This window comes from Prosopis cineraria, unplaced genomic scaffold (assembly GCF_029017545.1).
Source record: "Prosopis cineraria cultivar Desert tree isolate PC_DT_omini unplaced genomic scaffold, ASM2901754v1 PC2, whole genome shotgun sequence".
NCBI classification, from domain to species: domain Eukaryota; kingdom Viridiplantae; phylum Streptophyta; class Magnoliopsida; order Fabales; family Fabaceae; genus Prosopis; species Prosopis cineraria.
The window spans coordinates 31,485,810-31,557,898 of NW_026555333.1; positions in this window are offsets into that span (position 1 = coordinate 31,485,810).

Genomic DNA, 72,089 nt, shown 5'->3' on the forward strand with positions numbered 1-72,089 from the left:
AAATGTGGAAGATGAATGAGATGAGTGTTAGATATCAATTGGGGAGCTGAATGGCATGATTATTTTGTTTCCTATCAGCTGAAGCTTAATTAAAAAAAAAGTAAAAGAAATTAAATTGGAAATGAGAGCCTTGTCACACTTACAAGGTGGTAACCTCCTATTGGTTGGTAGATGATTCCAATGTATGTGTAATTTTTCATGTGTCATGCAAATTTCTCAAGCTAATTTAATCCATAAATAAATTTTAATTTTCATGCAAACTATCAGCTTTGACCTCAATTACCTAATTGACACACAAGTCACATGCCACCTATATCACATAAATCACATAATTCAATTAAATAGCATATGATGGAATAAAATATAATTAATGTCCAGAATTAAATTCATAATTAGAAGGGAGAATTAATTAAAATAACCAAGTTTTAGGCTATACAAAATTATATAAAAATTTTCACATAAAGGCAAACCGAAAACTAGGTCAAATTAAGACACTTAAGAAAGTATTGACTTTTTATTTAGTTATTCCCAAACTAAAATGAATTTTAAAAATATAATTTTACCACTCATCAACTGGACATAAAATGGAATTTTTTAATTTTTCTTGTACATTTTCTCAAAAGTTCATTTTTTGGACCAAAATGCCCTTAGTGTACTAAACCTAAAAGCTTAGGCAAAATTCCAAATCTAATGCAATGTATGCACTTGAAGATGATAAATCATTAATAAAAGGGTCTTAATTGACAAATAAAAGTGGGTAACAAATGTGTTCTATCAATTCTCCCACACTTATCTTTTGCACTCCGGGCAAAATCAAGTGAAAAATGTCCCAAAAGCAATTATAAGACAAAGAAACAAGGGAAAAACAATGTTTAAAGTCACTAAAATATTAGCTCATGAAATTCTACAAATTATCAATCAATGTGGAAATAATTAAGAAAGAATTATGCACATCACAAATAAACCCTTATCAAGAATTAATGTCAAAGAGTAAGTGTCTCTAGGTTAAGTGTTTGCTCTCATCACTTAAAGTGTATAAGAAATTGAAAATAACTCAAGATGACAAGGAGGTTGGAATTCAAGGAATTGATTTTACAAAGCCAAATAGTAATGAGAATAATATTGATTTAATGCTTGATGATTTTGATGATGAGTTGGCTTTGTTTCATAGTACTTGTTCTAATTCCCTATTCACTTGTGATTGTTCACATGATTCTCCATGCCCTATTTGTTTAGAAATTAATTCATTTATGTTTGAATAGAGTAGCACTCATTTACTTGATGAAATAATTGATGATGCATGTTTGTGTGAAATTAATTATGAGTGTACTTCTTTAGAACCCAATATACTTGAGGAAGGGTTCTTTATTGATTTTATAGGTCTAAATGATGATATGACCAAGAACCCACATGTATATAGAGGATTTATCATTGTAATGGAAGAGACCTTAGCTAATCATAAGATGATCAACCACATGAAGTTATGGAAGATTCTACACCATACATCTTGGAGTCATTATCAATTGATCCTGAACCTTCACCCAAGATACTTGGAAAGAAGACCACAATTAGTAGTTTCATGCTACTCCTTAAAGATGAAAATTTCAACTTCAAGAGCTTATGGAGATTTAAACTAGGTTGTATCTTCTTCACCTTTGCTTTTTACTTTACTTTGCTTTATGGTTTGATTTATTGATTGAGTAAATTGTAAGTATGGAGGAGATGAATCTAGTAGGAAAAGGTAGAATTTCATTCTTCTTGGTTTGTTTGTGTGTTTGAAAAAAAAAAATTAGCACCACACTTTTATTATGCATTCATTATTGATCTCACCTTATTTTATTACTAGTCTATACATACATTGAGGACAATGTATGATTTAAGTGTGGGGGAGAGAAATAAATATTTTACTTTGTTTGTTTGGTTTTGCAAAAAAATTTTGAAAAAATTTTTAAAAAAATTTGCTTTGTTTTGTTTTGTTTAAGATTACTTAATGACCTAGCTCTTGAATGGATATTTTGATGATTGAGATATGGTTGTTGGAAAGTGTGCCCTAAAGCCAATCATTGTACTATGCACATTGTTATTTAATGAATTTATCTTTTGTTATCATAACAATTGCATGTTCAATATGATAATTGTATCCCTGGACAAACTACAGTAATTGTCTTAAATGTCCCTGGTTAGTTATCTTTAAGGGATCATAGATGAAACAAGACTGGTATGACTTTGATTAATTATAGAGATACAAATTAAAGTCATAGGCACTTAAAAGAGTACAAGGTACTGGACCGACCCGCTATGAAAAGGCTATATGGTACAAGTCATAAGCTTATCTCATATGTAACTATATCACTAAGCCCTTTGACCTGAGATCATCATAGATTCTTACATGATGACTGATAGGAAATTAGTCGCTTATCCTCAAAATTACACTAAAGCTAACCCTAATGCAATATAGGGCCAACCCTAGGTTATCTCTCAAGGAATGGTTTTAAGTCTAATTGAAAGTTATCTAGTGAAATAAATCAACCAAAGTTTGTAGGAATTTAGTTATCTAGCTAATTATCTAAACTAATTACCTAATATGCAAGTAATTAAAATGCTAGTGAAAGTGAGTGAAATGAACTTCCCTTTTTATAATAATGGAACCCTAGAGATTAGTTGATTTTGGACTCATTATCTTCTCATGATTAGGCTAAGTTTAGCTTCCCTTTCCTCTTGACTAAAGCTGTCATGACTTAAGAAAATTATCCTAAGCCAATTAACCTAATTAGCTAACCTCCTTAGGTCTTAGATTAAAGTCCCTAGTTCAATTAACCAATTGGTGAAGATATTAGCCAAGTGATTCATTCAAAATCCTCTCTCAACAGCCATGGTCAAACACATAAATTGAGCAACCATAAGATTATGTCAAGCTACTCAACAACACAAGCATTAACACTACAAGATTATGCAATATTAACACAAGAAATTCACTAATTGAAAAACACAAGATTATGTGCCAAACAAAGAGTGGCAAAATTCAGTCATGGCTGTCCAAGGAAGAAATTAAATGAAACAATCCTCTCTCTTTAAATCAACATCAAATTCAAATTAGAATTTATAAGTTAAGATGATTAAACCCTAGATTAAGGAATCTAACCATCTAGTAAAAAGAGAAGAGGATAGGAAACAAAAGAACTTAGCCAATTTGAAGCTCAAGACTCATCCTCCATCTTCATCTCTCTAGGATTCCACAAAGAAACTTAGCCAATCTTCATCTTCAAGAACCCTAGTGATTGCTTGTGAAGGCCAAACTCCATAGCTCTTGAATGATAAAAATGAGCTTCAATCCTTGTGAAAATGGAAGGGATGGAACGAAAATGAAGAGAGGAGAAGAATGGTATGAGTTTTGTGGAGGTTTGGTGGCTGAAAAATGGAGGTTAGGGAGCTGGAAAATGAAGAACAAAAGAGAGAAAATGAAGAACACTATGAACAAGAGAGAGAGAATGTGGAAGATGAATGAGATATGTGTTGGATCCCATTTGGGACTTAAAATAACGTGCTCCTTGGTGTCTCCCATCAGCTGAAGCTTAATTAAAATAAGGAAAAAGAAATTAAAATGTAAATGGGAGCCTTGTCACACTTGCAAGGTGGCAACTTCCTATTGGTTTATAGATGATTCCAATGTGTGCCTAATTTCTCATGTGTCATCCACATCATTTTAGCTGATATAATCCCTCAAAATAATCATAATTCACGTGCAAACCATCAGCCATTGTCCTCAAGGAGTGTTGACCTCAATTGCCCAATTGATGCACAAGTCACATGCCACCTATGTCACATAAATCACATAATTCAATTAAATAGCATATGATATAATAAAATCTAATTCATGTCCAGAATTAAATTCATAATTAGAAGGGAGAATTTATTAAATTAACCAAGTTTCAGGCTGCACAAAATTATATAAAAATTTTCACACAAAGGCAAACCAAAAACTAGGACAAACTAAGACACTTAAGAAAGTGTTGACTTTTTTATTTAATTACTCCCAAACTAAAATGAATTTTAAAAATATAATTTCACCATTCATCAACTGGACATAAAATGCACTTTTTCAATTTTTCTTGTACATTTTCTCAAAAGTTTATTTTTTGGACCAAAATGCCCCTAGTGCACTGATCTTAGAAACTTAGGCAAAGTTCCAAATCTAATGCAATGTGTGCACTTGAAGGTGATAAATCATTAATAAAATGGTCCTAATTGACAAATAAAAGTGGGTAACAAATGTGTTCTATCAATGACCATTGAACTTTGACCTAGTCAAAAGTCACCTTTGACTGGGTGATCATAAAGGCTATAATTGAGTTTAGTGATATTCATGCAGAGGAATATAAGTGGTCAAGGTAGAATTTGTCCCTCACATTAAGTGAGAGATATTAATGGGCCCCTCGATGAGTGAGACTGAGAAAATATATGAACATACTACAATGAAAAGGGTTTTTCTATTGCTACTGTCAGTCTACTTAGAGATCGAGAAAGTAATGGTCAGATAAAGGAGAATGACAATTTCATGTCTCCTACTTGACCCAAAATATCGCGTGACAAAAAGGATGTGATATGGTTACATGATAGGTTACATTGGATCATCAATCCCTATGTAAATTAGGTAGTTACAATGTCTTGCTAGAGGCCACTTGTAACTTATGGGCTAATAGTATAATTAGCTCACTGCTAATTTCATATGAGCCTATAGGGTCACACACAAGAATGGCCCAACTCGAGCTATAATGTCTAAATTCGTTGAATCTAGAATATGTCTAGATTCAATGAATGTAATATAGGGTGAATGAATTTTATATATATATATATATTTGAATATTTATTTGATAAATATTTATATATGTATATTTATATGAAATATAAAATTCAAAATATAATTATATATATATGTATATATATTTTTTCAAAATATATATATATATATGTCCATATATGCATATATATATATATCAGATATACATATATGATATATGTATATGATATATAAAATTAAATATAGATAATATAATATATATATATATATATTTGAAATATATATGTATATATATTCGTATATATATAATATAATATGTATATGTGATATATATTATATTATATTATATTATATTATATTATATTAGTTCTAAATTTAATTTTATATGATAGATTAAATTTAATAACTAACATGATAAGAGAGAATATCATGTCAGTTTTATAATTTGAATTTATAAGATAAATTTGAATTAAATATGATATTATGGATTAAATTTATGAGATAAATTTAATTAAATTTTCGTGAGCTTTTTAAGTGGAAGAAAAGAAAAACCCTTATCTATATACTATATATAGATAGGGACGTCTTTATGAAGGTCGAGAGAGAGTTAGAAAAGTTCTGATGGCAAAAACACTCTGAGAGCCATGAAACATCCTATAGAAAGGAAAATTAACATTCAAAGAAGAATGGACGCCGAGAGCGCTAGCACGCTATTCGAGTAGCACATTACCCTTTCATGGAAGAGGCTAAATACTCATGTATGATTAATTCCTTAGTGATGTTACCCTCTAGAATTGTTTAACTTCTTAATTGAGACCACATGTCTTGCATTTGTTTGATAGGAGATGAAAGATGGCATTCATAAAAATAGCCAAGAGCCAAATAGACAACCCATTATTAATGATTATCCTTTGTTAGCCACTTTGAGCTTTTAGTTTGATTTTTAAAAATAAATATTCACCTTATTTTTCTTAAGGAATGCATGTTACACTTTTATATATCTTTTTAATATTCATTGCATGTTCTAGATTAAGTGAGTGGATGCCTATTATCCATTTTCTATCAATTCCTCTTTATTCATTGTTGCTGCACTATTACATCCATTATTTCTATTGCTTTTAAAGAGTTAAGGGCAACTAGAAAAAGAAAGAAAAAAAACAAAAAATGATTTAAAAAAATACAATAAAAAAAAAGAAATAAAGTTGCTAGAAAAAGAAACAAGAAGAAGGAGAAAAGAAGGGGAAAAAGAAAAGAAAGAAAAGAATAAAAAGTTTCCTAAATCATCCATTCCATTTGTTTTATTATTTCTTGTCATTGCTTTCCATCCTCATTATGTTAAGGTGGCCACTCAATTGAATTAGGTTATGCTTTACATATTAAGATGATATATCTTAACTTTAGCATTATCTTGATGTAACCCTATTTTTTTCATACATGTATTTCTTAGACATCCTTTCATTACTCATATTACAACCTAATAAAGTCCACTTAATTCTTGATTTCAATTGCCTAGTGAGGAAGTTCATAGATTTTTGTGATCCTAATATCTTGTTCGTAGCACAATGAAACCAATGGGGTACATGTAGATAAAGTCTAAGCTAGGTTGTTTGTTTGTTTATCTTGAGAATAAAGCCAAAGATTGGTACATGAATTATCCTCCTCATATTAAGGTGCATACATAGGACCAACTTAAGATACTATTTCTTGAGAAGTTTCTCCCTTCTTCTAAATTATCTAGCATGATAAAAGAGATCATTAATATGGTATAAGGCTTTGATGAGTCTTTCTTTAAGTACTATATTTGATTTCAAGGATTTCTAGTAAACTGTCCTCATCACCAAGTACCTAGTGAGCATCTTGTGCAATATTTCTATTATAGTTTAGTAGATAGAGATAAGATCATGATAAATGCCAATTCAAATGGTACTTTGGTTGACTTGTCATGTAATAGAGCTTGGGATTTGATAGAAAAAATGGCTCAAAGTGGTGCCCAATTTGGGATAAGAGATTTTAGGGTAGCTTTGGTCACCAATAGCCTTCTTATCATTAGCCCTTCTCAAGTTGATGAGATACTGTATAAGGTTAGCAAAATGTTTGGTCCTACATTCAATACTAATGTAGCTAATGTATCAAATGTGAATGTGCCTCCTACCAATTATAATGCCCTTATATCTTTATCTTGCAACATTTGTAATTCTTCCATGCATGTAAAGGCATGTTGCCCTATGCAAGCCAATTATGCTTGTGATGTGAATGCTCTTTATAGAGGAAACCAAGGCAATCAAGGAGGACAATATGAGATACTTACAATGCAAACTAGAGGACTCATCCCAATCTTTCTTATGGTAATCCACATAGAGCTTTATAAGAGACAAATCAAGGAGGAGGGTATAAAACTAACCAAGGCCGAAATACTCACTATAGTTAAGGTAGTAACTCTACATACTATCAAGGAAAAGGTAGTACTTTTAACCCTCCAAACTTGAATAGGACACTTGTACCAATTAATGGTCCATCTTCTTCTTCTCAATTATCTACTAATTCTAAATTAGATATTATTATTAGAGATGAAGAATGATGAGCAAAATTTTAATGCACAATTTGCACGACAACAAGAATTTAATACTGCCACCTTTAATTAGGCTTAATAAGTTAGATTAAGTGCTTGATGCACTTTATAAACATGGTAGTTCTTCTATTAATCAAGTTTCTTCTTGTAATGCCCAATCCCCTTCATTCCCTAATAATACCATGGTTAATCCCAAAGCCCCCATAAATACAATTGAACTTAATAGTAGTAAAAGGGTTGGTAATGTTATTTTGAATGATTTTGTTAATGCTAGAAAATCTAAAAAATGATAAAAGTGTGATAGTAGATGATCCTTCTAGCTCTAATATAGGTAAAGATAGCTGTGATGATAGTAGTGATGATATGGGGTGAGTTTATGAGGAACTAATGCCCAAACATGGCCAGGATAAGCTAGTGGAAGGTGCTAGAAAAAATTCTAACACCACTATCCATGCTAAAAATCATTCAGCTAATACTCAAAAAAGGGGAAGAAAAGGCTCAAGAGGAGATACAAAGCAAGCAGATAATGAGAAAGCTTTCGTTTGCTCAAGCCTAAGTGCCTCAACTTTTAAATTCTAAGAATATGCATGATAAGGAGGTAATAGACTTCTTTGCTAAAATTCAAGTAAATGTACTTTTGTTGGATGTTATAAAAATATCCCTAAATATGCTAAGTTCCTTAAAGATTGTTTCACTAATAAGAGGAAGTTCATTCCTAATGCTAAAGTACAATTATATCATTCTATTAGTATAATCATAAAGCCACAATTATCTGCTAAGTGTGTAGACCCCAGATCCTTTACTATTCCTTGCATGATTGGTAACTTGAGATTTTCACATGCTCTTATTGATTTGGGTGCTGCAATTAATGTCATGCCATATTTCATATATGCATCTCTTAAACTTTATTGTATGCATCCTACTAACATGATTTTCTAACTTGCAGCTAAGAGTTTTAGTAAGCCATATGGAATTGTGGAAGATTTAATTGTGAGTGTTAAAAATTTATTGTTTCCTATGGAATTTTATGTGTTTAATATGAATAAGAAGGGTTATAGGGATGATATCTTGATCTTGCATAGATCCTTTATGAGGACTATGTGTACTATGATCGATACATATTAGAGTACCTTGATTTTAAAATGTGAGGATGACCAAGTTAATTTTAATATCTATGAGGTAATGAAAAGGCCTTTTGAGGACTATTCCCTACTTGATGTCAATGCCATTGACATTTTGCTTGATGAAGCTATTAAGGACAATGCATTTTCCTTACTTGATCATGAATCTATAGTTGTGACCACTTATGTCCTTTGCTCTTGCATTAATGCCTATATGAGCCAAAATTTCTTAGATACTGATGCATGCTTGCAAGATACCTAATCTCATAAATTGTTAAATGATGATAAAATGTCTACTATGCTTGAAATTTATAGGAATAAGGAGGGTATTGTTTCTTGTGATATAGGCATATACCCTAAATGGGCTAATTTTAAAGAATTTTCCCTACTCGAGCTTGATCCAAGAGGTTCCCAATCTATTTGAAAAAAATTCTATACTTGAGATCCTTAAGGCCATGCATTCTATTGGCATATTTAAGGAGATGGCGGCAAGTGGTGAGGACATGAACAAAGAAATGAAGATAGTACAAGAAGTCAAGAAGGTTGACTTGCATAATTCTTCCATTGCTTTTCATGATACTCTTGGTAATAGTTTGTCTTCCTTGCTTTCATGTTCTTGTGATATTAACAATTTATGCAGGGTTTGTCAAGGAACTTTTTCCTCTCAATTGAATTTATTTTATTTAGACCAAAATATGCTTGAGAAAGATTCTTTTGTTGATTTTGTAGTCTACAAGGTGATATGATTGAGAATCCTCTTGCATTTGGAGAAATTGTTATTGAAGAGGAAGAAGCTATGGCTAGTCAAGAAAGAGAGCAACAAGTTCAAGCTTTGAAATTTCAAGCTTTATCTCACACAAATGAAGTACTTGCTCTTGATATTTTAAAGATATCATTTCATGTGATCTTGCACCAGATAAAGAAAGGGAGTTATTTAATTTGAATTTTATTGATGGTGCATTAGATCTTTTATTAATAAATTATTTACATAAGTGCATTAGTTTATCTAGTTCTTCTCTTGTACAAGGTCATTTTTCTATTACTTATCCTTTATGACCTTTGCCATTTGAACTTAAGCCTTCAAATGGAATCAAAGGAGTAGTCTACCATTAAAGCTCTTGGAAGGGGCACAAATTTCTCATAAGAGATTCCACTTTCTATTTTGAGCCTCCATTATTGGCTTTAAGGTCATATCTCTTCAACTCACACTCTTTATGTTGAGTATTTTCTAGTATATGCCTACTAACACTTGTGCACACATGTGGATCACTTGATTATTTCTTGTGATTTTGCTTTGTGGTATCCATTTTGAAATTTAAGTGCAGGGGAGATATGACCTTTTTATTGGGTTTAGGATTAGCTTTGTTTTCTTTGTTTCTATTTCAAAAATAAAAGGGTTTTTGATTCTTGAATTAGGTGTTTAGTTTTGGTCTAATGTTTTAAAAAAATTTCCTCTTGCATTTTTCATGCATTCTTTGGTGAAAACATTGTCTAAGGACATGTTTATGCATATATCGAGGACACTGCATGATTTAAGTGTAGTAGGAGATAAAAATATTTGTTTTTTCCCTTTAATTATTTTTTGGAAAATTATAAAAAAATTGTTTTGTTTTATCTTGAGTTATTTGAGAAACTTGTTTTGGATTTTTTTTCGAACTTAAACTCTTAAAATGATGTTGCCTTAGTTGTTTTACCTTGTTAAACAAGTTTTCCTTTAGATGGTGTGCATTGATTAGAAAGGCAAAAACCCTAGTTGGAAGGCTAAACACTTTTTTGTGATTTGTCTTTAGTATTTGTGCCTTCTAGAAATTGTTTTTCCTCTTAATCAAGGCCACCTCATTGTATTTATTATAGAGAAGATGATAATGGAATTCATTAAAAATAGCCAAGAGACTTAAAAGGCCAACCCTAATAGATTGATGAACTTTTTTTGTTAGCCCTTCAAGCTTTTGTTTATTTTGTTCATTTCTTAAGTGCTATCCCTATTTTACCATAAAGTGCATGTATTGTTTTCAACGTGTGTTTCAACACTCTCATCTTTCTTTAGTTTAACTTAGTGGATATAACTCATTTTCCCATTTTTCATTCTTCCATTATTCCATTTCATTCAAAGAATATGTGCATGATTCTCCTATTACTTGATACCCAAGACAACTAGGAATGTGAGAAGAAGAAGAAGAAGAAGAAGAAGAAAAAGAAGAAGAAGAAGAAGAAGAAGAAGAAGAAGAATGAAAAGAAAAAATGATGAGAAAATCAAAAGAAAAAAAAAGAAAAAGAAAAGAAAAAGTTTGAAGAAAAGGATTGATACTCGGGTTACAAGTCATATATTTTGTTCTTTGCTTTTCACATTCATCCCACTTACATTTCCTTCCATTTTTTACTTTCTATCTACTTAGTAAAGTCTTAGAAAGATTTGAATGTTGTTGCATCTTTACATTGTGGCCAAGACTTAATTCCTTGAACTAAACCCTAATTTTCATGTGCAAATCCAAGAGCATCCATTTCATCGCCACATCACATCCCATTAAAGTCCATTTGATTCTTGAGAACATTTGCATGTTATTAGTGGAGAGTTATAAAGATTACAAGCTTATGATAGGGCATTTTTGGTAAAGAATTTGAGTGAAATTATTGAATCCTAAACACTTGAGTGCTTGAATGCATACACTATTCTTATGAGGCTCTCTCTATGAAATTGCATTTTTTTTAATGGTTTGGTTGTGGTTGATGAGGTTTTCTAAACTAGGAAAGCAACATCTCTTGTGTATTTATGATAAAATTCCTTGACTTTTTACTTGATTACCCTTAACAAGTTATTTTGTTTTACTTTGTTCTTGTTTTTAGATTTTAAGAGAGTTTATTGTTAGTTTTGAATTTTTCCTAGAGTAGAAAAGGTAAGTATGGGGGAATTGATAAGCCACAATTATTACACACTTTTCCTTGTTATTATTGATCAAAAATAATGTTATATTTGCTAAAATTATACAGTTATTACATTGATTATGAAAAATCACCTAAGTGTAAGATTTTGTGCATTAAGGGCATTTTGGTTATAAAAATGGACTTTTGAGAAAATGTTTGAGAAAATTTTTCAAGATAATTTTTAGTGCAAAACAAAAATGGTCTAATTAGATTTCTCAAATTCATCTTATATTGAGAATAATTAATTTCACTAGTTGACTGTTTTGAAAAGTTAAAGTTTCGAGTTAACTTGTTTATTACACTTAAGCTACGTCATTTTTGTGCATGTGTGGGCTTACAATTTTTAAGCTATTTGGCACGCCCCAAAGCCTCTTTTATGATGTCATATTAGTTTTTATTATTTAATTGCATTATGCCACATATTTCGGAATTAATTTTAATTGAAAATGCAAAGTATTATTCATATGCTTTGAACTTTGATTTTGTATGTCATGCGCCACGACGGACACACCAATGCACTGCGGTGCAAACACAGAAATCTGTACTTATCAATCATGAAACAAATAAAAAATTAAAAGAGAGGAAGGAAAGAAAATGAGAGCAGCAACAATGGAAGGCTTTAGGCTACTAAGGCTTGCTCCTAACATCACATTAGAGTCACTTTAAGCTTGCTACACCTTGGGTAAGCTTCCCTCAGATCTTCCTCTCCCTATTATGTGAATTTTGATATTTTTGGGTATGGTTGAGGCTTGGATTTAGTTTTTCTTCGGTAATGACTGAACACATTGACTTATTTAATGTCTTGGAGAGTTAAATTAAACCTCTAACCCTAGTTTTATGGGTTTTATAGTGATTTAGAATTTTTAACTAGGGTTTAAATGAACCCTATATGAGAATTTAAGGTTTTAGGCCAATATAGATAGTTGGTTGATAGTTTTGGTATGTTTGGATGCTAAATAAGATTGTTAAAGTGTTTTAGAAGGATTGGTGTAGTCAAATAAGGAATTTGAGAGTTATGGGTTCTTAGAACCTAGTGAATTCAGGGTTTATTCAGAGTGATAATTGATATTTATAGCTAAATTGTGTAGATTGAGTATGCTCAAACCTTATTGTGCATAGAGAATATGTGGAGTTAAGTTAAACCACAGTAATCCTTTTATGACAAAGGGTTGAGGTAACAGAATAATTTACACTATTCGATTATATTGCTTAACTGTCTGTGAGTAGATATGTAAATTTTCTACTTGTAATTAGAAAGCATTGCATATTGTAAACTATAATTTTGTGCATGTGAAACGATTTTCAAACTATGATATTGTGAAAGTCTTATATAAAATGAATGAGAATTAGAAAGGAATATGTGTAATATGAGTTGTGTGAGCATGATCATGATAAGGGGTAGGAGTTCACCCGTAGGAAGGAGTAATGAAAGTCCATAAGGCATATATCTCCTTAGTGTCTAGTAAGGCACGATGTTAGAGATTATCTCCTTAATATCCAAGTAGGATATGACATTGGAGATTGATGCTCCTAAGCATCAGAGATGTAGTGTTAGAGTAATGACATCCAGATTCATATGCGATAGGGGGAGACCATAGTGAGAAAGTGGGATAGGATACCTTTGGCTAGGTAATCCTACCACTGAAGGTGAGCTCAGGCCATTGTGAATGTGTACTCAATCCAAAAGCCTATGGTTTCAGTGGGGGTGATATGTAGGCTTGGATGATAAAGTAATCATACTAGTAGTAAATAACTTGTGCTCATGGAAAGTATATAGTTGAATATGTTAAAAGAGTATTTTTTTTAAGTATATAAGATTTACTCGCTTTTGGTTGTGCATGTTAATTGATAATAGTGAATTATTTTATCATTGAGATATTTATCACCCCATTGTTATATTTTATAGGTGAGGGCTCCGGTAGGGGCAAAAGGAAGGAAGGGGCGATCAAAGAGTGAAGAGCTCATTTGTATAGCTCTTCTCCCTTATCATTTTGGTCTTTGTAATGAATATTTTAAATATTGTGCCAACTTAGGAACATTTCATTATTTTGGTGATCACTTGTATGAATTTATGGAATGTGTGCGTATCTCAGCCTAAGCTTGTAGTGATTGTGATTACATGTGTGTGCGAGACCAAGATACTAATACAAGGGATAGCATTGAGATGTTTGTGTGTTGAAAAGGTTAAAATGATTATTATGTTAAATTTTGCATTGTGGAGAATTGCGAGTTTGGTAGTCATTTTATGTGTAAAAGGTTATTTGTGCGATATGATTAGCCTCATATGTTATGTGTGGTCCATTTAAGTTGCTCAAAGTAGTTCTAAAGCTAATGGTATTAGGTTATGGGTTTTGGACACCATTGGGAGTGTTTTGAAATGAAAATGGACTATTTTGGGTTTGAGTGTCCATCTTTTTAATAGTTAAGAATTAGGGGTAAGACTAATGCCATTAGTTAGAGGGCTCGAAGAGCTTCTTGTAGACATTTAAACCGCTTAAATCAGACATTGAATGGAAAAATGGTGTGCTCCAAAAATTTGGAGTACTGTCATGACGACACTCATCCCTCTATGCCATTAGTCACGATGGGTGTGGCTTGCACCGCGATAGACAGTATAAATTTTGGAATTTTTTATATTACTCCTTTTGTGTTTTTAAGTATTGATTTATGTTTTCATGCTTCTATTATTGCATTTGATTTACTTTAAACTATAGTTTGAGCTCAAACAACTTTTAAAAAAAAGGTTTTCTTGGGATCTCAATGTTTTAAATTAATTACTTTTAAACTCTTGGGTTGTGATAACTTTTACTTAGAATTTTAATTGATTGGGATTATCACAGTGGCGTATTAGAGTGTTATCTTGGTAATGTCAAGGTGAACATTATAAGCATGATTCAGCCATGGTAGAAAGATTGTGCTCAAGTGGGTTCCAAGATAACGAGAGGCTAAATCTAAAAGGAGTGATGGGAAGGAAGGATGCTAGAGGAGTCTTGAAGTGTCTCAAGAAAGGTTAAGGGTTATGGCCACTTTCTATTAAACCTAAGTTGATATAATCTTGTTCTTAAAATTAGGAACATTGTTAGATCTTATTTTTATTGACTAAAATTGGCATTTAAATTGTTAGTATAGTCTTTTTCCACTTGGTTTCACTTTGTGTAGTTGCTGAAAAGTTTCTCCAATACATTGTAATTTATATAAATATATGTTTTATATGTGTTGAATATGTCTTACATTAGCTAGGCATAAATATGTTTATTTGTTGTTTGATATAATGTCTTGTGTACAAAATTGTGCATTTGACATACCATCAGCTGGGCTACACTTAAGGGAAACTAAAAGAGATTTTGATCACTTTACAACTAACTAAGGAATTGATTAAGGACTTGTACAAAATTGTGCAAGGATTTGGTTAATTGAATTGGTTAGGAAGGCACACTTATACAAAATTGTGCAAGGCGTTTAATTTCAGTCAAGAGAGTGAAAGTTAATTAAAGCCTAATTAAAAAGAGCAGACAAGGAATCTAGCATCTTATAACTTCTAGGACTCCACTTTAAAAAGGTTTAAATACTCTCATTTTCATTTCACTAGTTAATTAGGTTTTTAATTAAACTTGTCGAATTGGTTTAATTAGCAAAAATTAATCAATCCTTGGTTAATTTAGTCCACTAATTAGTATTTAACCTTAGTTAGCCTCCATAATAAAGAATGACTTAGGTTGCCACTCATACTATATTAGTGTTAACTTAACTATGTTGGGGTGTAAGCTATCATTAATCCATTAGGGTGATTGTCACTTGCAGCACCAATTTACTCTATCAATTATGTAATCTATTTCTAGTATTAAACTATACAATGACCTTAGGATTCATTGTTTCCTTGACTTCCTTGTTACTAATAAAACTTCCCGATAACACTATATATAACAATGCATAAAATCATAAAATTTTCCATGATTCAATAATGTACCTACATAGCAGTCATTTTCTCTAATTAAGTCCTAATCAATCTAAATTGTTACAAATTAATTTTTTTACAACCTGTAGTTTCGAATATTTCATCTATTACTAATTTATAGATCCTTAGATTCTTCACTTCACTTAAATTCCATTTTCTTACCACACTATGCATATAAACCTCCTCTTTAAAAGAGGAACTATTAGACAAGTATTCAACTAACTTCCTTGTATTGTCTACTAGACATTACCAAATTATCATACTTAATTTACACATAGTTTCTTTAAACTGCTTGGGATTCCAAAACCTTTCAAAAACTATTGTAAATCTCTTAAGAGTTGATATTCATGCCCAATGGAAGCCTACAAGTTGAAGAAAACATTACATAGTGTGAAAGGCCAAATCAAAATAGCATTTTTTGAAAAGTAGCCATATGCTACAGCACATGCCACATGTACCATGGCATGTGGCATAGAGCCAAAATGGCTCACTTTGTGACATACGTTGTAGCATGCACATCATGTGCCATGGCGTACATATTAGATTTTGTTGTCAGTGACAGCTCACTAGTATAAACTTCTAACATACACCGTTTCTTCATATGAAGTCTAATTGGAGTGATTCAAGTGTCCACATGAAACTTACTTGATAAACTAACTAATGACATGGGTTTTGTTCTAATCTGATGTTTCATTTAAAAAATTGGACACCTAGATACAAAATGACTACTTTTTATTATTTCCACCCAATCGAAGTGTTCCAAATGTAACCTATATGTCATTAGCCACTTTTAAAGGCTTGACGATGTCTAATGGGACATATTTCACCTGATTAAGAAATGGTATCAATCAAATTACATAAGCATATACATTTTTCCATCAAACTGTTCTTTTCACATAATAGGGCAATACTTCACAATTTCCACATATATAGACAAATTTGGCTAATTTTTCACATGTTCAATATAGACATGCCCATTTCAAATTCACATCCTTATCTTAACTTGACATACCATATTTCACTACATTCATAAATTTTCGGGCTATGATATACATATTAGTCACATAAACATGATTTAACATGCTAATGCATCATATGGCAACTTATGATATTAACTATGCACGATAAAAAATCATTACACAAAACTCTTGTAGTATGGTTATAGCTCCTAGTATGCCTGTCCTGAATCTTTTCCCTTGTCCAAATCACTATTAGGACCTATAAAATTATAACCACAGGGTGAGATAAACATCTCAGTAATATAATATCTCACAACTATCAATTAATATGCATAATTGTAAACAAGTGAAGCTCATAGAGATATATAGATATACACATAATTAACATATCCATTTTCCATCAAATCATTTTCACACTAGCATGATCATCTACCATCTGAGCCTCTATAGTATCTTGAATGAAACTAATTTCTCTACTAGACCAATCACACATGTATTGATCCAAGCATACCTTCAATAGTAAAATCACTCAGATAATGGTGTTTTATCCCACTTTCAAACTATAATTTTCCCTATCACACACATGATTGGGGCATCATTGCTTTAACATTGCTTCACACAAATGCTTAGGAGAATAAATCTCTAACACCATACCCATATGGGCACTCAAGAAAAAATCTTTAATGCCATACCTCAATAGGTATTCAGGAGAAGAATTCTCCAACACCGTGCCCCGTTGAGCACTTAAGAGAATATATGCCATATGGTCTTTCTCTATTCCTCCCTACAAATGAAATCCTAATAGAACACATTTATTACAAAATTTTATATCACAATTAGGACCATTTTATTAAGGTTTTAGTAGCCAAAGTGCACACACATTTCATTAGAATTGAAAATTTGCTTAAGTGTTTAGGTTTTGTGCACTAGGGGTATTTTTATTCAAAAATAAACTTTTAAGAAAATGTACAAGAAAAATTAAAAAATTATATTTTTAGTGAAGAAGAAGAGTGGTCAAATTATATTTTTGAAATTTATTTTAGTTTAGGAGTAATTAAATAAAAAGTTAACACTTTCTTAAGTGTACTAGTTTAACCTAGTTTTCGATTTGCATTTGTATAACAATTTTATATGATTTTATGAATCTAAGAACTTTGTTATTTTAATGAATTCTCCCTTTTAAATATGAATTTAATTTTTCAATTTAATTATATCTTAAAATTTCACATGTTATTTCATTGAATTAAGTGATTTTTGTTACATAGGTGACATGTGACTTATGCATCAATTGGGCAAATGAAGTCAAAAGCTCATGGTCAAAGCTGATGCATTATGGAAATTTTTCTTCTTAATTGGGTGGTCAAGATCAGCTTAAAATGTGGATGATGCATGAGATTACTTTGACACACATTGGACTCATCTACAAGCCAATAAGAGAGTGTCACCTAACAAGTATAACAAGGCCCCAAAATTAATTAGTATTTAGCTGAAGTTAACTCATTTAGCACGCCATTCATCACCCAAATTCAGATTCAACACCCATTTCACTCATCCCTTCCATTCTCTCTCTAATTCATCTTGTTCTACATTTTCTCTACCTTTTCTCTCTACATTTTTCATTTTTCTAGCATCCTAACCTCCATTTCCAACTAACAAACCTCCACAAAACCTACACCATTCTTCATATCTTTCCTTTCTCGTCCCATCCCTTCCATTCTCACAAGGATCTAAGCTCAATTTCTTCATCCAAGCTTCTATAGATTTTGGCCAAGAGGTGCTTCTCCTAAGGTTCTTTAAGATGAAAATGGTTGACTAAGTTTCTTGGTAGACTCCTAGAGAGATAGAGATGGAGGATGAATTTAAAGCTTCAATTGGCAATGTTTCTTTTATTTCCTATTCTCTTCTCTTTTTACTAAATGATTAGATGTCTTAGCCTAAAGTTTGATCATCTTGACTTGTAAATTCTAATTTAAATTTGATGTTGATGTAAAGAGAAGAGGATTGTATTGGTTTATTTCTTTCTTTTGCTTCCTTAGTATTTTAGCTACTTCATGTTTAGCACATAGTCTTGTATTTTTCATTTAGTGAATTACATGTGTTAATGTTGCATAATCTTGTGATGTTAATGCTTGTGTTACTGAGTAACTTAGCATAATATTGTGGTTGCTCACTTTATTGCTTTGGCCATGGCATTTGAGAGGAGAATTTGAGTGAACTCAATTGGCTAATTTTTGTACCAATTGGTTAATTAAACTAGTGACCTTAATCTGAGATCTAAAAAATTTAGCTAATTAGGTTAATTGGCTTAGGATAGTCATCTTAGGTCAAGATAGCTTTAGTCGAAAGAAAAGGAAAGCTTGATTTAGCCTAATCACAAGAGGATAATGATTCCAAAATAAACTAATTTCTAGGGTTCCACGTTCTTGAAAAAAGAGAAGTCCACTCCATTCACTTTAGTTAGTAATTTTAATTACTTGTCAATTACGTAACTAGGTAGATAATTAGGTAACCAAACCTCCATTCCTTGAGTGATTTATTCCATTATATAACCTTTAGTTGAACTGAAACCATTCTTAGGAGATGACTTAGGTTGGCCTTATATTACATTAGGGTTAATTTAGTTTTATTTTGAGGGTTGAGTGACAAATCGAATCAAATCCCACCCCTTAGCATGACCATGCTTACATTTGACATATGTAAACCACATGTTTATAATTCAAACCATATACATGCACAAATACATATATAGTGGCATAAATCCATTTATTTAAAATCATTTTCATACATAATATGCTCATTTCATAAACATGCAACAACTTTAAAACAAATATATGTAGTGTTATCATTACTCACAAAAAGTTAAACTAATTAATTAAATAGAGTGAATTATTTAGTTACCTTAACCTTTCTATCACTAGAGAGGTTACCTGTGGTATTATTTTGAGCACAAGCATCACACTCACTTCCAAGACTCAAAAATGCACACACAACATGTCAGTCTACACAAATTAGCAATATTAGTTAATTTACAAATTGACCACAAGTACTAATTATTCACAATTAACCATTCATTCCTCTCACTTGATCAATCTAGGTCTTAATTACCCTCTTTAGCCTTTCTATCACTTCTATAGAAGCCAACACACTCCATACCAATTTCCACCCCTTTATTACTTACTAATTTAGGGCTAATTTAAGGCTATTTCTTAAAAGCTTAGCCATAAATTCTAAACTAGTTGCCAAAAACTTTGTTCTATTCTTAAGAATCTTTTTATTATTAAAGGGTAAGAATAAACCCTTAAAACTTCTTGATTCAGTTTCTCTATAACTTAAAACTAAGATAAATTAGGGTAATCGGAGTTTAGGGTGGTATGAAACATACCCAGCAAGCGACTGGTTGGAAATATCTCCTAAGCTCACAGAAACCAAAGCCCTAGTAAAACACTCCCTCTTCTTCACCTATATCTTGCATTTCTCACCTCTCTTCCTTTAGAGCTTCTACTAGCCAAACACATCACTATTAATTAATTTATGTGCCATACACCGGGGTGCATATAGCATATGCCACGTTGTATGGCACAGTGAAGAAAATCCTACCCCGCTCATATGTTTCACTTTAAAATGCTGTCCTTCTACTTGAACCTATTCATTTAGCATCTCAAGGAATCAAAACACTAATTTACCATCAAAAATCCCAATCATCCACTAATTTACTAATTTACCCTTAATTAATAGTTAGTTTTAAGATTAAAAATTTAGGATGTTACATTATTCATTGACCATGTCAATGAAGAAAGAGTAAGAGTACACAATTAATATATGGATTTTTACTACACATCTAGTACAATTTGACTAGAAAGTGCAATTCATCTCTCAATTAGATATATCCTATTTCAATTATGCACATTCTTATCAACATCTAACTATATTTTTTTTATCTCAAATTTCATTGCCACAAGGACAAAGTTGCCAACTTATCCAATCTCCCCTCTTAACAATGCAGCCCAGCCTAAAAGGTAAGTACAATAATAAATCTTTAACTATGCAAAGGGGGAAGATATGTATATAGAATACACATTACTACTTTATAAATGCTCAATGCATAGACACAAGCACCAATCTCAAAACTCAAACTCAATATGATACTAATTATAATATCTCCAATACTTAAACACATAATATACACACTTAATCTTAAGGTAAAGTTACCATGGTAATTCCAACCAATTTAATTAATAATAAAAGATATCTTGTGAAGCAATAAGAAAAAGTGGAGGTAAACAATAGTTTTTAGGTAAAACAGGGTATGCATCGCAGCTTGTGCCACATGTACCGTGACATGTGGTACATAGACACGAGCTTAGCCATGCCATGCATCACAGCATGTTCTCCATGTGTCATAGTGCACCTATTAGGTTATAAGTTGTTAGAACAGTAGTTCTTGATACAAACTTCAAACATATTATGCCATTTTTGTAACATTCTAAGTTTTCAACATTGAAATTTTTATTGTTTAAGAAGGAGAATTTAGTCAAAGGAGAGATTTATAAATTAATAATGTTGTGAAACACTAATTAAATTTTTGGACCTTTGAATAGCCTTGGAAATAAGCTAAGATATGTACAGAACAATTAGGCTTAAGTAGGAGGTCAAAACAACAAATAGCACTTGTAGTGCCATATACAAGCGATGCACGCACCTTGTGCCACAGTGCATGGCCCTTTTTTGGGCTAATTGAATGTGAAATGCAACTGATTTCAAAAAGGGAAAAAAAAAGAAATGATAGAAGGTGACAGAGGAGGCTCTGGGTTGCTAGGGTATGACTTAGAGAGAACTTTGAAGGAAATATAAGCTTGAATCAGTATTGAGAAAGTATATGATATATAAAATTAAATATAATATATTATATATATATTTTTCAAAAAAATATATGTATATATATTCTCTTATATATATATATGATATGTATATGTGATATATATTATATTATATTATGTTATTTTTAAATTTATTTTATATGATAGATTAAATTTAATAACTAACATGATATAAAAGAATATCATGTCAGTTTTATAATTTAAATTTATAAGTTAAATTCAAATTAGATATGATATCATGGATTAAATTTATGAGATAATTTAATTAAATTTTCATGGGCTCTTTAAGTGGAAGGCGAAAATGTTGGATAGGGAGGCGTAGTGAAACATTAAAATTTTAAGGTCCCTATCCTGATATGGACCAAATAAACTTGTTTAAGTCAAGGTGGATAGAAGAGTTACCTTCTAATTCATTAAATCTGGGGCACGTTCTCTTCAAGAGTTTGGATCTCAAGAGCTAAAAACGTAGATCTACTCCCTCTACTGGTATCCACACGAATAGCTCTCTAACTCGAAGCATACTAGTGCTCCCAACATCCGTTCTTTTTTTAACGTTATTTTTCCTTTCTATAGGGTGTTTTCGTGGCTTTTAAAAGTGTTTCTGCAATCAAAACTTTTCTAACTCTTTCCTCCTTCATAAAGGACATCCCTATCTATATATAGTATATAGATAAGGTTTTTTCGTCTTCACTTAAAAAGCTCACAAAAATATAATTAATTATCTCATAAATTTAATCTATGATATCATATCTAATTTAAATTTATCTATAAATTCAAATTATAAAACTAAAATGATATTCTCTCATATATAGTTAGTTATTAAATTTAATCTATTATATAAATTAAATTAAAACTAACATAAGATAATATAATATAATATAATATAATATATATCACATATACATATGATATATTATATATATGCATAATATATAGATATACATATATTGTCAAAATATATATCTATATATATTATATATTAATTTTTATATATCATATATATATATATATATCTGATATATACACACACATATGAATATATATATTTCAAATATAGCTATATAATTATATTTCAAATTTTATATTTCATATAAATATATATATATATATTTATCAAATAAATCATTCAACATATATATATATATTCATTCACTCGATAATACATTTATTGAATCTAGACATATCCAAATCAAAACTTGGACATTATAGCTCGAGTTGGGCTGTTCTTGTGTGCGACACATAAGGCCCATATGAAATTGGCAGTAGGCTAATTATGCTATTAGCCCACAAGTTATAAGTGGCCTATAGCAAGACATTGTAACTACCCAATTCACATGGGGATCAATAATTCGATATAACTTATCATGCAACTATATCACATTCCTTTGGTCATATGATATTTCAATCAAGTATGAGACATGAAATTGTCATTCTCCTTTACTTGACCGTTACTTTCTTGATCTCTGGGTGGACTGACAGTAGCAATGAAAAAACCCCTTCCATTGTAGTATAGCCATACATTTTCCTCAGTCTTACTTATCGAGGGGCTAGTAATATCTCTCACTTAATATGAGAAATAAATTCTATCTTGACCACTCATATTCCTCTGCATGAATATCACTAAACTCAATCATAGCCTTTATGATCACTTGGTCAAAGGTGACTCTTGACTAGGTCAAAGTTTAGTGGTCATCATGTAGGAATCCATAATGATCTTAGGTCAAGGGCTTAGTGATATAGTTACATATAAGATAAGCTTATGACTTGTACCATGCACCTTTCTCACAGCGGGTCAGTCCAGCACCTTGTACTCTTTCAAGTGCCTATGACTTTGATTTATATCTCTATAATTAATCAAAGTCATACTAGTCTAGTTTTCATCTATGATCCCTTATAGATGACTGACTAGGGACATTTAGGACAATTACTATAGTTTGTCCAAGGATACAGTTATCATATTGAACCTACAATTGTTATGATAACAAAGAGAAATTCATTAAATAACAATATGCATAGTATAATGATTGGCCTTAGGGCACAATTTCTAATAGAAAACCCTAATCTATATACTATATATAGATAGGGACATGCTTTATGAACATATAGAGAGTTAGAAAAGTTCTGACAGCTAAATACTTTAAGACCCACGAAACACCCTAGCGAAAGGAAAACTAACATTCAAAGAAGAACGGATGCTGAGAGCGCTAGCACGCTATTTGAGTTAGAGAGCTGTTCGTGTGGATACTTGGAGAGGATCATTATGGTAAGTTGGTCTATTCAATTGAAATAGGCTATGCTTTGCATATTAGGGGGATATATATTGATCATAGCATTATCTTAATGCTAATCCTATCTTTCTCACATGCATTACTTAGACATCCTTTTATTACCTACATTATAACCTATCATTACTTAGACATCCTATTCAATTTCATATGTATTACTTGATTCTTGATTGCAAGTACTAATTTAGTAGTGGAGATGTAGAAGGGTTACATGCTTATGGTAGGGTTTCTCCTAAGGAATTTTGAGTGAAATTGAATACCTTATACACTTTGAGTGATAAGAGCAATGTTGAAAATTGTGCCCTAAGGCTAATCATTATACTATGTACATTGTTATTTAATGAATTTCTCTTTTATTATCATATCAATTGCATGTTCACTATGATAACTATATCCTTGGACAAACTATAGTGATTGTCCTGAATGTCCTTGGTCAATCATCTATGAGGGATCATAAATGAAACAAGACTAGTATACCTTTAATTAATTATAAAGATATAAATTAAAGTCATAAGCACTTGAAGAGTACAAGGTGTTGGACCAACCTGCTTTGAGAAAGCTACATAGTATAAGTCATTAGTTTATCTTATATGTAACCATATCACTAATCCCTTTGACCTGAGATCATCATGGATTCCTATATGATAACTATTGAACTTTGACCTAGTCAAAAGTCACCTTTGACCAGGTGATCATAAAGGCTAGAATTGAGTTTAGTAATATTCATATAGAGGAATATGAGTAGTCAAGATAGAATTTATCCCTCATGTTAATTCAGAGATATTATTGGGCCCTTCTATGAGTCAAATTGAGAAAACATATGGCTATATACAATGAAAAGGGGATTTCTATTGTAATGTCAGTTTACTTAAAGATCGACAAAGTAATGGTCAAGTAAAGGAGAATGATAATTCCATGTCTCACACTTAACTGAAATATCGTGTGACAAAAGGGATGTGATACGGTTGCATGATAGGTTACATCAGATCATCGATCCCCATGTGAATTGGGTAGTTGCAATGTCTTGTTAAAGGCCATTTGTGACTTGTGGGCTAATAGCATAATTAGCCTACTATCAATCTTATATGGGTCTACAGGGTCACACACAAAACAACCCAACTCAAGCTATAATGTCTAAATTCATTAAATCTGGAATATGTCTAGATTTAATGAATATACATAGGGTGAATAAATTATATATATATATATATATTTGAATATTTATTTGATAAATATATATATATTTATATGAAATATAAAATTCAAAATATAATTATATATATATATATATATTTTATTTTTTCATTTTTCAAAATATATATTCATGTGTGTGTGTGTGTAATATATATATGTATATATATATGAATATATATATTTCATATATATATATATATATTCATATATATATAATATCTATATGTGTGTGTGTGATATATATTATATTATATTAGTTTTAAATTTGATTTTATATGATAGATTAAATTTAATAACTAACACGATATGAAAGAATATCATATCAATTTTATGGTTTTATTTATAAGATAAATTCAAATTAGATATGATATTATAGATTTTATTTATGAGATTAGTTTAATTTAAATTTTGGTTGGTTCTTCAGAGAAAGGCAAAAACCCTAATCTATATGTAATAGATATAAGGGGACATGTAAAATGGGAGAGTTAGAAAAGTTCTAACGATCAAACACTTTAAGAGCCACAAAACACCCTATAAAAAGAAAAACCAATGTTCTAAGAAGAATGGATGCTAGGAGAGCTAGCACGCTGTTTAAGTTAGAGAACTATTCATGTAGATATCGATAAAGGGAGCAGATCTACATTGCCAGCTCCTAAGATCTAGACTCTTGAAGAGAACGCATGTGATGCATGAAAAGAAAAAGGTAACTGTTCTTTCCACCTTGACTTAAATGATTTCTTTCGGTCAACATCAAGATAGGAAATTTAAAATTTATTCTTCCATTACACCTCCCTATTCAACGAGCAAACACTTAACCTAAAGAGACCTACTCTTTGACATTGGTTCTTAGTAAAGGTTTCTTTATGATGTGCATAATTTTTTCCTAATTATTGCCATATTGATTCATAATTTGCAAAGTTCTTGAGCTAGTGATTTAGTGACTTTGAATATTGTTTCTCTCTTGTTCTTTGCTTTAGTGTTTCTTTTAAGATTAGTTTCACTTGATTTTGCTTAGAATGCAAAAGATAATTGTGGGAAAATTGATAGAACACATTCATTACATACTTTTATTTATCAATTAGGACCATTTTATTATATTTTATCACCCTAAAGTATACATGTTCATTAAAATTAAAAACGTATGAGAAAATTTTAAAAAGTGCATTTTATGTCCAAAATATTATTTGTCAAATTAGATTTTTGAAATTTATTTTAGTTTGGGACTAATTAAAAAAAAAGTCAACACTTTCTTAGGTATTTTAGTTTGACATAGTTTTCAGCTTGCCTTTGTGTGAAAATTTTTATAATTTTGTGCAATCTAAAACTTAGTTATTTTAATAAATTTTTTCTTATAATTATGAATTTAATTCTAGACTTTAATTAAATTTTATTATGTCACATGTTATCTAATTGAATTATGTGATTTATGTTATATAGGTGGCATGTCACTTGTGCATTAATTGGACAATTGAAGTCAATACTCCTTGAGGCCAAAGCTATTGGTTTGGAAATTTTTTATGCTTCATTTAGGGCATTAAATTATCTTCAAAAATGTGGGTGACACGTGGGAAATTAGATGCACATTGGAATCATTTTCAAGTCAATAGGATGGTGCCACCTTGTAAGTATGATAAGGCCCTAAAATTCCTTTTTATTTTATTTTCTTTTATTTTATTTAGTGTTCAGCTGATGCCAACACCTTGAGCACATCCCATTTACTTATTTTTTAGATATGCACCACCCCATTTCACCATCTCTTCCACTCTCTCTCTGGTTTCACTTTGTTCTTCATTTTCTCCACCTCTCTCTACTTTCTTCATTTTTCCAACACCCTAACCTCCATCTCTAACTACCAAAGCTTCACAAAACTTGTAGCATTCTTTATATCTCTCCTTGCTCATCCCATCCCTTCCATTCTCACAAGGATCTAAGCTCAATTTCTTCATCCAAGCTTCTATGGATTTTAGCCAAGAGGTGCTTCTCCTAGGGTTCTTTAAGATGAAGATAGTTGACTAAATTTCTTGGCGGATTCTTACAGAGATGAAGATGGAGGATGAATCTAAAGCTTCAATTAACTAAGTTTCTTTTATTTCCTATTCTCTTCTCTTTTTACTAGATGATTAAATGTCTTAGTCTAGAATTTGATCATCTTGGCTTGTACATTCTAATTTAAATTTGATCTTGATGTAAAGAGAAGAGGATTGCATTAGTTAATTTCTTCCTTTTGCTATCTTAGTGATTTTGGCAACTTCATGTTTAGTAGATAGTCTTGTGTTTTTCATTTAGTGAATTACATGTGTTGATGTAGTATAATCTTGTGATGTTTAATAATCTTGCAGTTGATCATTTCATTCCATGGTGTTTGAGAGGAGAATTTGAGTGATTCACTTGGCTAATTTTTGCACTAATTGGTTAATTGAGCTAAGAACTTTAATTTAAGACCTAAGAAATTTAGCTCATTTTGGTTAAATTGGCTTAGGAGAATCTTGTTAGGTCAAGTCAGCTTTGGTCAAGAGGAAAGGGAAGTTTAATTTAGCCTAATCACAGAAGGATAATGATTCTAAAATCAACTAATATGTAGGGCTCAACATTCTTGAAGAAGGGAAGTCCATAACATCTACTTTAGTTAGCAATTTTAATTACTTGTCAACTAGGTAACTAGGTAGGTAATCAGGTAGCTAAACTTTCAATTCATTGAGTAATTTATTCTACTAGATAACTTTAATAGACTTAAAACCATTCCTTAGGAGATGACCTAGGGTTGGGCTTATATTGCATTAGGGTTAGCTTTAGTTTTAATTTTGAGGGTAGAGAGACTAATTCCTATCAAATGTCCACTGTAGTAAATAGCACTAAGAAACCACATTCCTCTTTGTATAGTGCACCGTGGTGCATTGTTGCCGTCACGATTGCACTTTCAGCTAACTTTCAGAGTGCATCATTTTGCCATCCAACATCTAATTTAAGGATTCAAGTATCCATACATTGATCTTTGAGCCTTCTAACTATTGGCATTGGTCTCACACCTAAACACTCAATCATTGAAGAACTTGATACTCAAACCTAAATTGGTCCGTTTTAAAGTCAAAACACACACAAAAGTGTCCAAAACCTATAATGTAACATCTTGGAAATTTTAACTTAAGTTTAATTGGCTAATTAAAGAAAAATTAGACAATTGAGAGTTAATTGGGATTTAAAGATAATGTATAGATGGCTAATGGGTCTATCGGACCCTAATTAGGGCTTATAATTCCTTAAGTGGTATTGGGCTGCATTTGGGCCTAATTAGATGGACCATGTTTGGAATATTAATTTTTAGTTTTTAGCTGTGACCAAAACTCAATTTTTAAGCCTTCAAATATGTATTTCAGCTCAAAAATTAGAGTGTTAAGTGGGAGTCCGAAGGTGAATGAGTAAAGCTCTATTAGGATTTGTTATGGGCATCCAATTTAGTCTATTTAGAGCTTTAAATCACTTGAGTAAGTTCCTACAACCTCTTTTCTTTATCTCTTATGCATTTTCATCACTGTTTTTGGGTAGCTCTTTGGGAGCCAAAAATGAGTTATGGTTTTTCCAAAATTCTAACTTTAATGGGATTAATAGGTGTTTATTTAAATGTCTAAGCTTTGGGTTATGATGTTATTGATGTTTAGGATTTAAAAGTGGGGTTTGGAGTCTAAATGAACTAATAGAACCTAAAAATGGATTTGGTTGTAGGTAGAAGACCACAATGTGATTTTTAAGTTTAGGGTTTAATTAGAGTTAATTAAGGATAATTAGTTATTAATGAATATCAATGTGTTTGATTGTAGATTTAACATTATTGGTATTATTGAGCTTTTTAGTAGCTTTATTTGATATTCTTGGGTACTCTTGGTTGGTAAACTAAGAGTTGAGGTAATTGAGAATTTAAGTATAGTATATTATTGTGTCTTCATTTACACTAAGCATTATTATGGATGGCTTGAAATGAGCAAAATGAGCTAATGAATGAATATGTTAATTTTGAACAATTACCTAAATATGAAACATGACTCATTCTGATGAAATGCTTGGTGATTATATTTATATAGATCCTATGTGATATTGAAACATGAGATGTCAAGCCTAGATTGCCTATGAGATGAATGTGTTAACATGATGAGTAGTTGTAATTAATGATGTTGGAAGAGATATGGTAAGCATTCATATTTGTGATGAAATACTTGATGATTATATTTATATAGATGTTATGTGGTATTTGAAATATGAATTGTGGGCTTAGATTGGCTCTGAGTTGATTATATAACAAGCTATTGTAAATTGTAATATGGTGTAAACTATAATAAGCCTGCATGTTCTAGAAATTATGAGGATGATAACTTACTATGATATTCATGAGCTTATATTTGTATTTATTAATTGAACTTACAAGATCATAATGGGTGGAAGTTCACCCTAGCATAATAGAGGGATTATGATAGAAAATCCATGTGGTGTAGTCTCCTTTGAGTTTGTGCACAGTGGTTGGCATACTTCATTACTATATGTGCTTAGTATTACCAACAACCTATGAGTGCGACATAGGTCGGGCTCGTTGCTCAGTGTCACCAATCCTAAATTAGAATATGTGGGTCGGGTACTAATGACACCCTAAAATTTAAGTAGGGGGAATCCATGGTTTGAGAATGAGCGTGGGAGTCTTTAGCTGGGTGACCCTTCATAATTAAAGTGTGGGGCTAGTCTAATCACATGGGCTAGACCTATATGAGATAATAGTGCATGGATTTAGTCAAATGATATAAGGAGTAGTATAAGGCGATTGCATTTGATCATATGAAATACATTATAAAGATGCATTGTGAATAATGTTGGTTAACCTTCTGTGATATTAAACACTTAATTGTGGTGATTGACATACTTTAATATGCTTGATTAAATTACTTGGTTACTAAGATGTTTATCTCACTCCCATAGTTTAATGTTTACAAGCGAGGATCAAGCTAAGGGTAAAAGAGAGGTCTCTAAGCTAAAGACTAAGTAATCAATTGTAATGTCTCCAGTTTTATCTTTTATGTGTAATTTGAATAAAATATTTTCCAACTAGGGGTCTTTCATATTGACTTATGTATATTTAACTCCTCCTTGCATTTGTAACCTTAAACATTGAATTTAGTCATTTTTGGCTTGTCTTGGCCAAAGAAGGGTCCAAACCCCTAATTTAATTATGGTAGTATGCCAAGATAGTTTGAACAAGTATATCTTGACAAATTAGATAATTTAACATGTTTTGATTGATTATTTAGTTTGAATGCAAATAATTGTATTTTCACCCCTTTATTATGTGCCTTATGATGGTTGGGTGGTCAACTCTCATATTAAGAGTTGTTTGATGCTTATGACTATTTAGACAAGTGTATTAGAACTAATTGAGTGTGGTTCAAGCCCTTTGTAGGCTAATGGCTTATAATTTGAGATTTGGACACTTGGTTGATAGTTTAGAAGCAAAAATATGAAATTATGATTCCAGGTGTCTAAATTCTTCATCTGATGTCGAATTGACATGTAGCTAACAATTAGCTAGATTATGAGATTGTTGACATGTAGGCACTTGAATTACCTTAATAGGAGATCTGAGTCAAAAGTTATGAGCGATGAAAGTTCATGGTTAGTAGCTGTCATGACAGATGCTGTCATATCTTTGGTTGTGGCTTATGGATTGTTGGTCACAGCCAAAGAGCGACTGAGACCATTTGGCCACAGTAAAAAGAATTGGCCGTAGCCAAATCTGCTTTCAAAGTGTTGGCCATGGCTTAATGTGCTTTGGCCGCAGCTAAGTGCCTTTGTTAAGCAAAAATAACCCCTTTAATCTTGATTTGACTTGTTTTCAACTCTAATGTTTTTCATGCTTTCCAAATACTTTTAATATAATTTATAATAGTTAAATGACATTCTAAACTTGGCTTTGAGATTAAATCATTTATAGGATTTCATCTTTACAAAGTTTTCTTACTTAACTTTATGAGTTTTCAAACAGCCAAGGTAGATCCTTTTAGGCCATGATATCTTTTATTGTTGATTAAATTGGTTGTAATTACTATAATAGTTCTACTTTAAGGTTTAGTGTGGGCTAATTGTGTGTTTTAGTAGAGATTTTACACACAACCTAGTGCCAATAGCCTTGGAACTACTTGGACCAACTCAAATAATTCACAAACAACTTGATAAAGCAAGTGATTCCAAAATCATGCATGTAATCCTGAGTTAGTATAGAATTTATAAGTTATTTGTTACAAAACTAAAATAGAAAGGAGAAGATCTATACAACTAACACTCTTCAATCTCGATAGTCCCTTCCTTCCCTTTATAATGCCTTCACTGACATTACCATATAACCTTCCACACAATCTCCTACTTAATTTAAAATTACTTTCTTTAAAGGTTTGGGATCCCAATATAAAACATTTGAAAATCAATTATTTGAAATACTCATGTTATAAAACATTACACAATGGAAGCACATAAATCAGGTACATTTAAACAAAAAGAGAAACTAAATTGAAGCAACATAATTTGAGCAAAACCTGAGCCATGCACTGTAGCTTGTGCCACATATGTTGTGGCAACTAGCATAGAGGCATTGGTTCACACTTTGTACTGTACATCGTGGCATGTTAACACATGTGCCACGACGCACAAATCAGATTCTGATGTCAAAATAACAGTTTTGAATGTGAACTTCGAATATGTGCCATTTTTGCATCCAATGTTAGATTTGGGTAATTTAAGTGCCCACATAAAACTTGTTTTAAAATATAACCAATAACATTGGTTTCATTTAAATTTGATATCTTGTTAAAAAGTTGGACACCCAAGTATATTTTGACCAATTTAAATCAAAATTTACCACTTAAGCATCACCATTTGAAACCATAGGTCATTGGTAACTTTTTAGGCTTTGACCACATCTAAAAGGACAATTTACACATGATTGAAAAAATATATACACAATATCACACACTTGTGCAAACAATTGGCTGCTCAACTACCCATTTCACACATTCTTGGGCATAACATTAGCATTTCTCACAATTGGCCAAACTTTCACATTTCCCACAATACACTTCTCTTTACATAAATATACACTCATTCACTAGCCTACATGATCATATTTGTGTCAAACATGCACTTACACCACATTAGATTAGGATATAGAAAATCACCCATACACATAAACATTCACAAAACTATGCACATGTACCAATTTTTATGACAACTTATATATACAAACATAACTTATATCTTTGAGTCAATACACCAATTCTTACAATTCTTTAATCTTGGCCCAAGTCTTTCCTTTTAGCACCACTAACATTAGAACCTGAAACATGTTAAATAATCATGGGTGAAATCAAAATCTTAGTAACTAAAATAGCTTATTTAATGTTTATTAACACAAATAACCACATAAAAGTAAAAAAAAACTAAAGTAATAGCTTATATATGTCAATAGTAACATAGTTTTCATTTTTTGAACATTTTCACGCAATTACATTTGCTATTATGATCATCTATCTACCAAAGCTCCCTAACTTGAAACTATTGGCACTATTATATCAATTGCATACTAACCCAAGCACACCTTTAGTTGTAGAGACACCCACTTATAGCAATCAAGCACCTAAATGCTATCATTTCTCCCATTTAAGTACATTCCTACTTACAATACCTACTTACCTCTTATTTCAAGCACTAACATTTTTATTCTCAAATTTTACCCGTTTCCCTCTTGCTAAATCAATCAATTTGAGCTTACAATTTCAAACTTTTATCTTTTAGACTTAAACAAGTTATAAGGTCCTAATTTAACCCCAGAAAACTTTTCTATTACTATATGATAAGAAATTAACTTCTTAAAACTTCTAGATTCAATTTCTCAATAGTTTAAACTAAGATAAAATAGGGTGTAATCAGAGGTTAAGATAGTATGAGACTTACCCAATAAGTAACAAGTCAGAAATGTCATCCTTACTCCTAAAATTAGATGCCTTAGCATGGGTCCTTCTTCTTCTCCCTCTCTCATGCATTTTTATCACTTTTTCCTCTACCTGCATAAGCTAATACACATCCTTATCTATCAAAATTTTGTGCCACGCATCGCGGTGCATCTACCATTAGCTATGGTACATGGCATAGTGAGGAAACTTCTCACCATACTCGCATGCTATACTTTAAAATGACATTTTTCTACTCTAATCTGCCTATAAAACACCCAAAGAGTTAAAATAATATTTCACTATCTAAAACCTTAATCTCATATTAAATTATTAATTCACCCTTTAATTAGCATTAATGCAAGAGTCAAGAATTCAGGATGTCATAGTTCTCCCCTTCTTTTAAGAATTTTGTCCCAAAATTGAAATAACTATTGATACACATACACCTAAGGAAACAGATGAGGGTACTATTGCCTTATCTTGGTCTTTATCTCCTAGATTGCATCACCAAGAGTCATACCCTTCTAGAACACCTTCACCAGTCGAATAGTCTTATTCCTTAACTACTTATCTTTCATATCTACTATTCATTATAATTTTGCTCTGTAAGTCATATTCTCCTTCAATTCCGCCTTTTCAGGCTTAATTATATAAGAAGGATCTAATTAATACTTCTTCAGTTGAGACAAGTTGAATACATAATGAATCCTAGACAACTACGAAGGTAAGGCAACATGATAGGCAATTGGACTAATTCTTTCTAGTACTTGAAATGGACCCATGAATCTAGAAATTAATTTCTTGGCTCTAATCAACCTCTCAATTCCTGTTATTAGTGTGACTTTTAATAACACATGGTCACTTACCAGAAACTTCAACGGTCTTCTACGTTGATTAGTAAAACTTTTCTGCCCACTTTGAGTTGTCAAAAGTTTCTGCCTTATCATCTCAATCTTTTTATAGTTTGGTCTACAATATCAGGCCCCATTATACTCCTTTCACTTAATTCTGTCTAACATAATGGTGATATACACTTCCTTCTATATAAAGCTTCATAGGGTGTCATCTGAACACTGAAATGATAGTTATTGTTATATGCAAACTCAGTCAATGGTAAATGGCTATCCCAGCATCCATGCAACTCCAACACACAAGACTATAGTATATCTTCTAAAGTTTGAATAGTCCGTTTAGTCTATCTGTTAGTCTAAGAATGATAAGCAATACTAAAATTTAAAGCAGTACCTATGGCTTTTACAACGCTCCCCAGAATCTAGATGTAAACTTTAGATCACAGTTAGAAACTATATCCTTTGATACTCCATGTAATCGCACAATCTCTCAATATAAGTCTCTGCTAACATCTCTAGATAATCATCGATCCAAATGGTTAGGAAATGAGCTGACTTTGTCAACTAATCAACAATCACCCAAATAGCATCATGCCCTAACTAGGTTCTTGGTAATCTAGAGATAAAATCCATGAAAATACTATCCCATTTCTATTTGGGTATCTTTAAGGGCTGTAATGTCCCTGCCGATCTTTAATGCTCGATCTTAACTTTTTGATAAGTCAAACACTGTGTTACAATCTCTATCTTCTTTCTTTATTCTTGGCCACCATCAACAGTGCTTTATATCTTAATACATCTTCATAGCTCTTAGGTGAATAGTGTATTTACTATAATGAGCTTCACTCAATATCACCTTCTTCAGGCCTATATTATTAGGCATACAAATTCTATCCTGGTACACCATAAGTCTATCATCATTATAGTTGAAATCTCTAAATATATTCAATTTAATTTCTTTTTAAATCCTAAGAAGATATTCATCTTCTAACAGCACCATCCTCAACTCCCTCTAGATATCACTGCTGATTATAATAATATAGGCAATAATTAAAGCTCTCAATGGTACGTCTTATTGAGAATCTATAAAAGACTCCATTAAACTGCACCCCTATACCATTAAACTAGCCACATACAACATCTTCCTACTTAATGCATTTGTAACTAGATTAGCTTTACTAGGATGATATTTCAACTCAAAGTTATAAGCCTTTCTAATCCACTAGATACTTTTGGCTCTTATGGTTACTGAACATATTAAACACTGAGCCATACAGATAATGACACCAAATCTTCAAAGCAAAAACTATCATGCAAGCTCTAGATCATGAGCTGGATAATTCTCTTCATGTGGTCTCAGCTATCTGGATATATATGCTATATAACTTACTTGTCTTGCATTAACACACAACCCAAACCTTTCAGAGAAGCATCAGTATACACCTCGTAAGGTAATCTCAAATTTGAAATCACCAATATAGGTGAAGTAACCAACTTCTCTGTCAATTTTTGAAATGTAACATCACACTTGTCATCCTAGATAAAAGGCTAATTTTTACGAGTCAACTTTATCAATGGAGAAGCAATTTAAGAGAAATACTAGATAAATAGTCTGTAATATCCAGCTAATCCCAAACAACTTTAAATCTCTATAACTAAACTAGGAGACAGGGATTTAATTGCTTACCTTTAAAATTAAACTAAAACTAACCCTAATGCAATATAGGGCCAACTCTAGGTCATCTCTCAAGGAATGGTCCTAGTCTAATCTAAAAGTTATCTAGTGGAACAAATCATCTAAAGTTTTAGGAATTTAGTTACCTAATTATCTAATGAATTAAACTAGAAAACTAATCCTAATTGTGAATGAAGTGGCTTCCCTATTTGAGTAGGAACCCTAGGGTGTTGCTAATAAAATAATCCTAATTCTTAATCAAATATGGCAGCACACTCAACTCCTCTTCCTTGACTAAAAAATGAGTTTACCTAAGACAACTATCTCAAGTATCTTAACTTCGCTAATTCAATTCCCTAAGTGCCATTCCAAGCTCTTAGGTAACCTTACTAGCTTAGCTCTAAAATTAACCAAATATTTAGTTAAAATTTATTTCAAAATACCACTGCCCAAAGCTGTACCTAAGCTTAAAACTATGAAAACCCAACAACTCATCAAGTATTTACTACACAATTACATACTAGGCTAATGTAAGATGTTCACCCATTGAAATCACATATTACCATAAAAATTCATAGAGTGGATGAGATTACAGCAGCAATAAGAGCATGAAATTCAACTAAAGAATCTTGTTTCAACATTACAAATTACAAACAACTATGAAACTAAAATCAAATTGAACCATAATCAATAATAGTCATAGTATTCTAATGGAATTGAAACAAGATGAAGAAATAGTTGAGCTTAGCCAAGTGAAAACTTCAAAACTCATCTTCCATCAACTCTCCCTTAGGATTCTATGGAGAATCTAGCTAGAAAACATCAAGAACTCCTTGCTTCTCCAAGAACACCAAGAGGCCGAGACATGCTCCATAAATCTTGATGAATTGAGCTTCAAATCTCCTTCTAGTTGCAAGGGGTAAGGTTGGACATGAGAGGAAAAGAAAATGGTTGAAGAATTGAGTAGATTTGATGGTGAAAATTGGAAGAAAAGGTGGCTGGACGTGGTTGTATGTGTAGAAAGAAGGAAGAGAAAAATAAAGAACAAGATGAATAAGAGAGAGAAAATAGGGAAGGTGAGTGAATTAGTGAATGAATCTCAAATTGGTGCTGAATGGAAGTGCATATCTTGTTTTCCATAAGCTGAATGCTAATTAAAAAAATAGGAAAGGAAAATAAAAAGGAAATGGGATCCTTGTCATACTTGTAAGGCGTCATCTTCCTATTGGCTTGTGGATGATTCCAATGTGTGTACAATTAATCCCATGTGTCATCCATAATTTTAGCTGATCTAAACTACTAAATAGGAGCCCTTACACACCTAAACCATTAGCCTTTGACCCCATAGACTTTTGACTTTATTTGCCTAATTGATGCACAAGTCATATGCCACCTATGTCACATAAATCACATAATTCAATTAAATAACATGTGATATAATAAAGTATAATTAAAATATAGAATTAAATTCATAATTAGAAGGAAAAATTTATTAAAATAACCAAGTTTTAGGTTGCACAAAATTATATAAGAATCTTCACACAAAAGCAAATTGAAAACTAGATCAAACTAAGACACTTTAGAAAGTGTTGACTTTTTACTTAATTATTCCTAAACTAAAATAAATTTTAAAAATATAACTTCACCACTCATTAACTGGATATAAAATGAACTTTTTTTAATTTTTCTTGTATATTTTCTCAAAAGTTTATTTTTTGGATAAAAATGCCCCTAGTACACTAAACCTAGAAACTTAGGCAAAATTCCAAATTTAGTGCAATGTGTGCACTATGAGGTGATAAAACATTAATAAAAAGGTCCTAATTAACAAATAAAAGTAGGTAACAAATTTATTCTATCACTAGGTCGCTCCCATTTCAACATAGGATCAATTTTGTGTGGATCAACAGAAATCCCATCTTCTAACACTGTGTAACCCAAAAATCTAACTTCTTTCAAATAGAACTCGCACTTATTAAGCTTAGCATATAGCATGTTCTCTCTCAAGATCTAAAGCACTATCTTAAGATGCTTGGCATGCTACTCCTCATCTTCAAAATAAGTCAGTGTGTTGTGAATGAAAACCACAACAATTTGATCTAAATATAACCTGAAAATATGGTTCATGTAGTCCATGAATACTGCTAGTGCATTAGTCAGACCAAATGGCATGGCAAGGAATTCAGAGTGCCCCTAACGTGTATGGAAAGCTATCTTGGGTACATCTTTTGCACAAACTCTCTACCCCAACCTTAAGTCAATCTTCAAAAAAATTGAGGCTTCAGCCAACTGATCTAACAAGTAATCGATCCTAGGAAATGGATACTTATTTTTCACTGTCACTTTGTTCAACTACCGATAATTGATACACAACTGTAAACTACTATCCTTCTTTCTCACAGATAACATTAGTGATCCTTAAGGCGATATACTCAATCTAAAAAATGCCTTTTCTAGTAAATCTTCAATTTGCTTCTTTAACTCAGTCAATTCTAATGGTGATGTTTGATACAGAGCTTTAGAAATTGGTTTAGTAGTAAGAACCAATTCTATCAAGAATTCAACTTCCCTTTCTAGAGATAATCTATACATTTCTTTCAAATATACCTTAAGGAATTCGCTCACTACTACAATCTACTCAATGTCCCCATTGTACACACTACTGGCTATGAAAACTACCATATAAGCACAACACCACTACTTAACTAACTTGTCAGCTTGTACAACTGATAAAAATTGTAAAGTCTCTTAACTCATTTGGACTTTACCATTCCATATACACAATTATAATACAATATCAGAGTAAAAGCCCTCAATATGTTTTCAAAATATAGGATCCTGACTTCTTAAAAGCATGTTCAAATAAGAGGGCTAACGAAAGTGTAAACATAATTTAATGACTCAATGAAACACAATTACTTTCTTAAGAAATGTGCCATGTGTTGTAGATTAAACCACATATGCTATGGCATATGGCACAGAGCAATGTGCTCTGTTTCTCTCTATGCCATGCTTGCAATGTGATGCATAATGCGCCATAACGCATATGATACCAATTTTGCTATCAAATGACAATTTGCATGGCAAAATTTTACTACGTGCCATTTTCACACTTGATATCCAATTAGACTAATTCAAGCACTCACAAGAAGCTTTCAACATAATTTATCTAATGAGATAAGTATGGACATGATCTAATGGTTTGATCTAAAATTGGATACCCAGGTATAAAAAGTTACTTTTTGTTTTAAAACTTGCACCCTAAGTGTCCAATTCCTATTTCTTGTCTTATTAGACCACTTTAGCCTTGAACCAAGTCCAATAGGACTTAATACACCTCATTAACACAATATATCACACATATCACATCAAATACTCATTTTAACCTCTCAATACCATATGACAACTTGCTGGGGTAGTAAAATTTATGGTTGATTCAAGACAAGTTAAGTCTTGTGAGTTGTATTGTGGTGACAAGCACCCATTGAAGTTTGTGCATTTAGTTAAAAATCTCAAGTATGAACTTGAGGACTGGACATAAGCCAAGTTTGCGGTTGAACCAGTATAAATCTTGTGTGTCTTATCTTCTTCCTTTATACTAAAGCATTTCACTCTTCAAGCTTTTTAAAAATCTTTAAGTATCACCCAATTCACCCCCTATTGTGTGCCAGCTTATCCTACAATTAGTATCAGAGCTTGGACTCTTGATTAAAGACTTAATAGTTTAAGAGGATCCTATGGCTAGTTTTGGTGATAATGTTCTCCGAAAAGGTGTTGAGATTAATGGGCCTCTAAGATTCAATAGTGAAAACTATACCTTCTAGAAGAGAAGGATAAAATAGATCTTTGAGGCCTTAGACCTTGATCTGTGGGACATTGTTAAGAGTGGTCCTTACATTCCTTATAAAAATATAAAAGGACAACTTGTAAGAAAAGAAAGGAATGAATTTATAGAAAAGGAAGAGAAACTCGTGATGCTCAACTCTAAGGAAAAATTAATCATTGTAAGTTCCTTGAGTCAACAAGAGTACTTTTGAGTCATAAATTTGGAAATAGTAAATGAAATGTGGGATGCTCAAGAAATTGCTCATGAAGGCACTGAAGGAGTCAAAGAGAACAAAATGAGCACATTCACTCAACAATATAAGTTATTCAAAATGAAGCCTGGAGAAAGAATCAAGAAAAGTCAAATAAGATACACACACATGATGAAATGAGCTTGCAGTACTTTGAAAGACCTATACTCAAAAGGAGCAAGTCAAAAAAATCATGAGAGGTCTCCTAGCTAAATAGCAACCCAAAATCACTGTCACTAAAGAAGTAAAGAGTAATTCCATGAGATATGTGGCAATACTATTTGGAAGTCTTGCCTAACATGAAGGAAGACTATCTATGCTAAAAGAAGATGCTAAAAAGATGAAGACGTCACTTGCTCTAAAAGTAATAAAGGAAGATTCTAATCTTCAGACCAGTGATAGTAAAGATTCTAATAAAGAAATGGTCATGTTTATCTAGAAGTTTGGAAAATTCTTTAAGAAGAAGAAATTTGGGAAGAAATTCTTAAAGAAGAAAGACAAAGAAATCATCTACTACAAGTGCAAAAAGGTAGGACACATTAAGGCTAATTGTCCTCTAAAATAAGAGAGTAAGAGCTACAAATATGAAATAAGAAGTTCAAGGCATACCTCTCTTTAATTTAAGGTGACAGTGATGAAGAATCTGTAAAAGAAGAGGCAAATCTCTGTTTGATGGCTAAAAGCAATATTGATTAGGTAAATGACTTAGATTCTAACTCTAAATTTAATCTTACTTTTGAGGAATTAAAAATTGCTTTTGAAGAGTTGCGTAATGAATCCTTTCTTCTTATGAAAAATCTTACCCAAATAAAGAAGAAGATTGCTATTTTTGAAAAGAAAAATATGACTCTTAAAACTGAAAATGAAGCTTTGAAAAAGAGTATTTTTGGTTTAGAAAAGAAAGCTCAATATGTTTATTATTCTCTTCACATTTTAGAAAAAGAACATTTGAAAAATTCTCTCGTAAAGTATGTCAAGGGTAAAGATAATTTGAACAAAATTTTAAGTCAATAAATAAGTGTTCTTGATAAAGCTGGCAGAGGTTATAAACCTCATTGAAAACAAAAGTATCACAGGAACTTCTTCGTTCTTACCACTATGACTAACTTACTGAAGTCCACTTGTTCCTACTACAACAAGAAAGGGCACATGATTAAGTCATGTATTCATAGGAAGCAAGAGTCGAGTGAAAATATAAAGTATGTTCCAAAAAGGTTTACTAACCTATCAAGACCTAAACAAATTTGGGTACTTAAGAAGACATGATCTTTGTGCAAGTAATGAGGAGAGTCACAAACAAAAAATGGTGATAGCTCCATATTCCTATACATGGTAGAAACCAAAGATGTTGGGATTGTCAACTTTAGAAACAATGAAAAAGGTAGAATTATTGGTATAGGTAAGGTTGGTAAGAACTCTTTTAACTCTCCATGCATTGATAATGTTTACTTAGTTGATGATTTGGGACATAACCTGTTGAGCATAAATCAATTATGTGACAAAGGTTTTGAGGTTATATTTGATGCCGTGCATTACAATGTGAGAGATGAATTATCAAGAAAAATAATTCTAGAAGGGAAAAGAGTTTAGAATGTATACTCAATCAATCTTTGTGATGATGACTCATTAAATACAAAATGCCTAATCTCTGTGAGTGATGAAAGTTGGATGTAGCACAACTTACTAGCTTATGTTAATATGAAGCAATTAGACAAGCTTGTAAAGAAGGATCGTGTCATTAAATTACTAAAGATCAAATTCAAAGCTGACAAGCATGTGATGCTTGTATGGAGGGAAAACAAGTTAAGACTACATTTCATAGTAAAGATGTAGTATCTATCTCAAGACCTTTTGAGTTTCTTCATATGAACCTAATTGGTCCTTCAAGGGTAAAAAATCTAGGGGATAATCTCTATACTTTTGTTATTATTATTGATTATTCTAGATTCATATGGACTATCTTTATGTCTCACAAGGATCAAACATTTGATTATTTTATGGCTTTTATAGCCAATGTACAAAATGAAAAGAGTTTGAAAATTGTGAAGATAAGGAGTGACCATGGTGGAGAATTTGACAACTTGAACTTTATTAAGTTTTGTGAAGAACAGGGAATAAGTTATGAATTCTCAACTCTTAAAACACCTCAACAAAACGGAGTAGTGGAGAGAAAGAATAGAACTTTAGAAGAGATGGTAAGGACTATACTGAATGAGAAAAAACTTCTAAAATATTTAAGGCAGATGCCATGAGCATAGCTTGCTACATCACAAATAGAACACATATTTAACCCATTCTGAATAAAACACCATATGAGCTCTATAAGGGAAGAAACCTAACATCTCATATCTACACATATTTGGCTATAAGTATTTTATACTCAATAATGGTAACGATAATCTAGATAAGCTGGATTCTAAAAGTGATGAAGCTGTATTTCTCAAATATTCTAATGGAAATAAAGCTTTTTAGAGTCTTTAATAAAAGAATCTTATCTGTTGAAGAGTCAATTCATGTTAGATTTGATGAATCCTTATCAGATGAGAACAAGGAAGAAAAAACCATAAATCTTTCTCTTGATGGTGTCTCAATGAAAGAAAAGGAGGAAAATTAAACCAACAATGATACCATGACTAATAATCAAAATGGATAGATAAATGATCTTCTAAAAGGTTGGAGATATAGTAAGTCATATTTCATTGATCAGATCACTAGAGAAGTTAGTGATAAAGTTAGAATAAGAGGTTTACTTGGAGAAGTATGCCATTTCAGTGTATGTCTTTCTAACATTGATAAATATTGGCTTGTAGCAAAGCAAGAAAAATTAAACCAGTTTAAGAGAAGTCAGTTTTTGGGCTTAGAACCTAGACTATGTGATCATCCTGTACTTAGAACAAAATGGGTCTTCAAAAACAAGCTTGATGAAACTAGTATTGTGATAAGAAATAAGGCCAGGCTAGTAGCTAAAGGTTATAACCAAGAAAAAGGTATTGATTATGATGAAACCTTTGCCCTTGTTGCTAGACTTAAGGCCATTAGACTTTTACTTACTTTTGCTTGCATTAAGGATTTTAAACTTTATCAAATAGATGTCAAAAGAGCTTTCTTGAATGGATTAATCAATAAAGAAGTTTATGTAAAACAACCTCTAGGATTTGAGGATCCACCAATGCCAAATCATGTTTATAAATTAAAGAAAGCATTGTATGGGCTGAAGCAAGCACCAAGAGCTCAGTGTAACAGGTTATGTTCCTTCTTATTGAATAATAACTTCAAAAGAAGAATGGCAGATAAAAATCTATTATATCAAACTGAATGCAGTAATATTCTTATAGTTTAAATTTATGTTGATGATATAATTTTTGGAGCTACTAATAAATTTTTTTGTGAGAAATTTGCTAAGATTATGCAAGGCAAATTTGAGATGTCTATGATAGGAGAGTTAGACTTCTTTCTTAAATTGTAAATCAAGCAAATGAGATATAGGATCTTCATAAGTCAAACCAAGTATACTCATGAACTGCTGAAGAAGTTTGGATTCAAAAATTCAAATCTAAGCAATATACATATAAGTGCTTCAATCAAGATGGATAAGGAGAAAAAAGAAAGGAAGGAAGATCAATCAAAATTTAGGTAGATGATTAGATCATTGCTATATTTGACTGCCAGCAGACTTAATATAATGTTTAGTGTCTATATGTGTGTAAGATTTCAAGCTGATCCAAGAGAATCCCACTTAAAGGTTGTGAAAAGAATCTTCAAATATTTGAATGGAATACCACAGCTGGGACTTTAGTTCCCTAAAGGAGGAAAGCCTGAGTTGATCACCTATTCAAATGCTGATCATGGAGGTTATAAAATAGATAGAAAGAGCACAAGTAAAACTTGTCAGTTTTTTAGTGGCTTGCTAATATCATGGTTCAGTAAGAAATAAAATAGTGTGTGCTTATCTTTTTGTGAAGCTGAAAACTTGGTTGCTGGAAGTTGTTGCGCACAAATTTTATGGTTAAAACAATAATTGAAAGATTTGGGAGTTCATCTCAAGGAGATTCTAATTAGATGTGACAACACAAGCACCATCAATTTGGCTAAGAATCTTGTCCAATATTCAAAAACTAAGCACATTGATATAAGGCATCATTTCCCAAGGGATCATGTGTAAAAGAAGGATATTATGCTAGAGCTTATACTATTACTAAGCAATTGGCTGACATTTTCACCAAACCTCTAGCTAAAGAATAGTTAACTTTCATAAGAAGGGAATTAGAAATAGTAAATCCTAATAAGTTGTAAGTATTTTAAACTTAATTCTATTATATTTGAATCTTTTACTAACTTAAGATTCAGAGTGGTTTTAAGTTGTTTTTGCAAGGCTCAATTCCTAAATCTTGACTTTTCTAAATTAAATTAGAAAGATTCTTAAAGGAAGAAGTCATAAGATCAAGTATTATTTGTTTTAGGGAGTTGTTGTCATTGTTCCAAGACATTTCTGGAAGGTTTTGCATGCTATATCTTGTGTGAAAATGTATCATTTTACTGTGATTTGAATTTCACATGTGAGACCTACTCGGTCACTTACGTGAAATGTCACTCAAGGTGTCATTCTTCCTGAGTCATGACAAAACATATGTGAAGAGGAGGTTCTTTTTGCATGAAATGTTCTCTCAAGAGCATTTCTATTTTATCCTAGACATATCTCATGTGAAGACAACTAGTGACCATATGTGATTTTACTGGTACTAAAATTACAAAATCAAAGTTGGCAATAAATGGACAAATCACGCATGAAACACATATTGTTACACGTAAGAAATATCACTTTGTCTGAAGAACTGGCAAAACCACACGTGAAACACATTATTCATCACACTTGATCCCCCTTGCCTATGTATATCTTATAAGTTAGTTCTTACATTTCACGCATGAATTAACATTCAAATAGTTAGCCATTACTTCTTATAAATCTCTTAACTACCTCCCTGATTTGTCTCTGGCCATTATAACTGTTGAATTTAATTACCCATTCCTTCTAAACACCTTTTTCAATCCTTATACTCCTAAATTTCCTTCTCAATCTTTAACCTAAATCATCTCCTTCTACTATTTTAGAATGGCATGAACCAAAGACATTGGGAAGAAAGCAAGTATGGAGGTGACAAGGAAAAGGAAGTTCACTAAGGCCCTAATTGTGGAAGGTAGCAAATCACCTACTCAACTCTCTAAGAGGACCAGGACACTAAGGAAAACAATAGAGCTTACTGCAACAACTAAGCCTACTTCAACTAGTCAACAAGATGAGGCTCTTATCAGACTAGGATGAGAACTATCTCTGGATGGTAGTAATGTGCCTTTTAGTAATATTTTCGTGGTAAGCATTTGAGCTTTGAGCATCAGATAAAACTTACTCAGTTCTTCTCCACAACTATAGTGGTAACTAGTCACTATACTAAATATGATCCCTTTATCAAAGCTCAAAAATTTGATATAGATGATTATTTAAGTGACTATAAAATCTTACTGGAATTAAACTTAAGCTACTCAGCAGATGTGGTTAAAGCCTTCTATGCTAGCTTTAGATGGGCCAAGCAAAGGAAGACTTATAAGGCAAACATTAGAGGATGTCCTATGTGTTTCACTACTAAAAGTTTAGGACACATCCTAGGACTAGAAACAAGAGATTTAGAGCTTTAAAAATTTGACTGAGCTACTCAAAGGAATGCTCTTAGACTTCATTCAAATGAAGATAAATACAAAGTTATTATGATCACAGAAGAAGTGCCAGATGATATGACACATTTATTACACATTTTTTTTAATTAGAACCATTTTATTAATGTTTTGTCATCTCAAAGTCCATACATTGCATTAGTATTGGAAAATTGCCTAACTGTCTAGGTTTTGTGTGGTATTTTGGTCTAAAAATAAAATTCTGAGAAAATATACAAGAAAAGTTGACAAAATGAATTTTATGTCCAGAAGATGAGTGGTCAAATTATATTTTTTGAAATTCATAAGTAATTAAATAAAAAGTCAATACTTTCTCAAGTCTCCTAGTTTGACTTAGTTTTTGGTTTGCCTTTGTGTAGAAATTTTGTGTAATTTTATGCAACCTTAAAATTGGTTATTTTAATAAATTTTCCCATCTAAGTATGAATTTAATTCTAAAATTTAATTAGATTCCATAATGTCACATGTTATTTAATTGAATTATGTGATTTTTCTTATATAGGTGGCATGTGACTTGTGCCTCCATTTGACAAATGAAGTCTATAGGGTCAAAGGCTAATGGTTTGGATATGTATGGGATGCTTTTTGGTGATTTAGATTAGCTTAAAATGTGTATAAAATATGGGATTAATTTGACACACATTAGAATCATCTTGCAAGTGTGACAAGGCTCCCATTTTTATTTTTATTTTATTTTCTTATTTTTTTAATTAGGATCAAATGAGGGGGAACACATTATGCATGTCCATTCACTCAACACTTGAGATTCACCACATACATTTCATCATCTCTTCCATTCTCTCTCTAGTTCATTTTGTTCTTCATTTTCTCTACCTTCTCTCTACTTTCTTTAACTTTTTCAGCACCATTTTCTCCTACTTCCTACCATCAAATCCACTCAATTATTCTACCATTCTTCTTCTCTCCCTTAGCCAACTTCACCCCAAACAACTTGAAGGAGATTAAAGCTTAATTTATTAAGAAGCATGGAACACACCCTATGGCCTACTTGTCTTTTAAGAGGAAGCAAAGTGATTTTGATCTTTTATAGCTAGATTCTCTATGGAATCTAGGGGAGAGTTGATGGAAGAAGAGTGTTGAAGCCTTCACTTGGCTAAGCTTAACTATTTCTTCATCTTGTTTTAATTTCATTACAATACTATGACTAGGGTAGATTGTAGTTCAATTTGACTTTAGCCTCATGATTGATTGTAATTGTTAGTGTTGAAACAAGATTGTTGACTTGATTTTCATAACCTTTTTGTTGCTAGGATTTCATCCACCATGTGTTGTTGCATTGTAATATGTGATTTTAATTGGTGAATATCTTATATTGACCTAGCATGTAAATGTGTGGTGAATGCTTGATGAGTTACTTGAGTTTCATAGTTTTAAGCTTAGGTATAGTTTTGGACAGTGGCAGTTAGGACTAAATTTTGACTAAACATATTTGGTTAATTCTTGAGCTAAGCTACTAAGGTTACCTAAGGGGCTTATAATAGCACTAAGAAAATTGAAGTAGTGAACCTAGGTTACTTATGTAACATTTAGGAAATTTAATTATGATTAATTAATCAAATAAATGTGATTAGTAAGTTGATGAGGTGTGTGGCCAGAAAGGCTAAATTGGTGTAATTAATTATGATTTCAACCCTTAAAGTGGGTCCGGAGTAAAGTCAGGCTACCCGGGCAAGAAAAGAGGAAGAAAATGTAAGAAGAAGCTCTTTGTGCTACATGTTGTGGCATGTGGTCAATCTACCGTGGTACACAGAGGAAGACTTAAATGCAACAGGCCTCTTTGTGCCATATGCCATAGCAGGAGACTATGTACACCATAATGCATGGCCAAAAATCTAATTTAACTAGTTCGTATTTGTATGCGAAATCAAAAGAGGAAGAAGGGAGAAAATGAAAGGCACATCTGAGGTTTTGCTATAGCACGTTGTTGGATCCCATTGATGACATTTTGAGGCTCTCAAACATCCAAGGTGAGTAGTTCATGCTTTTCTCTTCCCTTCTCTCCCACATTTATAAAGACTTGAGTTAGGGTTTAAATTGGAAAGTTAATTTTTGGTTTATAGGAGCTATAAATCTGAACATATTAATTAAAATGGATAATTGGGAGTTGTTTGAGGTAATTTGCCATTGCCAAAATAATGAATATGTATTATAAGTTATGTCTAGTATGTGGAGTATAATTGAGTGAGAAAATAGAATGTTTTATGATATGATTGGTGACTAAGTTGCATAAATATGTGATAATGTGTACAGCATAATCATTGGTGGGAGTTCGCCTAGGGAGAGGAGTAAATGGTTGAATCCACATGGTATTAGTAGTGATCGTTGGAATTGGGAACTTCCTTTGGCACTGACTGTTATAATGAGGAGGTAGCCCTTCTCTTATGGTTAATTCAAGACTGTCCCACTTGTTCTATGAGAAAGACTCGAACCTAAATTTTCTCCATTAATTCATGAGGAGGCTAGATTAAGGGTACGACATCCCATCGTTGTTAGTATTAGGGGAAATCAAATTACATAAGCAAGTGAGTTGATCCTGGCCTAGTAGCTCCTCACAAGTAGAAGGCTAGATTAGCATGTGAAGGATGTAGCCACATGATAGCCGCCTGTTTCATGTTGGAGGGTGATCATGCATTTAAATTCGACCACATAGTTGTTAGTATTATGGTCTGGTATGTGCTAAGGGAGTATGGTTAGTATTATGGTGATCCATGATTTGCATTGACATTATGTGGATATATATATGTGCTTTAGACCTGGTCACATAGTTGTTAATATTGTTGATCATAGCCAAGTCCATCATATGCATTGTGATTATGTGTTCTTGCCTAATTGCATCTCTTTACAATTGATTTGCAACTATATAGATTAAGGGAAACTGAGTTACTAAATAGTTGTACTCACCCCTTAATTCTCAATATTTTTAGGGCCTAGTTTATCAGATCAGGACTAGGGAAAATGTGTAGAGGCATAGGATTATAGAGTAATTCTTTTTATATGCGTCAATTTGTTGTTTATGTGTATGAACTTTATTAATTTGCCAACTAGGTTCTACATGATTGATTTTTGTACTACTTGTATTATTACAGTATACAACTTGTGTATTTTATGCATTAGGTTAGTGAATTTTGGTTGTAAACCAGAGATAAGACTAAAATACTTATGCAAGTAGGAACATGTGTATTTTGAATGAATTGGAATAAATATGGTAGTTTTTTGCAAAGTTTTTCTCCCCCTTGTGTTTTATGAAATTTAGAGTTAAATGATAATTTTGAGATTTGTGTTTTTGGTTATGTATGGAGCATTGCATGGGTCCACTAGATTCCATTGAGCATGGTCGGAGAATTGGTGAATGCTTCTAGCACATATGGTTGAGATGGACACCAATATTGTGTGTTTTATGTGAAAAGTAGTAAAAATGAGTTTTGGTGTTCAACTTTTTGTAGAAAATAAATTTGAGAGTAAAACCTATGCCATTAGCTAGAGCTAGGAGAAAGCTCCATGTAGACACTGAAATTACCTCAATCGGACTTCGGATGAAGATTTAGGACATATTCAAAGTTCGCTCCCTATGCTGTCAATTTTGATAGCTGATAACTATCATATTTGTATAATGCACCATGGCATATGGCTCCTCACACTACAACACATGATGCAGAGAGGGGTGAACAATGATGTATACATCCTTAGCCGTGGTGCATGACACATTTTCTGCACAAAACATGGTGTTGAGCTTTGAAACTCAATGTTTTGGGCCCTAAAAATTTTCAAGCTTTCGCATTGTTTTAAACTTTGACTTGAGTTCAAATAGCATTTGAGATATTAAAAACATCACATTTTAGGACCTTGTTGTAATTAATTTGAGAATTGTTCTTAGTTTTGTGATTTTGACAAACTTGGTAATGCTTTGAGGGTTTTGTCCCTTAATTATCTCGATTTTAGAGTAAATTATGGTTTATGTAAGTTCTCTCTTACTACTTGAGATAGTTGTCTTAAGTAAACAAATTTTTTAGCCAAGGAAGAGAAGTTGAGTAAGGTGCCATACTTAATTAGAGGCTAGGATTCTTTCATTAACAACACTCTAGGGTTCCTACTTTAATAGGGAAGTCACTTAATTTATAATTAGGTTTAGTTTGCTAGTTTAATAAACTAGATAATCAGGTTTGCAATTAGGTAATCAACTTAAAATTTTGGGTGGTTTATTCTACTAAATAACTTTAATTAAACTTAAAACCATTACTTGGGAGATGACTTAGGGTTGGTGTTATATTGCATTAGAGTTAGCTTTAGTATAATTTTGAAAGTAAGTGACTAATTTTCCTATCAAAATTTTGGCATCGTTGCTAGGGAATTTGTTTAGGTTTAATCTATAATTGTTTAGTTCTTAATTTACATTTTTAGTGTTTCTGAAAAATTTTAAGAAAAATTATAAAAATTTATGTTTTATGTTTTTCTTAGTGTGTTTATGAGTTGTGTGTGTGTTTTTTTTTCTTTTTTAGAAAAAGATAAAAAAATTAGTGCAATTTTGTTAGTTTAGTGTAGAGCTGAAAAAAACTATGTTTCTAATGTCTCTATTTGAAATTGAAAATTCAATTGGGAATAATTCTGGGGGAATTTTGATTTGAAATTTATTTCATTTGAAATCTCTATATCTTAGCTTCATTTTGAAATTAGTTTGGTTAATTTTAGATGTGGGGATTGTCCTATGAAATTTTTACAAGCTAACAAGGTCTAAAGAGCCTTTATAGGGGATTCCTAAAACCCTATTACAACTTTAAGTTAGTATATCTCTCACTTTGTGTATCCAAATTGCCTGATTCAAGTCTTATTTTTCTCCTTTTTTTCTTAGATTTGTTTTCTATTTTTTTATAATTTTTTTTAATTTCTCCATTTTCCTATTTGAAAGTTTGTTAGAAGCTTTAAAGGTCTCTTAGACAAAACCTTATTTCTCTAGAACTGTAGACTAACTTGTAAAACATCCTGGGAACGATTGGGAAGGAATTTTGATCTAAAATTTTAATATCATTGCCCTTATATCTATTTTGTCTCTTATAAAATTTCTAGGAGAATTGCTCATGTGAATTGGTTGCTATAAAATCCACAAGCTCACTGTCTCCAGAGAGCCTGTTGCATGAATTCCAGAATTATCAAAACTTTATAATTGAGCATTTCTAACTCTTTTTCTACTTGTTTGTTGTTGTTTTTGTTTGTGTGATTATTTGTTTGTTTGTTGAATTGAAGAAAAAAAATTCACTTATTTTTGCATTCTAGAGCTTGCTTGTGTAGCTTGATTAATCACGTTCTCTCACAGTTATAATTTTACGCCTCCTTATCATAACCATTTTCAAGCACAATATAATTTTAACCTACCTCACCAATAAAGAAATAAATATGGTGTGCATTGTGCGTCTCCTTTCCATTTTTGTTTTGAGTATCCTTTCCTTATAGGATATTCATTACCACGTCATCAATACCAAGTAGGAAATTGCTACTAAACAATTGGAAAACTCATATTTCCTCAAGACCAAAGTGAAAGAAGTCCATATGACTTTCAAGACAATTATATGTGTCTTATGCAAGAATCACAAGGAACTTCATTCTATAAAGAGGGTTCAATTCAATATAAAGATCTAATGACCTAAGAAATGATGAGAAAACTTCAAGATGATCTTGAATCCATGAAGCCATCTATGGAATACTGCCAAAGAAGAGACCAAATGTTTCAAGAACTGGAAAAATCCTGACCCATTGAAACCCTTAGATGATATGATAGAGAGACTTACTCAAATCAACAATTCATATCAAGCTTCACTGATTCAATAGTCATCTTGTTTAGGTAACAATTCTCCTATTTTTATTGAGGTTGATTCTTCTTCACATTTGACTTTGTCTAATGATGAGCATGATGATTTGTGTTAGATCATGTGTTTTGATGATTACAAAATAAAGAGAAAAGGTATTTGTGTAACCTCCTCTTATATATTTATTTAACATAGAAGAAGATTATGGTGTTGCCACTACCCCACATCAATTACAATAATCAATTTTCATTTCAAAAACTTCGGCCGAAGACTTATTTTATAAAATTGATCAATTCATAGCACAATCAGAGAAAAACACAGCGAAAGTAAATCATACACACCTCAATTATATAGTGGACATAACCCATCAACATTCCTATCCTAATTACATGCATTTCGACACAAAAATAAAACTAAATTTTAGTCCATGCGTGTGCCCGCCACAACATGTGGCACAAAGCCACACGCTCACCCTTTCTGTGCCGTGCACCATGGCATGTGTCATCGTGCACTGTGGTGTGCCTGTCCGAATTTCTGCTGTCATTTTGATAGCAAAAATGAATAACTTCTGACGTACACCAATTTCTCATATGACATCCGATTGGAGTGATTCAAGCACACATATGAAGCTTAGCTCGTATACTAACAAATGCGATAGGTTTGAATACGATCTAATGATCCAATCAAAATTTAGACACCCAAGTGCAAAAAGTCACTTTTTCTAAAAATTTTGCACACCTAAGCAATCAAATCAATCCCTTTCTCTCATTATACCACAAACCAAGTCCAAAGGATCTAATACACTTGATTGACCACAGTTAATTACAATTATACTCATATATCAAAATTTGACCCTTCCATGGTCAATTTTCACAATTCACTAACTTTACATACTTTGCTTTTTTTTTGGCAAAACTTAGCTTACTTGGTTATTTCTCAACCCATACATATACAATTATATTCACAATACAATCTTAGCCCTCAAATTACTTATTTCATCATAATTTGTCCCTTGGCTTAAGATTCACCAACACAAAATCATTTCCATACAATATACTACAAGTCTTAGCCCCTTTGTTTCATTTCAACACAATATACAATCAATCAAGCTAGACTTCACAATATCTCAATTCAATTCATGCATGCAACCCTATGGCAACTCATATACACTTATACATATATAGTCTCAATTCAATTCATTACACAACCTCAATACACAGCTTCACACTCAAGCTAGTCCAAACTCTCTTCTCTTGCCCTGATCACTTCTCAGTCCTATAAACATGTAACCATGAGGGTGAGATAAAAATCTTAGTAGCAGAATAACTCACTCCTATTGACTATCACATGTAACAATATAAAAGTAAATATTGTATATCATTAAAACCTCATAAAATTGCATTTATATCTCATATCTCATTTCATTCTCAACTTTTCATCAAATCATTAATGATTACATGTTATCTCAAGATATTTCATCGTATCGCATAATATACTAGCATGATCTCTACCAATTGAACCTTTAATTTGAATCACCCCGACATGAAACCATTAGCTCATATTAGACCGATATACACTCTCATTAGTCTTGAGCTCACCTGCAGTGGTAGAATCACCTGGCCAAAGATGTTCTAATGCACAATACGGACTATGGTTTCCCCTAATACACATAATGGGACATCATTGACTCCAACACTATTTCACAAGGATATTAAAGAGTCTCTTATCTCTAATATCGTACCTCAATAGGCACTAAGGAGATCTTCTCTAACACCACACCTTTCAAAGCACTAAGAAGAATTGTTTCCAACACCACACACTAATAGGGTACTAAAAAAACCTTTCCATATGATCTTTATCATTCCCTTCACTCGAATGAACTTTCACCCCTATGATCATACTTTCATGAACCATTTAAGGTTCCCATTTATCATATCACACTTTCTTTCACATTATATATACAAATAATATTTTTCATTACAAAACACACATTTCAATGCTCATTTAAACTAAAAATCATTTCACACACAACAATCACTTAATTCCATAAAACATGCTTAGTTCAAAACCATTCAATGCATTACATAGCATACTAATATACAATTATAATAAACAGTAAAATAAAGAAAGTTATTCGGTTACCTCAACCCTTTTGTCACTAGAAAGGTTACCCATGGATTTCAACTATCACACAAGCTTATCTCATGCTTCCTTTCTCTACTCGTGCATCCGATATGCCAATCTAAATACATTTGGCCCCTTTTAGTCATTTGGTCCATTTTGACCAAAAACTCATTTTACTACTTAGGGCTATATTCATTCATAAACTCTTTTCTATTTATCCATTTTAAGTCCATGACTACCTAATTGCTACTTTACATCACCTCAACAGGTCTTATTTCACTCAGATTAGATGTTTGCCCTAACTTTCTCTCTCTAAAGGCTAAAATTAAGCCTATAGGTCTAAAGCTCTACCGTTCAGCTCTAAACCCCTCGCAAAGCTCTAATTTAACTTTCAAGAACCTTTTTATTACTATTGAGCAAGAATTAAATCCCTTAAATTCAACCGATTCAATTTCTCTATAACTCATTTTTAGAGAAATTTGTGTAGAATGAAAGGTAAGAGTCATACGTAGCTTATCTAACAAGTTACCGATTTGAATCACCTTCCACCGCTTCATAATAACTTATCTTAGCTTCTCAGCCCTTCTTCTCTCTCTATCTCATGTGTTTCTAAATTTTTACTTTTGAAAATCACCCTATTTTATGATTTAAAAAGTAATTTTTTGGTCCATGCTTCGCGACGCATGCAGCACAAGCCGCGGCTCGTGGCACAGTGAGATTTATTCTCATCATGCACACTTGCTTCAACCCGAAATGTACTCCTATCAACCATATCTATTCATACAATGCATAAACAAGTCAAAATATCAATTAATCATCTGAATCTCTAATCCCACACTAACTTTCACTTCACCCTCAATTAACCTCTAAACTTAGGATTAAGAAATTCAGGATGTTACATTTGTTATGTGTGTAGATATAAAAAATCATAGATCAAGACACAACCTTAAGAGCATGAAGAATAAAGAGAAGATGAAGAAGTTTAGGATAAGTAATTTAAATTCTCTTAGATTCAATGTGAAAATTTAGAGAGCTTAATCACTTTTCTTAGTCATTAAATGAATGCATCATATATCTCTTTTATATACATTAAGACTTATTAATGTTAAAGCTTGTAAACATAGGTCCTTTTACATATAGTTTTTCATAGTAAAAGTTTGCATAGTGAAGAGGCAGAATCACATGTGATTTTACAGGTCACTCATGAGCTTTTGCATGTTAGGCATACTGACTGCTAGATTACATGAATATGAAAAAGTGCTTCACACGTGATTAAGAACTTGTGTTATATGTTGCATTATGCTTTGTCTCTGCATGCAAAACCATGCATGAAAGACTTCAGTGTCTATACAAGTTTTAGTACCTGTACTTCATTGTATTGTGACTAAGTGATGGTAGCCACGCTGATAGGAAATTAGTCGCTTATTCTCAAAATTACACTAAAGCTAACCCTAATGCAATATAGGGCCAACCCTAGGTCATCTCCCAAGGAATGGTTTTAAGTCTAATTGAAAGTTATCTAGTGAAATAAATCAACCAAAGTTTGTAGGAATTTAGTTATCTAGCTAATTATCTAAACTAATTACCTAATGTGCAAGTAATTAAAATGCTAGTGAAAGTGAGTGAAATGAACTTCCCTTTTTACAATAATGGAACCCTAGATATTAGTTGATTTTGGACTCATTATCTTCTCATGATTAGGCTAAGTTTAGCTTCCCTTTCCTCTTGACTAAAGCTGTCATGACTTAAGAAAATTATCCTAAGCCAATTAACCTAATTAGCTAACCTCCCTAGATCTTAGATTAAAGTCCCTAGTTCAATTAACCAATTGGTGAAGACATTAGCCAAGTGATTCACTCAAAATCCTCTCTCAACAGCCATGGTCAAACACATAAATTGACCAACCACAAGATTATGTCAAGCTACTCAACAACACAAGCATTAACACCACAAGATTATGTCAAGCTACTCAACAACACAAGCATTAACACCACAAGATTATGCAATATTAATACAAGAAATTCACTAATTGCAAAACACAAGATTATGTGCCAAACAAAGAGTGGCAAAATTCAGTCATGGCTGTCCAAGGAAGAAATTAAATGAAACAATCCTCTCTCTTTACATCAACATCAAATTCAAATTAGAATTTATAAGCTAAGATGATTAGACCCTAGATTAAGGAATCTAACCATCTAGTAAAAAGAGAAGAGGATAGGAAACAAAAGAACTTAGCCAATTTGAAGCTCAAGACTCATCCTCCATCTTCATCTCTCTAGGATTCCATAAAGAAACTTAGCCAATCTTCATCTTCAAGAACCCTAGTGATTGCTTGTGAAGGCCAAACTCCATAGCTCTTGAATGATGGAAATGAGCTTCAATCCTTGTGAAAATGGAAAGGATGGAATGAAAATGAAGAGAGGAGAAGAATGGTATAGTTTTGTGGAGGTTTGGTGGCTGAAAATGGAGGTTAGGGTGCTGGAAAAATGAAGAACAAAAGAGAGAAAATGAAGAACACTATGAACAAGAGAGAGAGAGAATGTGGAAGATGAATGAGATATGTGTTGGATCCCATTTGGGGCTTAAAATGGCGTGCTCCTTGGTGTCTCCCATCAGCTGAGGCTTAATTAAAATAAGGAAAAAAAGAAATTAAAATGTAAATGGGAGCCTTGTCACACTTGCAAGGTGGCAACTTCCTATTGGTTTGTAGATGATTCCAATGTGTGCCTAATTTCCCATGTGTCATCCACATCATTTTGGCTGATTCAATCCCTCAAAATAATCATAATTCACGTGCAAACCATCAGCCATTGACCTCAAGGAGTGTTGACCTCAATTGCCCAATTGATGCACAAGTCACATGCCACCTATGTCACATAAATCACATAATTCAATTAAATAGCATATGATATAACAAAATCTAATTCATGTCCAGAATTAAATTCATAATTAGAAGGGAGAATTTATTAAATTAACCAAGTTTCAGGCTGCACAAAATTATATAAAAATTTCCACACAAAGGCAAACCAAAAACTAGGACAAACTAAGACACTTAAGAAAGTGTTGACTTTTTTATTTAATTACTCCCAAACTAAAATGAATTTTAAAAATATAATTTCACCATTCATCAACTGGACATAAAATGAAATTTGTCAATTTTTCTTGTACATTTTCTCAAAAGTTCATTTTTTAGACCAAAATGCCCCTAATGCACTGAACCTAGAAACTTAGGCAAAATTCTAAATCTAATGCAATGTGTGTACTTGAAGGTGATAAATCATTAATAAAATGGTCCTAATTGACAAATAAAAGTGGGTAACAAATGTGTTCTATCACACGCATAGTTTGTCACTCCTTGAACAATCACAATTTATTTTGTTGAGTCTTAGAACCTCTCAAGTGAAGTTAAAATTGTTCACATGTATGATGATTGATTCACAAATCCACATCTCTTGATCATGTAAAATGTTGCTTGAGTTGTGCTTTGTTCCATACGTGAATATGCATTAGATAAGTTTTGTACATTAGTGCTTGTAATTTCATACATGATATGTTTATGGTTCCACATGAGTTTTGATCACTTTGAATGGCTTTGGCATTCTACCAGCCATTTCACGCATGAAAGAGTAAGGGTTCAACACGTGATTTGTCACACAGAACTGATGATAGTTCATTATATGCAAAACCACGTGTGAGAGCAAGTGGTATACTCGTAAGTTTTAACAATCTGATATGATAGTATATTCATAAGTGCAAGACCATATGAGAGAGAAATATGGTACCACGCATGATTAGGCATCCAGAACTGAATGTATATTCATGAGTGCTAAACCACGTGAGAGAGTATTATGACACCACATATGATTAAGCACATAGAATTAAATGGTTATTCAAAAGTACAAAACTATGTGTGAGAGGACAAGGTGTTCACACATAATCTGTCACATTTAGTTTTGTAAAGCTTCCTTAGTGTAAAATCACGCATGATTATATAAGTCACTCACAAGAAAATGCACCAATAGATAGAATTACTATTCTAATAGTTTGTAAACTTCTAAAAACTATATAAGTGATTCATTTTGAACCTGAACAGAGACTAATGATCCTTGAGCGTTAAAATTATCATTTGCACATTTAAAGAGCTTTCAAATTGTGATTTTACGTATTGCACTCATTCATTATTCTTGAAAAGAATTGTGAAATGCTCTCAATGGTCTATAAGCTTTCATTTATATTCTCATATACTCTTTAAGAGTGTTTTCTATAAAAAGCTTTTGTTATCTACTTGGAAATGTTGAAAAGAAATTTTTCAAGTATTGTAACAACTTGTTGGATTGTAGTAAGGTGTGATAAGTAAATAAAGACAACATTTATCTTGAAAGTTGTACTATAGTGTGTAACATCCTGAATTTCTCAATCCTATGTTTAGAGATTAATTAAGGGTAAATTGGAAATTAAGTAGGATTACAGATTCGGATGATTAATTGGTATTTTGACTTGTTTGTGTGTTGTATGAATAGATAAGGGTGATAGGAGTGCGTTTTAGGTCGAAGCAAGTACACGTGGTGAGAATAAGTTTCACTATACCACACACTGCGGCTTGTGCTTTGTGCGCCGCGGTGCATGGACCAGAATTTCACATTTTAAGTCATGAAATGAGGTGATTTTCAGAAGAAAAAATTGAGAAACACACTAAACAAAGAGAGGAGAAGGGCTGAGGAGCTAGGTTAAGTCATTTTAGAGTAGTGGAAGGTGATTCTAATCGATAACTTGCCAAGTAAGCTACGTATAACTCTTACCTTCCATTCTATACAAATTTCTTTAAAAATAAGTTATAGGGAAATTGAATCGATGGAATTAGAGGCGTTTGATTCTTGGCCAATAGTAATAAAAAGGTTCTCAAAACTTAAAGTAGAGCTTTGTGACTGGTTTAGAGCTGAACGGTAGAGCTTTGAACCCGGAGGCTCAATTTTAGCCTTTAAAGAGAGAAAGTTAGGGCAAAAATCTATCTTAAGTAAAATAAGACTAGTTGAGGTGATATAAAGTAGTAATTAGGTAGTCATAAACTTAGAATAGATAAATGGAAAAGCGTTTACGGATGAATATAGCCCTAAGTAGTAAAAATAAATTTTTGGTTAAAATAGGCCAAATGACTAAAATGTGCCAAATGTGTTCAGATTGGCATATTGGGCGCGTGAGTAGAGGAAGGAAGCTTGAGTAAAGCTTATGTGATAGTGAAAGTCTACAGGTAACTTTTCTAGTGACAGAAGGGTTCAGGTAACTAAATAACTTCCTTAGTTTGACTATTCAATGTAACTGTATGTTAGTATACTATGTAGTGCATGAAATGGTTTTGAACTAAGCATGTTTTATAGCATTGAGTGATTATTATATGTGAAAAGGCTTTTAGTTGAAATGAGCAATGAAAAGTATTATTTATATATATTATGCAAGAAAATGTGATATGGTAAATAGGAACCTTAAATGGTTTGAGAAAGCATGATCATAGGGGTAGAAGTTCACCTGCATATAGGAGATGATAAAGACTATATGGCAAGGTTTTCTTAGTACCCTGTTAGGGTACGGTGTTGGAAATAATTCTCCTTAGTGCCTTGAGAGGTGTGGTGTTGGAAAAGATCTCCTTAGTGCCTATTAAGGTACGGTGTTGGAGTCAATAATACCCTATTATGTGTATTGGGGGAAACCATAGTCCTTGTGTTAGAACATCTTTGGCCGGGTGATTCTACCACTACAAGTGAGCTCAAGACTGATGAGAATGTACATTAGTTTGAGATGAGCCTATGGTTTGGTGTCGGGGTGATTTGGAGATTTAGTTGGTAGAGATCATGCTAGTATTTTTTATGATATGATGAAATATCTTGAGATTACACGAAATCCTTTAGGATTGATGAAAAGTTAAAAATGAAATGTGATGTGTTGTAAATACTTATTTATAAGATTTTAAGGATATACTATATTTACTTTCATATTGTTGCTTGTGATAGTCAAGAGGAGTGAGTTATTCTATTACTGAGATTTTTATCTCACCCCTGTGGTTACATGTTTATAGGATCGAGAAGTGATCAAGCTAAGGGAAGAGAGTCTGGACTGGCTTGAGTTGTAAAGCCATGTACTCTGGGCTTGTATAATGAATTGAACTAAAAGATTGTATATATAAGTGTATATGAGCTACCATAGGGTTGCATGCATGTATTGAATTGAGTTTTGGTGGAATCAAGCCAGATTTTATGTATTTGTGTTGTTTGAGACAAAGGGGCTTTGATTTGAATGTGTTTATATTGAATTGGTTGTATGTGTTGGTCAATCTTAAGCCAAAGGACAAATTATGATGAAATAATTTAGGGGCTCAAATTATATTGTGAATATGATTGCATATGTATGAGTAGAGAAATAGCCGAGTAGGCTAAGTTATCCAAGAAAGGGCATAGTATGTTAAGTTAGTGAATTGTGGAAATTGACTGTAAAAGGGTTAAATTTCAATATATGAGTATGATTGTGATAAATTAAGGTCAATCAAGTGTATTAAATCCTTTTAGATTTGGTTCAAGGCCTAGTATGGTCTAATGAGAGAAAGGGATTGAATTAAGCGCTTGGGTGTGCAAACTTTTTTAAAAAAGTAACTTTTTACACTAGGGTGTCTAAATTTTGATTGAATAATTAGATTGTGCCCATACCTGTCTCATTAATTAGTATACAGGCTAAGCTTCATGTAGGAGCTTGAATCACTCCGATTAGATGTTGTATGAGGAATTGGCGCATGCTAAAAGTTCTTCATTTTTGCTATCAAAATGAGAACAAAAATCCAAACAGGCAAGCCACGACATACAACACAGATAGGGTAAGCGTGTGGCTCTATGCCATATATCGCAATGCAGTGACTGTCCACCATAGCACACGTACCAAGTTTCAGTTTTTAATTTATGTTGAAATGCATGCATTTGAGATAGGAATGCTGGTGGGTTATGTCCACTATGTATTTGAGGTGTGTGTGATTTACTTCCGCTGTGTTTTCTCTAATTATATTATGATTTAATTGGTTTTATAAAGTAATTCTTCGGCTGAAGCTTTTGAAAATCGAATTTGATTATTGTGAATTATGTGAGATAATGGTAACACCGTAGTCTTTTGTTATATTAAGTGAGTATATAAGAGGAGGTTACATTTTGGCATCAGTTTCTTAGTTTTTAAGGCCTAATTTTCATTAATGCATTCATTTAGAAATATGGAAACTTATATTGTTCATTACACAAGTTTTCCTTAATGGCCTTTGTGTTTCCTATTTTCATCCTTGTGAAGGGAGAAAATAATATAGTATGAGAGGCACTCGTGTGAAAATCATAGTATCTAGATGGGTTGTAGAGGAGGAATGGGAGCTAGAAGTTCAACCGGTTCAATTGTAAAGGGATAGACGTGATGAGCTATTGGAAGAGCTCAGGGATATGGTGGTTGACATAAGACAGGTTGTCAGGGATCATGACACGATCCTAAGGGGTAGAGAACAAGAAGAGAGAGTTAAAGCTTAAAATATCCCAGTGCAGGAAGCTCATAGTAGACCTGGACTGTCTTAGAATTCAAGTAGTGAATCGGAGATTCTTGGCACTGATCCATCTATTGATCGTGCTTGGAAGATGTTTGCTCGGTTTAATCCACCGACATTTGATGGAAGTATGAGGAAAGGTGAAGTATAATCGTGGATAGAACGAATGGAAATCATCTTTGAGGTAGTGATCTGTACCTCAGAGCAGAAAGTTATCTTGGCCATGGTGTAGTTGCTTAGTGCTGCTAAGAGGTGGTAGGAATTTGTGAGATCAACTAGTAGTATTCATTTGAGTTGGGATGAGTTTAAGAGAATCTTCTTTGATCAACACTTTCCAGTCTCATTTAGAATTGAAAAGGAAGAGAAATTTCATGCTTTCAGGCAGGGAGACCAAGATGAGGAAGAATTTATAAGAAAGTTTAATGACTTGTCAACTTACTCTACATATCTTACAGTATAGTAATGACTTGAGGTGGAAAGTTGAGAGATTACTTGAAAAGATGAGACCTGAGTACCAACAACATATAGCATTGCTTGATGTGATGACATATGAGGAGATGTGCCACAAGCTGAGGGTAGCAGCTAGGCGTGGTAGAGAGGTAGATGCTGAAAGGAGATGAGAAAGTATGGGAAGATTTTCATCTCCTATGGGTCTGACTGGTGGAATCTCAAAGAGGACTGGGTTCAATGCAAGCAGTTCTAGTTCTTCTGGAAGAAGAGGTTTCAGTCGAGGATCATAGTCTCAACCTTTACATAAAGGGTCAATGTAGAGGGTAAGAGGTATGAGAATTGGGCCTTCACAATCTTCGAGGCAAGTGTTGAATGTTCTAGCTCTGACTTTGAGTACAGGAAGGATGCCCCAGTATAACATTTATGGTAGATCTCATCCGGGGAGATGTTAGGCTTACTACAAGTATAGTAAGTCAAGTCATCTAACAAGGCAATGCTTAGAGGGCAGAGTTAAGGGAACAAAGTAGAGATCGATGGTTCCTGGCCAAGTATTCGCGATTACACAAGAAGAGGCCAGAGTATCTCTGAATCTAATTAGAGGTCTGATTTCTGTAAATGGTCACAAAGTAGAAGCATTGTTTGATTCTGGTGCCACCCATTCTTTTATGTTTAAGGACTGTGTGGATAGGTTGAATTTATCTTTATAAGAATTACTTGTGCTAATCAAATTGATGACACCTTCTGGATCGTCTAGTATTACAAGTCAAGCTTGTCAGAATGTGGAGATTTGATTTGAGGATATAGTTTCCAAGATCGATCTAATTTGTATTCCTATGAGAGGAATAGATGTGATAATTGGCATGGATTGGCTAGCAGCAAATAATGCTACGCTTGATTATTCCAAAAGGTTGGTTTCGTTACCAGTGTTGTGTGCAGATGTGGAATCTTCTGAGCAACCTAAGTTTCTATCGGTAATGAGTGCTAAGAAGTTGATCTGGCAAGGTTGTGATGCCTATATGATATTATTTACAGTTAGCACGGTATATGATGGTGGAATTGAGATGATTGGGGTCGTAAGTGAGTTCCTAGAGGTATTTTCAGAAGAAATGACTGGATTAACTCCTGAAAGGGAAGTCGAGTTCTTAATTGACTTAGTTCCTAGAACTAAACCAATATCAAAGGCTCTTTATAGAATGTTATCATCGAAATTAGTTGAGCTAAAAAAGTAGATTAAAGATTTATTGGAGAAGGGATTCATTAAACTAAGTGTATTACCTTGGGGATCACCGATATTGTTTGTAAGAAAGAAGGATGGTAGTTTGCGACTGTGTATCAATTACCGACAATTGAATAAGGTCACCATAAAGAACAAGTATCCTTTGCCAAGAATAGATGATCTTTTAGATCAATTGGTTGGTGCCTCAGTTTTTTTTTCAGATTGATTTGAGGTTGAGGTATCATCAGTTGAGAGTTAGTACAGTAGATGTACCCAAGATAGCTTTCAGAACTAAGTATGGCCATTATGGTTATGCCTTTTAGTTTAACCAATACGCCATAAACTGAATCTTTAGGCCATACTTGGATCAGTTTATAGTGGCCTTTATAGATGACATCTTGATCTATTCTAAGAATGAGGAACAACATGCAAGGCATTTGAGGATGATACTGCAGATTTTGAAAGACAAAAAGTTGTATGCCAAGCTTAGTAAGTATGAGTTTTGATTAAGAGAAGTGAGATTTTTAGGACACGTGGTGTCTGTAGATAGAATTTCAGTGGATCCACATGAGGATGATGCAGTGTTGAAATGGGAACATCCTAGTTCAGTTACAAATATACATATTTTTCTAGGATTAGTTGGGTATTATTGACAATTTATTTAAGGATTTTTCCATATAGTTTCTTCTTTAACTAAACTAACTTGAAAAGATTAGCCTTATGTATGGGACGATCGGTGTGAAGTGGCATTTTAGAAGCTAAAAGAGAAATTAACCATAGCACCAGTGTTGATTATCCTTAATCTAAGGTTGCCTTATGAGGTATACACAGATGCGTCTTTGAAAGGTCTTGGTTGTATCTTGATGCAAGATAGTTGAGTTATAGCTTATACTTCACGACAATTGAGACCGCATAAAGAGAATTATCCTACGCATGATTTAGAGCTTGCAGCAGTGGTGTTTGCTCTAAAGATTTGGCATCATTACCTGTATAGTGCAGTATTCATTATCTTTAGCGACCATAAGAGTTTGAAATACCTAGTGGATTAAAAGGAACTGAATATGAGGCAAAGAAGGTGGATGGAGCTTCTTAAGGATTATAACTTTGAATTGAAATACCATCTGGGTAAAGTTAATGTGGTTGTTGCTGCTTTAAGTAGGAAGAGTTTGCATGTGGCAAGTCTTATAGTTAAGGAATATAGATTGATGGAGTCATTTGTGGAGTCACAGAAGGATGCACCATTGAAGGCATTAGTTAGTGCCTATTCCACTAAGATTAACAATGATTTTTGGAAGGAATTGAGAATGACACAACTAGAAGATGAAAGTCTTTTGAAGATTAGAGAAGAGATTGAAGCAGATCAAGCTATTGAGTTTAAATTCAATGATGATGGTTTTGTGGCTTATCAGGATAAGATTTATGTGCTTGATGATGTAAACTTGAGAAAATTTATCTTGAATAAGTCTCACTGTAGTAAATACACAATTCATTCTAGAGTTATTGGTAGTGGCTTGATATGAAGACAGATTTAACAGAGTTCGTGACTCGTTGTTTAACCTGTCAAAAGGTTAAGATAGAGCACCAAAGACCAGCAAGAATGTTACAACCATTAGATATTCCTACGTGGAAATGGGAGAGCATTTCTATGGATTTTATAACTAGGTTACCAAGAACTCAATCTGGACATGATGCCATTTGGGTTACAGTCGACAAACTTACTAAATTGGCTCATTTCTTAGCTATTCGAATTAATAATTCTCTGAAAAAGTTGGCAAAGATCTATATCTGAGAAGTAGTAAGGTTACATGGTGTGCCGAAGAGTATAATTTCTGATAGAGATCTAAGATTTACTTCTAAGTTTTAGGAAGCTTTATAGCATGCCATGGGTATTGAGTAGAGATTCAGTACAATATATTATCCACAAATAGATAGGTAGATAGAACGAACCATATAGACTTTAGGGGATATGTTGAGAGCCTGTGTATTGGAGTTGAAAGGTAGCTGGGATAGCCATCTTCCTTTAGCTAAATTTGCTTACAACAGTTGCCACTCCAGTATACAAATGGCACTATATGAGGCATTATATGGGAGAAAATGCAGATTGCCTCTTTGCTAGATAGAGTTAAACAAAAGGGTATGTTAGGACCAAATATTATGGATCAGACAATTCAAAAGATTGAGTTGGTTAGGCAAAAGTTGTTAATGGCACAGAGTAGGCAAAAGAGTTATGCAAATAGGCATAAAAGGCCGTTATAGTTCCTGATGGGAGACCATGTATTTCTGAGGATTACACCAGTGACGGGAATCAGAAGATCGATAAGAGCCAAGAAATTGACTCCTAGATTCATTGGTCCTTTCGAGATTTTAGAGAAAATTGGAACAGTTGCCTACAAGATTGCTTTGCCATCACAGTTATCGAGTATGCATGAGGTGTTTCATGTGTCGCAGCTTAAGAAATATCAACCTAATCCTTCACATGTGATAGAACCAGAGGAGATTGAACTCGAGGAGAATTCAACCCACAACGCTGAGCCAGAGCGAATCATAGATGTGAAAGAGAAGTAGTTAAGGAACAAGATTATATGATTAGTTAAAGTTTTCTGGTGAGGCATGACTCCTGGTGATGCTACCTAGTAGACAAAGGATAGAATGAAGTAGCAGTACCCTCACTTATTTCTATAGGTATATATTTATGTCTTTTATGAATTTTGAGGGCAAAATTCTTAAAAGGAGGGGAGAATTATAACATTCTGAATTTCTTAATCTTAAGTTTAGAGATTAATCAAGGGTGAAGTGGAAATTAAGTGGGATTAAAGATTCAAATGATTAATTAGTATTTTGACTTGTTTATGTGTTGTACGAACAAATAGGGGTGATAGGAGTGCGTTTTGTGTCGAAGCAAGTGCGTGTGGTGAGAATAAGTCTCATCGTGCCACGCGCCATGACACATGGATTAGAATTTCACTTCTTAAGTTGTGAAATGAGGTGATTTTCAAAAGGAAAAATTAAGAAACACATAAGACAGAGATAGGAGAAGGATTGAGGAGCTAGATTAAGTCATTTTAGAGCAATGGAAGGTGATTCAAGTTGGTAACTTGCTAGGTAAGCTATGTATAACTCTTACCTTCCATTCTACACAAATTTCTCTGAAAATGAGTTATGGGAAATTGAATTGGTGGAATTAGAGGCGTTTGATTCTTGCTCAATAGTAATAAAAAGGTTCTCGAAAGTTAAATTAGAGCTTTAGGACTAGTTTAGAGCTGCATGGTAAAGCTTTAAACTCGAAGGCTCAATTATAGCCTTTAGAGAGAGAAAGTTAGGGTAAAAATCTATCTTGAGTGAAATAAGACCAATTGAGGTGATATAAAGTAGTAATTGGGTAGTCATGGACTTAAAATGGATAAATGAAAAAGAGTTTATAGATGAATATAGCCTTAAGTAGTAAAAATAAATTTTTAGTCAAAATGTGCCAAATGACTAAAATGTGCCAAATGTGTTTAGATTCGCATATTGGGCGCGTGAGTAGAGGAAGGAAGCTTGAGTAAAGCTTGTGTGATAGTGAAAATCCATGGGTAACCTTTCTAGTGACAGAAGGGTTGAGGTAATTGAATAACTTCCTTTATTTGACTGTTCAGTGTAACTATATGTTAGTATACTATGTAGTACATGAAATGGTTTTAAACTAAGCATGTTTTACAGCATTGAGTAATTGTTGTGTGTAAAAAGGATTTTAGTTGAAATGAGCATTGAAATGTGTGTTTTGTAATGAAAAGTATTATTTATATATAGTGTGCAAGAAAATTTGATATGGTAAATGAGGACCCTAAATGGTTCGAAAAAGCATGCTCATAGGGGTGAGAGTTTACTTGAGTATAGGAGATGAAAAAAACCATATGGTAAGGTTTTCTTAGTACCCTGTTAAGGTGTGGTGTTGGAAACAATTTTCCTTAGTGCCTTGAGAATCGTGGCATTGGAGAACATCTCCTTAGTGCCTATTAAGATATGGTGTTGGAGATGAGAGACACCTTAGTGTCCTTGTAATACGGTGTTGGAGTCAACAACGCCCCATTGTGTGTATTGAGGGAAACCATAGTCTGTATTATGGGTTAAAACATCTTTGGCCAGGTAATTCTACTACTGCAATTGAGCTTAAGACTAATGAGAATGTACATTGGTCTGAGATGAGCCTGTGGTTTCGTGTCGGGGTGATTTAGAGGTTTGGTTGGTAGAGATCATGCTAGTATTTTATGTGATATGATGAAATATCTTGAAATAACACAAAATCCTTTAGGAATGATGAAAAGTTGATAATGAAATGTGATATGTGTTGTAAATACTTCTTTATAGAATTTTATGGATATACTATGTTTACTTTCATATTATTGCATGTGATAGTCAATAGGAGTGAGTTATTTTGTTATTGAGATTTTTATCTCACCCTAGTGGTTACATGTTTACAGGATCGGGAAGTGATCAGGCCAAGGGAAGAGAGTCTGGACCAGCTTGAGTTGTGAAGCATTATACTCTGGGTTTGTGTGATGAACTGAACTAAAATATTGTATATATGAGTGTATATGAGTTACCATAGAGTTGCATGCATGCATTGAACTAAGTTTTGGTAGAATTAAGCTCAATTTTGTGTATTTTTGTTGTTTAAGACAAAGGGGCTTTAATTTGAATGTGTTTATGTTGAATTGGTTGTGTATGTTTGTGAATCTTAAGCCAAAGGATAAATTATGATAAAATGAGTAATTTTAGAGCTAAGATTGTATTGTAAATATGATTGCATATGTATGAGTAGAGAAATAGCTGAGTGGGCTAAGTTATGCCTAGAAAGGGCATAGTATGTTAAGTTAGTGAATTGTGGAAATTAACCATAAAAGGGCCAAATTTCAATATAAGAGTATGATTGTGACAAATTGAGGTCAATCAGGTGTATTAGATCATTTTGGACTTAGTTCAAGTCCTAGTGTGATCTAATAAGAGAAAGGGATTGAATTGAGTACTTGAGTGTGCAATATTTTCAAAAAAAAGTGACTTGTTGGGCATTAGATCGGACCATTAGATCGTGTCCATACCCATCTCATTAGTTAGTATACAGGCTAAGCTTTGTGTGGGCGCTTGAATTACTCCGATCGAATTTTATATGAGGAATTGGGGCATGTCAGAAGTTTTTCATTTTTGTTGTCAAAATATAGTAAAAAATCTAGACAAGCGTGCCATGGTGCATAAAGACACATGCCATAGCGCACGACACAGATAGGGCAAGCATGTGGCTCTGTGCCACATGTTGCGGTGAACTGACTGTCCGCTGCAGCGCATATATTGAGTTTCAGTTCTTAATTTATGTTGAAATGCATGCATTTAAGATAGAAATGCTAGTGGGTTATGTCCACTATGTATTTGAGGTGTGTATGATTTACTTTTGCTAAGTTTTCTCTAATTGTATTGTGATTTAATTAGTTTTATAAAGTAAGTCTTCAGCTGAAGCTTTTGAAAATGAAATTTGATTATTATGAATTATGTGAGATAATGGTAACACCTTAGTCTTCTCTTATATTAAGTGAGTATATGAGAGGAGGTTACATGGTGGCAAGCACCCATTAAAGCTTATGATTTTAGTTGAAAATCTCAAGTGTGATCTTGAGGACTAGACATAGGCAAAGTTTGTGGTTGAATTGGTATAAATCTTGGATGTGTCATCTTCTTCCTTTACTCTTTAGCTCTTTACTCTTTTCAAGTTCTCAAAAGTTTTAAGTGTCACCCAATTCACCCCCTCTTAGGTGCTAGCCTATCCTAACAATTTGAATGGTGATGACATAGATGAAGAAAGTATAGTTGAATCACCTTGGATGTTTGAGCATGAACCATATTATGAAAAGGTATATCCTTGAGAGAAAAATGCTTTTGGTTCATATGATAATTCTCTTGACTTAAATTCAAATATCATTAAAAGTGTTGACTTTTCACTTAACTTGAATATAGAAAGTAAGATAGATGCTGATGGTGGGGATGATGTATCTTGTCTACTTAAAATTCCAATTCCTTCTTGTGAGGTTGTTAATAGTGCACAAGCACTTGTTTCTTCTAACCATATTGTGCTTGAGAAAGGTTTTTTACTTATTTTGTAAGTGAACAAGGCGAAACCATCTCTTGATTTCAAGGCAGAGTTTGCTTAACTTGAAGAGGCTAATGTGCAAGGCTTACAAGAAATTAAGGACAAGTTACAAGAAGGGGAGAGTTTGGATGATGTAAAGCATGAGGAAATTAAAGTCAAAGCAAATGCTCTTGAAAATCCTAATGGTCAAAGAACCAAAGGAGCCAATATTGAGGAATTTCCTCCACTCGAGCTTGATGTGCAAGAGGGTTTCGTGCTATTGGAAGAAAATTCTACATTTGTGGTACCCTTAGTTGAGCACCCCACTGAAATACTTGAAAAGCAAGTGGCTCCTAGTGAAGATTTGAACAAGGAATTGAAAATAACTTAAGATGACAAGGAGGTTAGAATTCAATAAATTGATTTTACAAAGCCAAATGGTAATATGAATAATATTGATTTAATGCTTGATGATTTTAATGATGAGTTGGCTTTATTTCATAGTACTTATTCTAATTCTCTATTCACTTGTGGTTATTCAAATGACTCCTCATGCCCTATTTATTTAAAAATTGATTCATTTATATTTGATAAGAATAGCACTCATTTAGTTAATGAAATAATTGATGATGCATGTTTGTAAGAAGTTAATTATGAGTGCACTTCTTTAGAACCTTATATGCTTGAGGAAGGGTTCTTTATTGATTTTATAGGTCAACAAGATAATATGGCCAAGAACCCTCATGTACTTAGAGAATTTATCATTGTAATGGAAGAGACCTTGGCTATTCATGAAGATTATCAACACATGAAGTTATGGAAGATTCTACACCATAATCTTAGAGTCATTATCAATTTATCTTGAATCTCCACACAAGATGCTTGGAAAGAAGATTACAATGAGTAGCTTCATACTACTCCTTAAAGATAAAAACTTCAACTTTAAGAGCTTGTGGAGATTTAAACTAGGTTATCCTTCTTCATCCTTGCTCTTTACTTTACTTTTCTTGATGCTTTAATTTGTTGAGTAAATAAATTGCAAGTGAGGGGGAGATGAATCTAGTAGAAAAAGGTAGAATTTCATTCTTTTTGGTTTCTTGTTTTGTTTGAAAAAATTCTACACTACACTTTTGTTATACATGCATCCAAATTGATCTTACCTTATCTTATCATTAGTCTATACATACATTGATGACAATGCATGATTTAAGTATGGGGGAGAAACATAAAAATTTTGTTTTGTTTGTTTGGTTTTGAAAAAAAAATTCAAAAAAGATTGCTTTACTTAGTTTTGTTTAAGGTTACTTAATGACCTAGCTCTTTGAATGGATATTTTGATGCTTGAGATATGGCAGTTTTTAGGATTGAATATGTGTGAAGTGAATATTCTTTTACCTTGAATTAATGGATTATAGTGGCACATTAGCCTTTTGTGGGAGAAGCCAAATACTTATGTGTGTTTAGTTCTGTAACATTCTAGATTTCAATCCTTGAGACTAGTTACTAATCAAGGGTAAATTAGTAATAGTAAATTGATTGTGGTTTGGATGTTATATTGATAAGATTGAAGGGTAGAAAGACAATTTGGGGCATATCGCATGAGCACAAGTAAGATTGAACTCACTGTGCCACATGCCATTATGGAAGCTACGCCCGCTACGGCCTATTATCTAGGGATAACTTAAAGCTAACATGATCAGCTCATGAAATTAGAAAAGGAATTGCTAGAAATGCATCTAGAGGGGAAGAGGAGTCCATCTCTGCTAGGGAAAGCCTTATCTGGCTGTTGGGAGTCTACTTCAATTAGTAACTTACTGGGTAAGTAACGCGTAACCCTAAGCTTTAATTCAACCCTATTTTCATTGAATTTCATCGATTGAGAAATTGAATCATGAAATTCTAAGGTGTTGTAATCTAAAATAAAGGGTTAAAATGGGCTATCAAATACAGGACTAAGGTTTTATGACTAGTATAGAGATAAATTGTTAAGCTTTGTGGATTTAGGTTCAAAATAGCCAAAAGTTAGGTTAAATGGCAAAATTATGGTTGGATAATGTGATAGGATATTGTTATAGTTGTTTGAGTAGCCTATAGGGCTAATGACTATAAATAATAGATAAATGAATTTAAAAGGGGTCAATTGAACTGTCTTATGTGTTAAGGGATTTGGTTTAGCCAAATTAATGCTTATGTTAAGTATTTAGAATTGATTGAGGGGCACTGTGTTGTATGGATTAAGCACCTATGACATTGCTCATGAGAATCTACACCTCTGGGAGCTTAATGTGAATGGTAACCCTTAGTAGCAAGGGTCAAAAGTAACTGGAATAACCCTTTTACTAGTTTATTTGTTAACTTATTTAGAATTATTTTGATATAACTATATGCATTATGTTGTGAATTGATAGAGTAGTAGCATTGTGAAAGTATATGCATATAGGTCTGTGAGTATTGATTGAAATGAATTTAAGGTAACATGTGCATTGACATGCATCACATCTGTGAGAACATCCTGGATTATGATAGGGGGATGTGGCCTTACTGTGAGGAAGTCTAGGAAGTCCTGATAATCCAAAGTGTAAAGTTTGACTCCACCATGATGGATTTAGGATATGGAATGATCCACAAGGTTACCTTAGACTTGGGTAGGGGGTCATAGTCCTACTCTATATAAGGTTAGGAAGTCCTGGTGATTCAAAGAAACTCTGCCATAACAGAACTAGGAGACACCCATATGCGAAGAGGATTACCTGGTTTGAGTAATGGTATAGTGGGCCTTGTTCTATGTGACTAGAAGTCCTGGTCTGAGCATAGAGATTACTCCGCTAGGTGTAACCAGGAATGCATTACATGAGCATAACGAGATTGATGAGAATGAATTCCTGTATATGCATATGATATTGCTTTTACTAATACACATGCTACCTTATCACTTACTTATGATTTTACTTACTAATTGGTAATTAGGGTTACCTTCGAGTTACTAGGACATATGTCTCACTCCATTACTTTAAAAAATAAGAGAAGGCAGTATGAGAAGGTTAGGAAAGCAATCGAGGGAAGAGTAGTCTTACTTAGTAGTAGTTTGACTACCATTTGTATAAATGAATGTGTAATGAGTTGTGATAGTAAAGTTGCAAACTACGATGCATAAGTGAATGTGCATATGAGTTCCATTGTGAATCATGCTTGTACATGTATGTGATGTGCATCTCACTGAGGGTGCACTAATGAAGGGTATATGGGTAGTCTTAGATGCTATTCAAGAAAGGCTGTGTTTATATATAACTTGTTCCACTTGTTATATGTGAATTGATGTGATGATTATGTATTAATTGTGAATTGTGTTGTCATATGAGAACTTGAGACAAATGGCGAGGTGAAGCCCCATTTAGAAGAGTCGATTATATTGTGATTCTGGATCACATAATGAGGCGGAGCCATATATGTAAGATTCGGAGGGTTGAAAGTGGAACAAGTTTAGTTAGATATGTAAATATTTGTTGAATATGTTTTCCTCCTATAAGTCCAAAATTGTGTAATATGGCATTGAGAGGCTAAAATGGGCAATTGATGTGATATATGTGGTATGAGGTGTTAATCAAGTGTATGTGGTCCTTTTAGACTTGGTTTAAAGCCCAAAGTGGTCTAATAGGATAAGAAATGAAAAGTGAGCACTTAGTGTGTAAGTTTTTGAAAGAAAAGTAGCTTTTTACACCTAGGTATCCAATTTTAGATTGGACTATTAGATCGAGTTCAAACTTATTCCATTAGCTAGTATATGTTATAAGCTTCGTGTGGGCGCATGAATCACTCCAATCAGACATCGGAAGTAGA